Source organism: Anabrus simplex, chromosome 5, assembly GCF_040414725.1.
Source record: "Anabrus simplex isolate iqAnaSimp1 chromosome 5, ASM4041472v1, whole genome shotgun sequence".
NCBI lineage: Eukaryota > Metazoa > Arthropoda > Insecta > Orthoptera > Tettigoniidae > Anabrus > Anabrus simplex.
In genome coordinates, this window is record NC_090269.1 from 424,074,915 (window position 1) to 424,147,003 (window position 72,089).

Here is a 72,089-nt window from a genome sequence, read left to right on the forward strand (position 1 = left end):
AGTGGTAGCATTGGCTACAGTCTTGGTTCCCAGAAGGGATACGGCAGTTCTAGCGGTAGCAGTGGCTACAGTTTTGGGGGCCTTGGATACGGCAGTTCTGGCGGTAGCAATGGCTACAGTCTTGGTTCCCAGAAGGGATACGCCAGTTCTAGCGGTAGCAGTGGCTACAGTTTCGGAGGCCTTGGAGGATACGGCAGTTCTGGTGGTAGCAGAGGCCTTGGAGGTTACAGCAGTTCTAGCTCTAGCAGTGCTTCCAGCCTTGGTGGCCTTGGAAGTTACGGTTCCGGCGAAAGCAGTGGCTACACTTTCGGTGGCCTAGGAGGTTACGGAATTTCAGGTAGCAGCAGTGGCTACAGTCTTAGCAGCCAAGGAGGTTACGACAGTTCTAGCTCTAGCAGTGGCTATACACTTGGTGGTCTTGGAAGTTACGGCTCTGGCGGAATCGTTGCAGGCTACACTGGTTACAGCAGCCATGGAGCCTATGAGAAGTACGGTAGTTCCAGCAGTAGCAGCAGTTACAGTCTAGTGAGTTCGACAGACAGCAATGCACAGCATGGTTATTAATCCATCACATCATCATTAATACGACTGACCGCATCTACATATCAAACAACTGCTCATTTTGTATGAATCATAACTATTTTCTGTATGAATCAGGGTTAAACTTTACTGTAAAAGCCTGTATTCATGCAGCTTGAAGATAGAAATCATCACAAATGTTTTTTAATACGTATTTTTTGTTAAACGTTGCTTTATATAATCTATGTTGTTGCTTTTTAATGTAACGGAAATAAAGATCTATGTTTTTTTAGAAAAATATATTCTCCGTCCTAAAACTTCCCACCCTTCCTACTTTGCTGAAAATCACTGGCTAGTCCTCATGCCTGGTGGCAGGACAGAGAATTATATTCATCTCTAATTTTAATAAACAACTTGCAGGGAAAGCTAAACTCCTCTTGCACAAGGGCACAATACGGTGCCGTGAAAAATCCATGCCAACTCAGAATATAAGATACAGATATTAAATTTATCAAGCAGAATGAAATTATTATAACCTTTCGGTATTTTATTTTTGGTGGAAATCAATATTAGCATATTTTCCTGGATTGTGCACATTGCCATGCAACATATTTACTTGTTATGGTTTTAAGGGATATGGTTATGGCTGTACAAAGTGAACAGAAAAAACACAGATAGGAATGCCAACGAGATCGTGAAGCAGGACATATATTAAGGAAATAATTATAGTGTCCACATTATGGTGTGTATAAGTAAGGAAACATGATGATCACCATAGTATTAACTATTATCTCAATGTTAGATAATCACACTGGTATGGAAGATGGTTTGAAAAAAATAGAAAACTCACAAGAAGAATTGTTAATTTCCTAACTGATGAGTTTTCTGTATGAATCAATCTACTTTGATCAATCTTCTTCGAGAAATCAAGTACTCGGAGGTGCATTATATCATCAGGATGTTCATCAATCTCACACAACTGCTAAATATTTATATTTTCGGATGCAAGGTAGTTATGGGGGTTAGACAATGCTGTAATATTTCACTACTAGCCAATGTACCCGTGTTTCGCTACGGTATTCTACATTGTATACGGATTTCTCGGTAAATTACTGTAAAGACTGTGAGTGAGATTATAATAAGTTGCATGTCTGTTAGCGCTATCTGAAAAACAAAGCAGGGAGGACGCCATATTTTGTTTCCGATGTAAGGTAGGTATTGGGTAAGTTCTGACAAAAATTGCAGGTCACATTCCCTACTGCCATCACAGTCGAGTTCGGGAATTTCTGCTTTAACTGCAGGCTCACTTCGCAACCGCCATTCACATTACAGATGGAATTTTCATTATAAAGACAGGCCCCTTTTCCTAATGCCAGTCACAATCGAGTTGGAGATATTTGATTATAATCGAGAAATGCAGTGCTATCTAACGTATCAACAATCGAAACACGACAATTAATCATAGCACCATAGCTGTAGATCTCTCCAAATGGAACTGCAATTAAGCTATCAGTTTTGTAATGCGACTTACCGTTTAGAGAAAACTACCCCGAAACGAAGGTCTGGACCGTCATTAAAATGCACCCATATTTCAATATTTTCCGGGGTCAAAATTATACACTTGAACAGCTTGAGATTCTTCCTCAGAGAACAGAGTGTCTAGGTTTTGCGATTAGCAACTGCATACTTACGGATAAAGTAAGAAAGGAAATAATACAGTTAAGAAAGTTGAAATTAATCGGAAATGGGGTTATAACTGAGGGCAGTCGGATAGGACAAATACGTAAATACCAAGGGAATGTATTGGAAAATAAAATACTCGTCAATAAATTATGATGGAAATGAGTTACGGATATAAGAAGCCGGTAACAGAGGAGAAAATTAGGCGCATGGATTCAGAGGATGGCTTAAGCCTAAAGAGGCAATGCAGAGACAAGCAATTAAAACTGAAAACAGAAGTAGAATAGAAAAACAGTAAAAATGGTAGCAAATGCCAGAAAACACCCGACGGTCTGAAATAACGAGCTACACTCCGCAGTACTTTTCAAATATGAACAACGCCCCTTAGTGCTATCCGAAGACAATTGTAACCTCCAACGGTATTCCGCCAATATCCCTCAAAATGGCCGATTAACACCTCTCTTGCTTTCTACCCAAGGAACAACCACGAGTTTACAGGAATGAAGACGAAAATGGAATATGTTACTTCCCTGGTGGCAAGCAGAGACGTTGCCATGGTAACCTGTAGTTTCGTTGTCGGTCTATCGGGCACTCAATGCAGAGCATGAGACCCGCAGAAAATAGTAATTCCCTCCGTCATTTGAAGAGTAAGCGAAATTATAACAAAAGTTGTTTATAATGAAGGGACGTTTCACATATAGTCCACGGATTTTGCAGAAAATCAATAGTGTAAGAGAAAATGGAAGAAAACTGTTCTGGTTTTCCTATAAGCCCCCCGTCTATTCAGACATTTGAAAGTCATAAACATATCGAAACCATCCACGGAATGAGTATACTCTAAACGTGAAGTGTGGTTGAGATCTGTCCAGACAGTTCGCCGTGATGGTGAAACAAACAGACAAATAGACGGACAAACAAACAGACACGGAACATAAAAATCACTGATACGGTCTTGAGTTGACTTAAAACGGATAAACATCTGAAAAATTGGCAAATAAAACGAAATTACAGACAACGGACTCCTTATAACTTTATTTATATAAACTGTTGTTCACAGTTTACACAGATCATCTACTGGAAGGTATAAAGTGGCAGGGAGAGTTTCAGTTAGGAGGAAATGTAGTAAACCCTTTGACCTATGCGATGACTTGATACTAATGGCAGATTATTGCTGAAAGCCTGCGACTTGACAAATGCAAATAGGTGCAGTATGATTTAAAAATTAGCCTTTTGAAAACTAAAGTGATGTCGGTAGGTAAGAAATCTAAGAGAATTGATTGTCAGGTTGGGAATAAAAAGCTGGAACAGGTAGATCATTACAAGTATTTAGGATGTATTCCCCCAGATGGTAGTAAGATATAGAACCAGGGTGCAGTGAGCTCGCAGTTGCGATCAACAGTATTCCGTAAGAAGGAAGTCACCTCTCGAACGAAATACATCGGTTTGCTACAAGACCAGCTTTGCTTTACGTGAGTGAAAGTTCGATGAACTTAGGATACCTTATTCGTAACTTAGAAGTAACAGAGATGAAAGTAGCGAGAATGGTCATTGGTAAAAACCGGTGGGAACAATGGCAGGAGTGTACTCGGAATAAGGAGATAAAGGCTGTGTTAGGAATGAACTCAATTCATGAAGCATTGTGCTCAAACCAAACGGTGGTGGAGTCATGTGAGGCGAATGGGGGAGGATAGCTTACCTAGAAGAAATATGCATTCGGTAATGGAAGTTGAGAAAGGAGGCAAAGTTGATGATGGTTAGACTCAGTTTCTAATGATTTAAAGGTAAGAGGTATAGAACTAAATGATGCCACAGCACTAGTTGGAAATAGAGGATTGTGGCGACGTTTAGCAAATTCACAGAGGCTTGCAGACTGAACGCTCAAAGTGTAACTGTCTATAATGATAATGTATGTATGTAAAATAACTAAGAGGGGATAAAAACATATATATATAATAATATATCCGTGTCACTAGTAATGTACTACCGAGCTCGATAGCCGCAGTCGATTAAGTGCGGCCAGTATCCAGTATTCGGGAGATAGTGGCTTCAAACCCCACTGTCGGCAGTCCTGAAGATTGTATTCGGTGGTTTCCCATTTTCACACCAGGCAAATGCTCCGGGTGTACCTCAATTAAGACAACGGCCGCTTCCTTCCCACTCCTAATCCATCGTCATCATAATATCTATCTGTCGGTGCAACGTAAACCAATAAAAAGAAAGTAATGTACTGGCCAGGTTGTCAACTAAGAATCGACAGCTTACACCTTTAGTGTACCTTTGGTTTGGTTTTTAAGGGATGATAGAAAATGAAGATATCATGTTCATCCAGGGTATTTGCTTTTGTGGGAAGGCTATAATATACGTAGCATTGCTGGAGTGTTAGGCGCTCATGAATAACATGGAATAGTGGTCTAATTCGGATCTTACGTGGATAACCATATAACGGGAAAGAGGTAACAGAGTTGTGCATTTAAGAGTATTATTTACAATTCTGTAAAGAAATGTACTGTAGACATTTACTCAGGTACAAGATGTTGAAATATGACAGAATTTGCTTGGTACCATACCGTCTCAGGTCGGGGTTACGGGCTTTCAAAGCATGGGAACACCCGGTTAATTTACGGGCAGCTGATGACCAGACATGAGAGCAGAAATCAATGATAGGAAAAACATAAGTACAAAAGTATAATTTAAGAACATGTGAGTCACGAATTTCAGGAAATCTGAACAAAAACCTCATTTAACTTGTTCTATATGAAAGGTGAAATTTACTTTGCTATCATGAATTACTTTGACCTGAGTATCAACCTTAATCGGAGTGCTGGTTATTTCATTCCTGTGGGTAAGCTCACGTTCAGATTGATATTTAAGACATTTTTCAGCATAAATTTTTAGTGTCCATCGACTGTAGCTACCCAGTCGTAGAACAAGTTCAAAGCATTTTGAATGCTATCACAATCACTGGAATTCACTATGTGTTTGAATATTTCACAGAGGTTCGCAGACTGACCGCTGAAAGGCATAATAGTCTACAATGAAGATGTATGATGTGTACTGGTAACTTATATACAATCAGGATTCATAATATTGAACCTGCTCAGGTTTAGGCATTATAGACCAGAGCTAAGGATTCGATTCCAATGAATGAGCTAGCGTTTAATTTGAAATGTTTCATAGGAGAGAAAAGGAGCCATCTAGAAGCAAAATTGGGAATCCCCACATTTTTGTGGAAATAAGTATGGATAGCATTCTGCGAGGTAAATGCCATCCAACACGAAACTGTTGACTGCTACTACCAAATACAGTAGAGACAATATGCGACACTTCCGAATTTAGCCTTGTTAAAATAGGAGACAAGTCGCAAGTGGCGCTCCTAGTTGCTTGACCTGAATTTTCGCGCTAAATTCAAATGTCAATGGAAATGTATATACGGAAATAGATAAATAAATTACGTCTAGAAATAAAGTATTACTAAGATATTAACTTCAAAGTTGCTAAAGCAATTCTGGATAAATGAATGAAGAATTATTTAACAGGTTATTATTTAAAGACTGAAATTAGACATATAATCAAGATGTGAAGTGGACTGCTGTGAAAGGGCTTGATCTATCATTTATGCATTACGTTTTTAGCTATAGAATTCCTGCCTGAACGTTCACGACCAGATTTTTATTTTTTCTCATTTAAGAGCATTGTATCATCACATTAAAACACTTGCCAACAAAAATATCGGCACATTCCTTACACACATGATTCATTGAATTTACATTTAAGAGCTGGACAATTTTCGTTTTAACTTGAAGCCTACTAACAGAAAGAAAATCTATAAACTTAGCCTCAATAACCTTCATACTTTCCTTATAAACAATACTTGCCATAATGCCATTATATTAGTGTAAAGCAAATTTGCATCATCATATTGTTTCAACAAAATATGTACATTTCTAAATTACCCATATTTTCTTCAGTGCTTCACAACGCATTTCGGCATTCCAAATGGGGTAACTTGGAACAAAACCAGCCACACTCATATGCATATGTATTTTCCTGAATTAAATCAAACCCACACATCACACCTACAAGAACACATCTGTATTGAAGGTTAACTGCTGCACTGTACAATAAAATATGCGTATTATATTTTAAGCCAGTTAAAATATGGGTCGAGCAGGTCAGAAGATTATGAAGTACTATAAAAATCTCTTTGTCACTGGAAGAATATATATGCAAACATAATATTACATTTTCTTGTCTCGAGATAAACTGAAGAAAGGCCGCGCATTCTTCTCTACTTCATAGTCACAGCAGCCAAACACAGCACATACCCTTCCCGTCATGGCGAGAGGAGATATTGAGGAATGGCACACGCTACTATTTACTTATGTCACCTCACTGAAAACACATAAATAACACCATAAATTCACACACAAATACACGTGCTCTTATGACAGAATCAGTAGTTCTCAGGTCAATCCGCTAGAGAGAGCTCTAACAGCTGTCCTTCGATATCTCGCAAAGTGTCGCGTATTGTCTCTACTGTATTTGCTACTACTAAATTGTTTATTCCCTGAAGGGGGAGGTGGACCTCCTAGAACGTGATGCTGTCTCTCAGACCAGGAGATTTTTGGTCGGAGAAGGTGAGAGGGTTGGCAGCCGTAGCCTATATTAGTAACTGTCCTGGCATTCCCTTTTGTGCAGGAGAATGGAGCATCTTAACTGAAACTCGGAACGGTAGCGAACAGTGAGCCATCACTGGTGCCGAACGAGAGAACCACTCACTAGTAGACCAACGGTAAAGTATTCTTTAATTCAAACCTTTGTTATTAGAGGGATAGTAAGCCCTTCTCTTACCCGGAGGCCACGCGTTCTATTCCTGGCCAGGCGAGGGATCTGAGGACTGGTTCAACGTCCACTCAGTCTACGTGGTTACAATTAAGGAGCTCTCTCATGGTGAGATAGCGACCCCGGTCTAGAAAGCCACGAATAATGGTCGTGAAGATTCATCGTGCTGACCACACGACACCTCATAATATGGAGACCTTCGGGGGTGAGCAGCGGTCGCGTGGTAGGCCAAGGCCCGTCAGGGCTGTAGTGCCACAGGGTTTGGTTTGGTTTTATTATCAGTGAAGACTTGCTCCTGAACAGGCGGGACTTTCTTCTGAAGACATAGAGCAAAGTTCTCTGCGAAACATCAAGAGTTTCCCCTTGTTTTCTTGATATGACGTAAGTCCATATCGTGTCCTCTCTACATTGTTGAGGTCACTTGCCATCCACATTGAGCAGAAGGAGGTATTCAGCTTTGTGGCGGTCACTCAGACCGGACCTCCTGTTTAGTGATTCGTAGTATGAGTAGCATTCCGTAGGTTTGGTGCTTATGACTCGACTTGCGAACAGCAAATAGAAATGTGCTTAGAATAAGACTTGAGTGATGTAGAAGTTGCGTATGCAGATCTAAATGATGTCAGTGAAGGTGATCAGAAATTATAATCTGAACTGCCTACCACTGATCTGCATGCAAGGACCAGTGTTTCTTGAATCTACCAAGAAGAAGTGTTTTGTTCAGCTTATTACGTGACAATTTGAAACGGATAACAGTGCAGATTGAAAATAAGAAGCGTGATATTGATAAAGCTTAGCGTGTTTACTATTTTCTCCAATGCTAAAATCCAGGTTCTCAATAATGTAACTCGATTATAGCCCGCCTGGATGCCATGATCGGTGAAGTGTTGAACTCTAAACGGTCTGACGCTGTGGTTAGGCTATTCGAGTCCCGTTGGTAGAAGAACATTTCACCATCAGAATATTTTCCGACTCGCTGGCTGAATGATCAGCGTACTGGCCTTCGGTTCAGAGGGTCCCGGCTTCGGTTCCCGGCCGGATCGGGGATTTTAACCTTCATTGGTTAATTCCAATGTCTTGGGGACTGGAGGTTTGTGCTGTCCCCAACATCCCTGCAACTCACACACCACACATAACACTTTTGTTTTGCTATTGGCTTTACGTCGCACCGACACAGATATGTCTTATGGCGACGATGGGACAGGAAAAGGCTAGGACTGGGAAGGAAGCGGCCGTGGCCTTATATAAGGTACAACCACAGGATCTGCCTGGAGTGAAAATGGGGAACCACGGAAAACCATCTATAGGCCTGCCAGCAATGGATTTCGAACCTACTATCTCTCGGTTGCAAGCTCACAGCTGCGCGAGGTATGTTACTTTCGAAGCAAATAATTATTCGCAGGTCTGAGAGACCGAACCTACGGTGTATGCCTACAATTCGGTATCTCCGAGGTTAGGGAAACTCCGAAAACAAACATGTCTTAACATGACAGAATGGTTCGAATTCGAAAACAAGAACACTACAAGCGATGGGCTCAATATTGTTGCGAATAAAACATTGTCAGTTTTATTGCTTTAATTTATTTCAGGATAAACCAATAAATGCACACACACACACACACACACACACACACACACACACACACAATTATATTCAGCCACGAACCATAACACTCCTAATTGGTGCCAATTTACAAGTCTCTGTCCTCCCCACACAGTAGGTAGTCAGGGTCGTTGGTATTACCTGAGGGGCGCTTTGACAGCTAGCGGAGGAGGAAGGGGCTAGTCTAGTGCCGTTGTTGAACAGTGAAACGCCTGGTAACTCCAAACAACTCTAAGTGGGGAGCAGGTTCATCTGCATGGCGACCGCAGTGGGTCCGCCCACGTTTCCATGGCAAACATACCCCTACTCCCTTCTGTCTGAACTGACCCTCCCTATACTGACTGTCAGAACTCTTTCTTGAATATTTTGACTATAGCTACGATTGGCCAGATACGAATCAGGGCTGCTGATTTCCACAACACACGATGACAGCTCCTTGCTTTGACTCCAGAGACAGTCCAGTAGTTCACACAGGCAAAAACAGTGAACTGACAAATAAACAGCAACAGTTCAACAGTGCTAACCAGCAGGACAATACTCCTCACAACAACGAGCATTAACACTGTTCCAGTTACACTCACTGTAGCAGTTCCAATCGCTGATTCTACGACTGTCCACAGCCCGCGGTAGTACACAGCCGGGCACAGCACTTTTGCCGACAACGCGTAAAGATAAAATCAGTTAAATGGTAAACATCTGTGTGCTACAAAAAAATGATATCAGACTTCGTTCAATTCTTTCAAAACTATAATTAGTAGCAAAAATATAATAACTGACTTGGAAATGGGGAGGTCCAAATTGTTAACTCAATAGCTTTGAAGGTCAGATGGCACAATAGTGAGCAGTTATGTTTACAAGATTTAAAAAGACAATCGTAGAGGGTCACCCGTATCAAATACTTACTTCTACAGTTCTACTGGGCTGATTTTTATCATGTTTATGTCGTTCGAATGGATTGCTAAAAACGTCTTAAGAGACCGCCTTCCCGGTAAATAGGGAATAATAAAAGAGAGTTGACTGCCTCAATATTGCCAAGCTCTACAATATCCTAAGTCGCTTATCAACAATACATTGACTGCCTATTGTTGTACGAGCAGGTGCTCATTGTCTCTTCTCATCTACGCGAGACAGTTTTACTTCTGCAATTGCTAAAGCTTACCTGCCAACGAATTTAAGATCATCAGTCAGGTATGTCAATGCATTTACCGTAATAGGATCGATCGTGATATCAAGAACACAAGAACTGCACGAGTGTTAGGAGTTACAGAAATACAGAATTACCAAGGGTCGGGATAATATTGCCAGGATGATGATCTCATCACCGTAAAAGTGTTTCTCGGCACAAAAGCAGAAAACCATGCCTGATTGTGTTCAGAAGCAGTGAAGTTAGGAAGTCGGAATATTTTTCTTTGCCTTATTATTTTCAACGAAATGTGCTGTTTTTGTTCCATTTAGTAATTGTGCTAAGTGCTACGTTTACTGTAACGTATTGGGCGAGTTAATAAAAATAATGTGCGCCTCTGTGGTGTAGTGGTTAGTGTGATTAGTTGCCACCCCCGGAGGCTCGGGTTCGATTCCCGGTTCTGCCACGAAATTTGAGAAGTGGTACGAGGGCTGGAACGGGGTCCACTCAGCCTCGGGAGGTCAACTAAGTAGAGGGGGTTCGATTCTCTCCTCAGCCATCCTGGAAGTGGTTTTCCGTGGTTTCCCACTTCTCTTTCAGGCAAATGCCGGGATGGTACCTAACTTAAGGCCACGGTCGCTTCCTTCCCACTTTCTTGTCTCTCCTTTCCAATCTTTCCATCCCCCCGCAAGGCGCCTGTTCAGCATAGCAGGTGAAGCCGCCTGGGTGAGGTACTGGTCATCGTCCCCAGTTGTATCCCACGACCCAGAGTCTCAAGCTCCAGGACACTGCACTTGAGGCGGTAGAGGTGGGATCCCTCACTGAGTCCGAGGGAAAAACCGACCCTGGAGGGTAAACAGATTAAGAAGAGGAATAAAAATATTACAGTAGTATCATGTATTAACATTTTAACTGTACTTTCAGTACGCCTGTTCTATTTTTTACTTTTTGCGGGTTAACCGAGATTTTATTTATCCAGGAAGTCTTAACCCTACATTATCCCGGTTAATCAAGACTCGAGTGTAGATGAATATTTTTACTTTGGTAGGAGAAAGACAAACGATAGCAGAAGTGAGGAGGATATAAAATGCGGACTAACACAAGCAAGGTAGGTTCTTCTTTTGAAAAGAAATTTGATATAGGAATTAGAAACATGCTTTTGAGGACTTTTGTCTGGAGCGTGGCAATGTATGGAAGTGAAACATGGGCGATAACAATCTCAAAAAGAAAGAGAATAGAAGATGTTGAAATGTGGGGTTACAGAAGAATGCTGAAGGTGAGGTGGGTAGATCTAATCATGAATGAAGAGATACCGAATCGAATTGATTAGAAATGTTTGGCGAAATTTGACCAGCAGAAGAGATAGAATGATAGGCACATCTTCAGACACCAAGGACTTGTTCAGCTGGTTTATGAGGAAAGTGTAAATGGAAAGAACTGTAGGGGTAGACAAAGGTAAGAATATGATAAACAGATGTAGGATGTAATAGTTACGTAGAAATGGAAAGGTTATCATAGAGAAAGGTGGCATGAAGAGCTGCATCAAACCAGTCTGTGAATTGACGACTCAAGTAACAACATAGCAATGGTTTCAAGAAATGCACACTCTCTCCTCACTTGCTAGCCATCCGTGAAAAGGAGATAATTTCATTAATCTATTCACTGATCGGGTGCATTGAAACTTGTCTTGAGACTACCGCTGTAAGACCTTCTCTGACCGATAAGTGTAACATACCAAAGAGTTGTTGTTGTTGTAAGTGGTGAGCGTCTGTCGGTACCAGCACCCTTCGCGACCACCCTCGCCCCAGGCACGCTGTATCTTATGTCACTGCATTATCTAACACGCTCGCGCTATATAACACGAGCGGCCACATTCTCACTATCACTCGGTGTTAAGAGCAACATGAGCCAGCTTCTGGTAAGTACAGCTTAGCGTCACTAGATCTAGAAAATGTTTTCACATGTTCATGCCGTATAAAGCTTGCTCCAAAGTCGCCGAGGGAAGTATTAGGAAAGCAGGGGGTAACTACAACCAATCACAACAGAACAATCAGTGTTATGCAGGGTAATAATGTCAAAATTTTATATAACAAAATTATTTTTGGCCCATTTTTAATAATAATAATAATAATAATAATAATAATAATAATAATAATAATGTTACTGTTTTTACGTTCCACTAACTGCTTCTTGACAGTTTTTGGAGACTCCAAGGTGCCGGAATTTTACCCCGCAAGAGTACGTTTACAGAGATGTGAAAGTTATTAGACTCAACACTAATTTTTGAACATTTCCATTGTCGCAATATCTATCACTTACCTGCTCATAAACACCTTTTCGTGCTCCTTTACGTTTTACTTGTTCTCTGTTTAAAGCAAATTATAGAAAACAACTTACATTTTCTTTCAATTATACCAGTGACAATATTATATTCTCTATTAATACTAAACTCCATTATTGACGATTTTAAATTTCTCTTTTGAGTGTAATTAGATAAAATGGTATTACATTAAGTGGTTCTGTGATACTTTGCCTTATTTGAACGCCGGAATTTCGCTGTGTTTTGTATTATTTACAATCGAAATTCTTGGAAACTGTTTAGCAACAGACCCAACCGAAATATTTAATCTCAACGTAAATTTTTTTTAAAATACGAATAACACTGTATTTGACAAAGTTTAGAAAGTGGGATGAATATTTTCACTGAACGACAGCGAGTTCCGTGGAAAAAATTAGAAAGACCAGAGAGGGCAGAAACTAAAACTAAGGCAGTTTAATTGTTTGTTTTCTCCTTTGAGTCTAATGATGTCCACATCTGTGTACGTGCCAGTAAATCTGCCGACTCAAGGCTGACATACCGGAGTACCTTCAAATACCACCGGACTAAGCCAGGATCGAACCTGCCAAGTTGGGGTCAGAAGGCCAGCACCTCCACAGTCTGACCCAATGAGCCCGGCTGCGATTTTTGACACCGAGAGAGCATATACAAATTAGAACAAAATCCTAGAAAGCCTTACGTTTAACGTTTATATGCTTTATTGGTGTGAAAAAATCTAATTACCTCACCAGGAAATTAGTCTTTCCATTACTATACGTGGACGTATTCACATTAGTAACTTTCCATGTGTGACACATGTATCACAACACGAGAGATCACGTGAGGTCTAACATTAAGTGTGGATGCGTTGAGTGACAAACTAACGAATGGCCAAGTGAGCTGAAACAAGATGTGATTGCCCATGTAAATTCCAGTTTTGTATACCGATACTTATAATCGGTCTTTTGTCAACCTTTCAGAACGAGCTGCAAACAAATAGCAATCAATCAATCAATCAATCAATCAATCAATCAATCAATCAATCAATCAATCAATCAATCAATCAATCAATCAATCAATCAATCAATCAATCAATCAATCAATCAATCAATCAATCAATCAATCAATCAATCAATCCCTACTGATCTGCATTTAGGGCAGTCGCCCAGGTGGCAGATTCCCTATCTGTTGCTTTCCTAGCCTTTTCTTAAATGATTGCAATGAAATTGGAAATTTATTGAACATCTCCCTTGGTAAGTTATTCCAGTCCCTAACTCCCCGTCCTATAAACGAATATTTGCCCCAGTTTGTCCTCTTGAATTCAACTTTATCTTCGTATTGTGATCTTTCCTACTTTTAATGACACTACTCAAACGTATTCGTCTATGAAAGTCATTCTACGCCATTTCTCCACTGACAGCTCGGAACATACCACTTAATCGGACAGCTCGTCTCCTTTCTCCCAAGTCTTCCCAGCCCCAACTTTGCAATATTTTTGTAACGCTACTTCTTTTGTCGGAAATCACCCAGAACAAATCGAGCTGCATTTGTCTGGATTATTAATTTCCAGTTCTTGCATCAAGTAATCCTGGTGAGGGTCCCATACACTGGAACCATACTCTACTTGGGGTCTCACCAGAGACTTATATGCCCACTTCTTTACACCCTTACTACAACCCCTAAATATCCCCATAACCAAGTGCAGATATTTGTACCTTTTCTTTACAGTCGCATTTATGTGATTACCCCAATGAAGATATTTCCATATATTAACACCTAGGTATTTACAATGATCCCCAAAAGGAACTTTCACCTCATCAGTGCAGTAATTAAAAATTGAGAGGATTTTCCGTATTTGTGAAACTCACAACCTAACATTTAACCCCATTTACCAGCATATCGTTGCCTACTGTCCATTTCACAACATTATAGAGGTGACAATTAAATTGAAATAAGGTATATAATGGTTCAACCTTTTCAATACATGTAGAATTAGAAATGAAATCTTACATTCCTAGTTGACTATTATAACGTGGCATTTTCTATTCTATATGCATTGAAAAGATTTAACCATTATATATCTTATTTCAATTTAATTGTGAACTCAGTTCAATACGGAACATTATGAAATTCTTATCTTTAAACTATCATGGCCATTTTACAGTTGCTCACAATCGTATAACTTATTTATTACTCTGTACAGAATAGCATCATCCGCAAAAAGCCTTATTTTTATTCCACTTCTTAACACATATCACTGATCTATATAAAGGTTCAATAATACTGCCTTGAGGAACCTCCCCCCTGCTTAAATATTACACCTTAATTACTGGCCTTTTTGGACAGAGTACGAACAACTTCATTCTTAGGTTCAACTGCAGGTAAAATGTTATCATAGAGTGACTGTTAATTTTATCCGTTCGCTTAAGTGCGGCCAATATCCAGTATTCGGGAGATAGTGGGTTCGAACCCCACTGTCGGCAGCCCTGAAGATGGTTTTCCATGGTTTCCCATTTTCACACCAGGCAAATGCTGGGGCTGTACCTTAAATAAGGCCATGGCCGCTTCCTTCCCACTCCTAGCCCTTTCCTGTCCCATCGTCGCCATAAGACCTATCTGTGTCGGTGCGACGTAAAAACCAATAGCGAAGAATTTTATCCGTAACAACATAATTTCCAGCTGTTGGAGTGTTAAACACATTAAAATACAAAATTTCCCCTCGATTACAGGTTAGTTTATATTATTCACTTCTTGATAGCTGGGATTTTTGCTGTAAGTCAATTTTAAGAAATGTTGAGATACTGCAAAAGAGAGCACTGAAAATAATTTTTAACTTGTCTATGTTAACACCGTGCTTTTGCTGGCAGGACCTAATGTTTACAGTGTACTATGTCTTCTGGTATGGGATAGAACAATTTTGTTACTTTCATTGATCTGTCTCAGCTTTATCCTTGGCTTTGACAAAATGAAAGTGACTGAGGTATGAGTGATACTAGTAATGCCATTCCTTCTGCAGCCAGTCCCTGTTATGAATGGTATGAAAATATTGCTCATAGGGTCGGTTGGTGCATGCATTTCAGTGGGCTTGGCAGACTGATATGTAATAGCAACTTCTGGCTCGGTGAGGAAAGCAACGGGAAACTACCTCACTCCTCATTTCCCTAGTACGCCTTTTCAATGATGCCTAGGCCATCTATGACAGCTGATGGCATAGCTGTTGAGGATCCCACCAGCGGAATCGCTGACGGACTGAACATACATACATGTTAACACCACGGTCTCAAATATACAAAACCATGTCTCTTGACGACTTCCAGATTTAAAACAAAGAAATAGGCTACGTAATAGAGGCTTACAGTTGTATAATGATTGTGGTTATTTTGTTAATTACCGTAAGTAACATAAATCGTTTTACGATGCCGCTCATTTTCTTAATGGCCTGTATATACTGTGTTTCGTGATGGACCCATATTCAAACTCACAAACTACAATATAGACTGCACTGCACAGTTATGTGCCTGTGTACATGTGCATTGGCAAAGGAATATTAAAAAATTGCAGACTCTAGCTTTCCACTTCCACTAGTTTTCCAGAGGAAGGACATCATATGTGCCCCATATGATATTGATGCGCTCAAGAAGAATAAATACTACGGATTACACAATTCCTAAAGTTACCGCAAAAATGTACTGGTATGCCTCACATTATTATACCCATCAAAGCCGACCGACTGCGCTGAGATTCAATGGTTTAAGCTTTGAGGTAATATGCTGTTTAACCATGCGTAACAACAATAATCCCTCACATTTCCCTCTGCCAGCAACCTCTCCTGTGACATTCAAGTCAATATTACTAATCTGTTAATGCCTGTCTTCCAGATTTTATCTGTCGTCGCGACGCTCGCTGTCGTCGTCTCCGCACAGTACGGTCATTCTGGTGGGAGTAACTACGGTGGAGGTCACGCTGAGTCCTTCATCCACTTCGTAGGTCCTGTCATAGGACCTGCTCAGCCCATCCACGGTGTGGTCAAGGACAAACATGGACATGAGGAGCACATCGTCGACTATGTGGTGAGTTGTAACATTATGTTTTTGGGTCATCAGTCCATATACTGGTTTGATGCAGCTCTCCATGTAACCCTATACTGTGCTAAACCTATTCATTTCTATGTATCTACTCTAGGCTGCATCTTCGCTAATCTGTATGACATATTCAAGTTTTGGTTGTACACCGCAATTCTTACCACCTACATTTTCCTCAAAAACAAACTGAACAAGTCCTGATTACCTTAAGATGTGTCCTATCATTCTCCCTCTTTTCCTGGTCGAATTTCAAAAAAAATCATTACCCTCGTACCAATTCGATTCAGTATTTCTCCCTACAACCATCTTCTTCTGTAACACCTCATTAAAAGAATCTACCCCCTTTCTTTCTAAGCTAGTTATCGCCCACGCACCGCTTCTATACAATGTCTCTGCTTAGACAAATGTCTTCAAAAATATCCTTCCAATCCCTATATCAGTGTTTGAAGTGCGCAAATTTATTTGGTTAAGAAAGGCCTTCTTTGCTTGTGCTAGTCCGCGTTTTATGTCCTCCTCACTTCTGCCATTTTCCGTCACTCTACTACCCAAGTAACGCTATTCACCTACTTCATTTTTCATTTTCTGACCGAATATTTCCTGCATCACGTGACTTCGTTGGACTGGACACTCTTACTTTTGTTACGGATTTATTTATTTATTTTCATGTCATACTCCTTGTTCATTCCATTCAGTAATTTATCCTGATCTTCTGCAGACTCAAACAAAATAACAATATTGCCGGCAAATCTCAGAGTTTTAATTTCCTCTCCTTGGATTGTGATCCCTCTCCCGTTACCTTTACTGCCTGTTCTATAGGAACATTGAAAATGTGAGGGGCAAACTGCAGCCTTTCTCACTCCTTTCTGGATGTCTGCCTCTTTTTCATGACCCTGGGTTCGTACCACTGCACAGCATTAGTGTTTTATTTTATCAAGTATGTATAACTTCTTATATAAAGACACAACAATGTTTGTGTTGTATGTCCAGGCCCATCCTCACTACGACTACAAGTACGGCGTAGCTGACCACCACACTGGGGACTTCCACGGTCAGCAGGAGTCTCGGGACGGACACAAGGTGGTGGGAGAGTACAGTCTCAAGGAGAAGAGTGGTAATGTGAGGACCGTCAAGTACGTGGCTGATAAGGACGGCTTCCGTGCCGAGGTGCACAACAGTCACCACAACACTCATCCTCAAGGATACAGCAGTCAGGGAGGCCATGGATACGGCAGCTCTGGAGCTAGTGCCGGCTACAGTCAGGGAGGCCTTGGATACGGCGGCTCTGGAGCTAGCAGCGGCTACAGTCAGGGAGGCCTTGGATACGGCAGCTCTGGAGCTAGCAGCGGCTACAGTCAGGGAGGCCTTGGATACGGCAGCTCTGGAGCTAGCAGCGGCTACAGTCTTGGGGGCTATACAGCATATTAAATGTTCCTCACTACATTACGACTCATCGCTGTAACACCTCATTCTTCTCACTATATACTTTATGTTAAACAGTTATTATCATTCGCATATTGCTCATTCATACCTTTTCAAACCGCATCATGACTCGTTGTAAAACATTTGTTTCGTTTACTGTTAATGCTTGATATATTTTATTTTGTTGTATGTTTGTAACATTTGCTTATCTGTGAGAAATACATATTTGTATCTTTTTCAATATTTTTGTTTTAATTATAACTTAGTATTCAATATTCACCTGTTATGAAGGCATTTCTCCGTAGTTGTTCTAGGTGTTTCACTTTAGAAATAAATCTTCGTGGGATAGCTGCTTTTAGTAAGAGTTGCCTTGACTCTAGGAATGAGATTGCCTGTTTGCCTATTTTATTCATGCATACTGTAACGTAGGCTTTTAAGATACAAATCCGTTTTAGGCTCTTTTTATCAAGAATTTGTCGGTTTTATTGTGATTATAAATGTCTATTTAATGCATTCTGACAGCCTTTTAAAACATCCCGTTTTCTTCCAATTTTCGGGGAATTTACTTCAAGACAAAAAAGGAACAATTTGACCCTTCCCACCTCCTAAGACGATATGCAAGAACCAATCAACGGCAAACTATTTTCTACACACCCATATCTCTACCTACCTCTCACTGGAGATTGTCTTGAGATCGTTTTCAGATCTACTTTGAAGAAGTGACGATGATTCTTTTAAAGGGACCTAAAATCTCGGTTGTAGGCCCATTTGAAGAAGTTTGTTTGGCAATTGCTAAACGTCTCTTTATTTTTTTTTACAAGTTGCTCTACGTCGCACCGACACAGAAAGGTTTTATGGCGACGATGGGATAAGAAAGGGCTAGTCGTGGGGAGAAAGCGTCCGTGGCCTTAATTAAGTTACAGCCCTAGCATTTGCCTGGTGCAAAAATGGAAAACTACGGAAAACCATCTGAAGTGCTGCCGACAGTGGGGTTCGAACCCGAATGAAAGCTCACACTTGCGCGACTCTAACTCCACGGCCACTTGCTCGGTAATTGATAAACATTGGCATAGTAAAAGAAATTCAGGGAAGTCTTGAGAGCACAGGCGGGAAGGTAGCTGCTGTCAGGGAAAAGTTTAATAGGATCCTGCAACGAAATGAAATATGGAAAGAGGCTTTAAAAGTACCACTTTATGCGAGGTGATGTTGAGAGATCCTTCTGACAACAGAGAAACAATCTTCATGATGAAATGAAATGTCGTATGGCTTTTAGTGCCGGGATATCCCAGGACGGGTTCGGCTCGCCAGGTGCAGGACTTTCTATTTGACTCCTGTAGGCGACCTGCGCGTCGTGATGAGGATGAGATGATGATGAAGATAACACAAACACCCAGCCCCCGTGCCATTGGAATTAACCAATTAAGGTTAAAATCTCCGACCCGGCCGGGAATCGAACCCGGTACCCTCTGAACCGAAGGCCAGTACGCTAACCGTTCAGCCAACGAGTCGGACATCTTCATGATAATAGAACACGATTGTTTCCTAAAATATTGAACATTTGTTAGTTACTTCTTTCAATAGGGATTGAGTGTACTATTGAATCATGTGCAATTTTTCGTGCCTATTTGGTTGCCTATTTTACAAAACAGTGAATACATACGTGTCTATATTTTCCTATTTTTATTGCGTATGTGCCTGCCTATTTTAACTGATATAGTGTCTATGAATCCTGATACAAACTATGAGTTCAGCCCAATGATTACTTTAAAAATAAGACAATCTTACAGCAGATGTTTATTTCGCAATGAAACCGAACAGAAGATAGTAAACATGTTCAGAGAGTCTCTCAGACCAATTGGTGCTACTTTCCGTTGTGAAATAATTTATGTTAAATCGTGATAAGTTGGGAAATGTCCTGCGAGCAGGAAACAACAGTCCTACAACTTCCCAGGTTCTTACGTTGTATTTCTTTGAGATGTTTGAAGTGTTTTTTAAACATCTAATCTTGCGAACAGTCTGTCAAGTCTCGAGTATTGAACCATTGCTCCGTTGTATCTCGATAGCTATTATATTCAAATGTTTGGCAGAAACTACAGATGATAAAATGGGACTCCTTTCTACACTTCAAATGCACAACTATCGCTGGAAAATCTCTAGCGTCCTGGTGATATTATACCTCTACCAACTAAGACAACATTATTGCAATTTTATATATTTCTTATGTATATAAATGATATGAGTAAAGAACTGGAATGAGAGATAATGTTTTTTGTGGATGTTATTCTGTACAGAGTAATAAATAAGTTACAAGATTGTGAGCAACTGCAAAATGACCTCGATCATGTTGTGAGATGGACAGTAGGCAATGGTATGGTGAAATGCCGGGAGATCCCAGGACGAGTTCGGCTCGCCAGTTGCTGGTCTTTAGATTGGACGCCTGTAGACGACATGCGCTTCGTGATGAGGATGAAATGATGATGAATATAACAGATACACCCATCCCGCATGCCGGGGAATTTAACCAATTATGGTTAAAATTCCCGACCCTGCCGGGACCCCTGTGACCAAAGGCCAGCACGCTAACCATTTAGCCATGGAGCCGGACAATGGTATGATGATAAACGGGGTTAAATGTCATGTAGTGAGTTTCACAAATAGGAAAAGTCCTCTCAGTTTTAATTACTGCGTTGATGGAGTGAAAGTTCCTTATGGGGATCACTGTAAGTACCTAGGTGTTAACATAAGGAAAGATCTTCATTGGAGTAATCACATAAATGGGATTGTAAATAAAGGGTACAGATCTCTGCACATGGTTATGAGGGTGTTTAGGGGTTGTAGTAAGGATGTAAAGGAGAGTGCATATAAGTCTCTGGTAAGACCCCAACTAGAGTATGGTTCCAGTGTATGGGACCCTCACCAGGATTACCTGATTCAAGAACTGGAAAAAATCCAAAGAAAAGCAGCTCGATTTGTTCTGGATGATTTCCGACAAAAGAGTAGAGTTACGAAAATGCTGCAAAGTTTGATCAGGGAATACTTAGGAGAAAGGAGACGAGCAGCTCAACTTAGTGGCATGTTCCCAGCTATCAGTGGAGAGACGGTGTGGAATGATATTGGTAGAAAAAATGAGTGGTGTTTTTAAGTTAGGATAGATCTCAATATGACGATAAAATTTGAGTTCAAGAGGACAAATTGTGGCAAATATTATTTTACAGGAAGGAGAGTTAGGGATTGGAATAACTTGCCAAGGCAGATGTTCAATAAATTTCCAAATTATTTGCAATTATTTAAGGATAGGAAATCTGCCAGCTGGTCGACTGCCATAAAAGCAGATCAGTGGTGACAGAAGTTAACTAACTTCTGGGTATAACGAGATAAAGACTTCCTGTTATAAGGCCTGTGAACTAAGAAGATGTCATGGGTTTTCTGAATGGAGACGACCAGCCAGAACTGACAGACCCTACCAGTGTGTACGTTTTACGTTCGGAAGACCGTGACAAAAGTTATCAAGAAGGAGTTAAATTTTCCAGACACATGGCCAACGTGTGATCGAGACGGCACTGGCAGAGGAATTCCCGGCACACGATTTGCTTCAGTCGAGACGGGGCCGAAATATAGTGGCGAGCAAGCCGGGTAACAAACTCAAACAACAAAAAATACAGGACATTTTCCTCACGATTTTTCTACGCGTTCGAAGAGCCACTTACCTCGTACCTAAGATTTTTTTATCCAAGGTACCCTCTGTCCCAATTACCTCGGACAATCGGGTTTACACTGGACTGAGCATGTCCAGTGTTTACACGCAATGGATCACCTAATTTATCGCAATCAGCCTAAATGGTGCATACGGCAGCTGGGGCATATTATTATTATTATTATTATTATTATTATTATTATTATTATTATTATTATTATTATTATTATTATTATTATTATTATTATCGTTTCAGCCATCTACGGGCTGCAATTACGCAACCTCCATTGCTTTCTCAACTTCTTTCTCCCTCCTCTTTCGCCAGTATTCCTCCATCGGTTGGCTTGCTCATTCTTCTGCCGAGAATACTCTATTCTTTCTCGTTTTCCCATCAGCTAGGTCCTTCATCTCCGCAACTCTTTGCCTGAAGATTTTTCTCTTTATTATTATTATTATTATTATTATTATTATTATTATTATTATTATTATTATTATTATTATTATTATTATTATTATTATTGGTATCCAAACTGAATGGTCAGCGTTGAGGCCTTCGGTTCAGAGTGACCCGGTTTCGTTTCCCGGTTCGGTGGGGGATTTCACCGCGTCTAATTAATTCTTCTGTGTCGGGGACTAGGTATTTATGCTTGTCCCAACACTCTCCTCTTCACATTCAGACAACACACCACACTAACAACCACCACAGAAACACTCAGTAGCGATTACATCCCTTTACATAGGGTTGACATCAGGTAGGGTATTCGGAAATAAAACACTGCCAAATCCTCATGGGTGATACACTTCCCACCCGCGATCCCACATGTGTGGGAAAAGTGGTAGCATTATTATTATTATTATTATTATTATTATTATTATTATTATTATTATTATTATTATTATTATTATTATTATTATTACCAGCAAGAATGTGCAGCGCTCTGGACTGCACCAGTATCAGCCTTGATCAAAGAATTTACTACACTGCCGGTACCCTGGCAATGAAAACGTGGTTTTAGGATTCATGAAAATATAGAGTACCTTGGTTGCCATGTAAATAAGCTGTCTTCCCTTTGAGACCTAACTTCAAAGACTCGAACACGACTCCTGCGAGGAATTCGGAAATGTTCGTGGTAAAATACATCTATAGTTTCAGAGCGGAACTTGGGCGGGTGAGTGTTATGAAAACGTAGATGTTTTAAAGTAGGAAATTATGCCTAACAACTCGCGGGACGACAGTATTCAATGTCTCATCGCAAGGAGAAAGACTACTGGTATCTAATGGCTGGTCCGTGGTCCACCGGCCAACCGAGCAGAAGAGGGGTAGCCACGGCTCTACCGTGGCTCTACGCCTCTGCATTCGGGAGACGGGGCAGGACTGGACCTCACGGTTTGCTCCAACCGTCGGCTGTCCTGAGAATGGTTTTCCGTGGTTTCCCATTCTCCTACACTAAGGCCAATGCCGGGACAGTTCCTAGTATAGGCCACGCCACCAACCCCCTTACCTTCTCCGTACATCTCCTTCATCGTAACAAATCTCCTGGCCTGAGAGACGGCGTCACCATCTAAGAGGCCCGCCTCCCCCTCCAGGGGAGGAATGAAAACATTTTCAGTTTAGTAGTTTAGTTGCAGGTTTCTACTAACAAGAGATTGATCTCCGCGTGACATCACCGACCGATGCAAGATTATCACCATCCTGAGGTGCTAAGACAGCCATGCAATACGGCTGCTATAACAGTGTAGCTCTGGACTTCAGCGTGATATATCATGCAAGGTGTCATTTGATTCGTGCCATTGAGTTATACAAGTGTACGGTACAATAATCAAATACGAAAACTGGAAAAATGTTGGTGTCAAGAACTGCAAGAAAAACACAACCTTTCTCTTTGCAGAAATCAATCGTCATAAATATGTCTCACGCTCTTGAGCATACATAAACGGGTGCTATTTTCAGATCACCACCAGCCAAAAGACATAGCCTGCACGGTTGCTAGGTAACATTGTCAGCCCATCTGTCTATACCTTACATCACAGCCTGCACGGTTGCTAGGTAACATTGTCAGCCCATCTGTCTATACCTTACATCACAGCCTGCACGGTTGCTAGGTAACAGTCAGCCCATCTGTCTATACCTTACATCACAGCCTGCACGGTTGCTAGGTAACATTGTCAGGCCATCTGTCTATACCTTACATCACAGCCTGCACGGTTGCTAGGTAACATTGTCAGGCCATCTGTCTATACCTTACATCACAGCCTGCACGGTTTGCTAGGTAACATTGTCATGCCATCTGTCTATACCTTACATCACAGTCTGCACGGTTGCTAGGTAACATTGTCAGGCAATCCGTCTATACCTTACATCACAGCCTGCAAGGTTACTAGGTAACATTGTCTGACCATCCGTCTATACCTTACATCGCAGTCTGCACGGTTGCTAGGTAACATTGTCAGGCAATCCGTGTATACCCTACATCACAGTCTGCACGGTTGCTAGGTAATATTTCTGGTCATCCATCCATACTCTATTTCACTGACTGCACTGTTGCTAGGTAGCATTGTCTGAGCATCAATTCATACCTTATGTCACAGCCTGCACGGTTGCTAGGTAACAATTGTCTGGCCATCAATTCATACCTCACATCACAGCCTGCATGGTTGCTAGGTAAGATTCTCTAACCAGCCATTCATACCTTACTTCACAGCCTCCACGGTTGCTATGTAACATTATCTGGTCATCCATCCATACCTTACTTACATCACAGCCTGCACGGTTGCTATGTAACATTATCTGGTCATCCAACCATATCTTACATCTCGAGGTACTTTAAGGCAGAAACAGGTTCCAAGAAGGAAATTCCAAGAATCATTAATGAACAAGGGGAGTGTGTATTCGAGTAACTTCAAAAGGCAGAAGTATTCAGTCAGCAGTATGTAAAGATAGATTGTTGGTTACAAGGATAATGTTCGGATAGAGGAGGCGACTAACAGTAAAGAAGTACTAAAATTTGCCTATAACAACAATGCCATTTACAATAAGATACAAAAGTTGACAACTAGAAAAGCAGCTGGAATGGATAAGATTTCGGGAGATATACTAAAGACAATGGGTTGGGATATAGTACCATATCTGAAGTACTTGATTTGATTGTTGTTTGCATGAAGGAGCTATACCAAATGAATGGAGAGTTGCTATAGTAGCCCCTGTCTATATAAAGGTAAAGGTCATGGACATAAAACTGAAAATTACAGGCACCGAGCTCGATAGCTGCAGTCGCTTAAGTGCGACCGGTATCCAGTATTCGGGAGATAGTGGGTTCGAACTTCACTGTTGGCAGCCCTGAAGATAGTTTTTCGTGGTTTCCCATCTTCACACCAGGCAAATGCTGGGGCTGTACCTTAATTAAGGCCACGGCCGCTTCCTTCCCATTACTAGGCCTTTCCTGTCCCATCGTCGCTATAAAACCTACCTATGTCGGTGCGACGTAAAGCGAATAGCAAAAAAAAAAAAAAAAATTACAGGCCAGTCAGTTTGACATGCATTGCGTGCAAGCTTTGGGAAATCATTCTTTCTGATTATATTAGACATTTTAGTGAAATTAATAACTGGTTTGATAGAAGGCAGTCTGGGTTTAGGAAAGGTCATTCCACTGAAGCTCAACTTGTAGGATTCCAGCAAGATATAGCAGACATCCTGGATTCAGGAGGTCAAATGGACTGTACCGCGATTGACCTATCTAAGGCATTTGATAGGGTGGATCATGGGAGACTACCGGCAAAAATGAGTGCAATTGGACTTAGCTAAAAAGTGGCTGAATGAGTCACTGAACAGAATTTCTAAAGGCAGTATTATTGGACCTTTATGTTTTCTTATATGTAAGAATGATATGTGAAAAGAAGTGGAATCAGTGGTAAGGCTTTTTGCAGTCGATGTTATTCTGTATAGAGTAATAAATAAGTTACAAGATTGTGAGCAACTGCAAAATGACCTCGATCATGTTGTGAGATGGACAGTAGGCAATGGTAAGATGATAAACGGGGTTAAAAGTCAGGTTGTGAGTTTCACAAATAGGAAAAGTCCTCTCAGTTTTAATTACTGCGTGTATGGGTTGAAAGTTCCCTTTGGGGACCATTGTAAGTACATAGGTGTTAATATAAGGAAGATCTTCTTCATTGGGACAACCACATAAATATGATTGTGAATAAAGCGTACAGACCTCTGCGCATGGTTATGAGGGTATTTAGGGGTTGTAGTAAGGATGTAAAGGAGAGGGCAATTAAGTCTCTGGTAAGACCCTAACTAGAGTACGGTTCCAGTGTATGGGACTCTCACCAGGATTACCTGATTCAAGAACTGGAAAAATCCAAAGAAAAGCAGCTCGATTTGTTCTGGGTGATTTCCGACAAAAGAGTAGCGTTACAAAAATGTTGCAAAGGACGGGCTGGGAAGATTTGGGAGAAAGGAGACGATTTTCTAAGAAGCAAAAATAGTTTATAAGGGTCATGGACGTAAGATAATTATGTCCTTGTTTCCTCTATGCAAAATTCCAACGATGTCCAGCATGGGAGCGAATGGAGTTAGCATTGAATTTCCACAGTATGTTATAAATTTCTCAAAGGTCGAATAGCAGGATAAAGGTTGCTGATCAAGCCTCTTACTGATGTAATACTTATAAACCGTGATTAATAGAATCAATGCTGCAAATAAGAACTCTATGACCGATAATAAAATTATTTTGTGATTTCCTTATCTCAGTATTTATTGTTTGCCTTGACTATCTTTCGTTAGGTACGTAATTCTTCATACGCAAAACCAGTTCGTCTTGTATAATTCGGCTGCCCCTGAGCCAGTTTTCCAAATTGTTTTCCTTTGTTGTAACAGTCTCCATAACAACATAATTAATGACGCTATGACTACCTCTAAGGTGTAGTTGTTAGTGAGATTAGCTGCCATCCCCGGACGAATGGGTTCGATTCTAGGCTCTGCCACGAAACTTGAAACGTGGTACGAGGAGCAGAACGGGGTCCACTCAGCCTCGTGAAGTCATCTGAGTAGAAGGATGTCCGAATCCCACCTCAGCCATCCTCGAAGTGGTCTTCCGTTTTTTCCTCACTTCTTCTCCAGGCAAATGTCGGGATGGTACCTAACTTAAGGACACGGCCGCTTCCCTCTCTCTTCTTTGTCTATCCCTTACAATCTTCCCATCCTGCAACAAAGAACCTGTTCAGCATAGCAGGTGAGGCCGACTGGGCGTGGTACTGTCCTTCTCCCCAGTTGTATTCCCGATCCAAAGTCTCACGTTCCAGGACACTGCCCTTCAGGCGTAGAGGTGGGATCCCTCGTTGAGTCCGAGGGAATACCAACCCTGGAGGGTAAATGGATAAAGAAACAAAGAAATAAATAATCCAATTTTTATTTAAATCGTTAATGTATTCTTCTTATTTTCCTTCTGCTTCTACCCTTTTTCGCTACACCGTGTGGTCGCGGGTGAGCACTCTGTCACACATATGGATTTTGCCAAGATTTACGGGCGGATGCCCTCCGTAAACACAATCTTATGTGAAGGGACGCAATCACTATTGCCTGTTTCTGTGTTGATGGTTCGTAGTATAGTGTGTTGTGTGAATATGAAGAGGAGAGTGTTGGGAAAGACACATATACCTAGTCCCCGAGCCACAAGAATTGGTCAGGCAAGATTGAAATCCCTGATCCGGTCTGGAGTCGAACCCGGGGCTCTCTACATCGAAGGGCTTAACGCTGACCATTCAGCCTAGGAGTCGGACTACATCGTTAATGTAGACATTTCTTGTATTCTTTTCCAGCCATCAAAACCATCGTTCATATTTAATCGCAGGGATGAGATGCTTTGAAAATTACCGGTACATTTGTTGCGTTGTAACATTTGACACTTCCACTCTCTATAACCTATACTGATGTTATAAAGTATATGAGCTTTTATATGCAGGATAATCTGGAATAAACTTGAATAATGCATTTAACATTTCTTAGTAAAAATGTACATATATTGTACACATGGCCTCCCTAAACATTATGTGTAAAGGTCATGTTTCGACCTATGTTAAGGTCATAATCAGCTTGATGTACGAGTAATAAGACACACATATAAAACAGTAGTACATACGAATAAAACTAGTAAGAAAGAAGGACCTCAAGAACTTACAAGCGGAGAGAGAGGGAGAGAGAGAATACCGGCTCAGCATATTATTATTCTTCATTGAAGAGAACGGCATTTAAATTTCACACACTGTTCCGGCATTCAAGACCGATAATAACTTACATTTCCACTGTGAATACCCTACCTGATTTCAACGATACTCCTCAACCCAGCCACATTGTATTCTATGGACTTATTTCTAGTCAAATCAGAACTAATTTTAATCACAGTAAGATTGGAAAATGATAAATATTTTAAACTTCTTGGTCACAAAATTGAGTTTCCATTGCAATACTGGATTTATAATTTAACGGCGTGTGGCCTCCGAAGAGGTCTGTTGCAAGTGTTTCGGTTTGACGCCGTATAGGTGACGTGCGCGTCTATGAGGATGGGCCTTAAGTGTGATGACTTCTAATGATGAAGACGACACACATACCCAGTCTCCGAGCTACCGGAATTAACCAATGAAGATTAAAATATCCGATTGGGCCGGCAATCGAGCCCGGGACCCTCTGGACCAAAGGACAGCACGCTAAACATTTAGTGTTAGAACCGGAGTAACTCCTGTCCTCGTCCCGATATGGCGCAGCTCTTTTCTGGTCCAATCCCAGTGGAGGTGAGTTTCATTTACCATAGTAACCAACCCTCCTGAAAAATGAAAATCTACAGCCTGTTTCCACTCATTGACCGGGACAGGAATGGACTGAACGAAGCCACACCTAGCGGCGAGAATAGGAAATGTGCCGGCCTGTCGCACTCCTCTGGGGCAATGATTAATGAATGACAGATGAAATGTTAATGGAGAGTGTTGCTGGAATGAAAGAAGACAGCGAAAACCAGAGTACCCGGTAAAAAAACCTGCCCTACCTCCGCTTTGCCCGCTTCAAATCTCACATGGTGTAACCGTGGTTCAAACCACGGTATCCAGTGGTGACAGGTCGGCGCGCTGCCGCCTGAGCCACGGAAGCTTTAACCGTCCTGCCATTCTTAAATCTCTGCTTATACCATGAATCGAACCTAGGCCTCCGAGAAGGGCAGCTGATAGCGCTAATCGTTACGTTACGGAGGCGGACAGTTTTATTCTTACGTACTACTGTTTTATATGTGTGTCTTATTACTCGTATATCAAACTGAAGATGGCCTTAACATAGGGTGAAACATGTCCTTTACACATAATGTTAAGACAGGCCATTTAATTTCAGTGATCATATTCTATTGTAGAATATCTGTGGACAATATATGCAAAATTTTACTAATAAATGTTAAATATATTTAAATGATGAATATGGAAACGAAGATGAAATTTATCACATGTAACTTCAATAATTTACCATTTTTAATATTTTCATTTCTCTTTATTAGTGACGAAGTTAGGACTCATGGTCCTCTCTTACACTTAACCAAATCATTGTAGAGTAAATGTTATGGAGAATACGTAGAAGAAACTCATTTGTAATATAAATTCAAAATAAATGCAACGTACTAATATGTATGTATAATTTGTCAAACTACTGATATACGGAAATTAATGAAAACTAAGTTAAACACACACCATAATTCACTCATCATGATTCACACTGTTGGTTTATGCATCTCAGAGGTATTTTCTGTTCAATAAATTTCCAACTCCTTTCAGTTAGTTTAAGAAAATACTTGGTATTCATTTCATAACTGTAATACTCGCGCTGGACCTAATCTTGCAATTCCTCTTCACCATTCATCTGCGTATAAAAGTTATTTTACTGTGATCTGTTCGAGACTTTGGAATTCCTTACCTGTCGGTGTCTGGGGCAGTGACTTTTGAACTAAATTCAAGAGATCTTGCCGAGATTACCTGCTGAAAACTACCGACTGACGCGTGCACTGTATATCTGAGTGATAGACTGTGTTTCTCTGGTATATGTAGACATAGTTGATAGTTGTGTTTAGAGTCCGGATTATTAGGTGCTGATAGGTTAGAATGGAAACTTACTTAAGCCAGTAACAAGTATACCCTACACTGTACAACGGTTATGCTATAAGATCTGCATAGATATTAGGGGTACAGCCTATACAACTCCTTGAATTTATGCTACACTTCCTACATTATGGTACAACGGGTTGCATGACACTTCCTACACACCAAATTACTTTGCAATCTAACCTATTACCACCTACAAATCCGAGGTATAGTTTTGTTTTATGTGCATTTATTTTGTGTGTGTTCGAGCAATATTATTTCATACTGTTTAATATAGAGTATGACATTTTAACTCCTTTATAAATGTGAGTGAGAGTGATAGCGTGTGTTTTAGCCTAATTTGAAAATGAAAATATACATCCTGTTTCCAGCCATTCAACCGGGTCAGGAATGGAATGAATGAAGCCCTCATCTAGCGGTGAGGATACGAATTGTGCCGGCTGCCGAAGCCTGTCGCACTCCCCTGGGGCAATGATTAATGAATGACAGATGAAATGAAATGATATTGGAGAGAGTTGCTGGAATGAAATATGACAGGGAAAACCGGAGTACCCGGAGAAAATCCTGCCTCGCCTCCGTTTTGTCCAGCACAAATCTCACATGGAGTGACCGGGATTTGAACGACGAAACCCATCGGTGAGAGGCCCACGCGCTTCCTTCTAAACCGCAGAGGCTTACTGTTAACTTAATGTAATTCTACTAAATTATATCTTGGTATATCTGCAGAAAAGTGCAGTATTGTAAGTGTGGTTAAGTGTAAAAGAGAGCCATGTGCTCTAAATTCGGCACTTGAAAGAAGATAAATAAATAAATAAATAAATAAATAAATAAATAAATAAATAAATAAATAAATAAATAAATAAATAAATAAATAAATAAATAAATAAATAAATAAATAAATAAATAAATAAATAAATACATAAATAAATAAATAAACAACTGGTAGGTAATCTGCCACCTGGAGACAGCCCTAAATGCAGATCAGTGGTGACTGATTGACCATTGTTACTAAAAGAGTTCGAAACTAATTAAGTTTGGCTTGAAAGCGGCGGAACGGCTACTCGTTGTATAAAGTGAGGTGGCTTGCATCACCAGAATTGGTGCAGCATTTAGTGTTATGTCACTGGACTGGAATGGGCATCTGCTACACGTACCTTACGTACAAAGTAGGGCATGCAATATTATGGCCCAAAAACGCACCACATTTTCGTAGTCACGCACCAGTCCGTGCCAGGTCGAAGACCCACACTAGTGGTGCGCTATGTCTTATGTCACTATTATCTAACGTGCGTTACACGCTATATAAGAGCAGATGTGGAGGTAGGAATGTATCACAAACCAGTGACTTCCCACAGCAACATGAGGCACTTTCTGGTGAGTTCCTTACAAAGTTTCCATGCTTTCTACAAAAATATAGACAAGAGTCAGCTAAATCCTCACTATTAAGGCAAAATAGGAAGTATTTTGAGAGTATTAATAAAGTAATAGTTATACACTGAAACAACTGTTACTTGCGCTATACGTATTTAGCAGTTCAATTTACTATTTCACTTTATTCACTTGATTGTAAACCTAGTTCTTACTTTCCTTCCTTCTTTCTTTTTAACTTAATTCACTTAATTGTAATTCTAGTTCTTTCTTTCTTTCTTTTTAACTTCATTCAGTTAATTGTAATTCTACCTCTTTCCATACTTATTTCTTTCTTCATTGTCCTTTTTAATTTAATTCACTTAATTGTAAATCTCGTTCTTTCTTTCTTTATTAATTTCTTTATTTCTTTATTTATTTCCTTATTTCCTTAACATTTCTTTATTTCTTTTTTCATTTAAATCACTTAATTTTAATTATAATTCCTTCTTTTTCATTTAATTCACTTAATTGTATTTCTAGTTCTTTCTTTCTTTCTTTCTTTCTTTCTTTCTTTCTTTCTTTCTTTCTTTCTTTATTTCTACCTATCATTCTTAATTCATTTACCCTTCAGGGTGGGCTTTTCCCTCGGACTAAGCGAGGGATTCCACCTCTACTGCCTCAAGGGCAGTGTCCTGGAGCATGAAACTTTGGGTCGGGGGTACAACCTGGGCAGGAGTACCAGTACCTCGCCGAGGCGGTCTCACCTGCTATGATGAACAGGGGCCTTGTGGGCGTTGTGAAGATTGGATAGGATAGGCAAGGAAGAGGGAAGGAAGCGGCCGTGGCTTTAATTTAAGTACCATCCCGGAATTTGCCTGCAGAAAAGTGGGAAACCACGGAAAACCACTTCGAGAAGGATAAGGTGCGAATTGAACCCCCATTCCCACCCCCTCTACTCAATTGACTTCCTGAGTCTGAGTAGACCCCATTCCAGTCCTCGTAACACTTTCCAAATTTCTTATCAGAGCCAGGAATTGAACACGGTCCACCGCGTGTGGCAGATAATCACACTAACCACTACACTACAGAGGCGGACTATATCCCATTTACTGAGGAATCAGCCTTGCCTTTCCTATAAAATGAATTCAAACCGAACATGTAATATAAATCGATATTTCGTGCAAGTAATCGTTCTACATTATTATAGACTTACATTTATTTCCTTTCGTTTCGGCCCTCTGATGACCACGTTTGACTTTTAGCCTTCTCTGCCTTCAGTCACTGCCAGTACTTTCTCCTACTTCCTTATTCTGTTCTTCCGTGCAGGATCTCACTCTTCTCACTAGCCTGGAAAGCACTAAACTTTTTGACGAGTGGCCTAAATCGAATTCTGTCCCTTGTATCTTCCGTAACCCCCATCGTAATCAAGTCGAACCTCACTTATCCAAAAAAATTCAGCCCTGTCATCCTCTTCCTGAAGAATTCAAAGATTCTGTTGATCAGTCTGTTATTGTCCATCCTCAACAAGTGTCCCTTCTCTTCCTCATTAATTCAACCACTTCTGTTCTTCGCTACAACTTAATTTGAGTCTCTTTTCCCCACTTTTTACATTTGAGCTTGCAATGCTTCTGAGCATTCTTTCTTTCTTCCGTACACTTTTAAACCCACCTCTTCCAATCCCATCCCGTGTTCCTGATGTATACAGGTACCCAGGCTTAACAACAGTGTCTAAGTGCCTTAGTTTATCCCCATACAACAGAACCTTTTTTGTAGGTGTTCCTGGTCAGTTTAAATGCCATTTCCATTTCCTCGGCCGCTCTTTGATGACGTTCTTTCCCAACACATCAATTTTCTTCCCTCTCTTTTTTCTTTTTCGTTTCCTAACTTCAACAGCTGAGGGACCATTTTGATGTTGGTCATGAATTCAGTCTTCTCAAAATAAATTTTAAACCCAGTCTTCTTTGCTATCATCTCTAGTTCTTCAATTCTTTTCTTAGCTATTGCCATATCCCTGGTATCATTATGTCATCAGGCAATGCCAAAACTCTATACTTGTACTCTTCCTACCTCTCCCAAATTAAACGTCTCTTTGTCAGGAATTCCCTTCCTCATAGACTTACATTATTATTATTATTATTATTATTATTATTATTATTATTATTATTATTATTATTATTATTATTTCTCGGTATGGGTCTTCACGTGACAAATTCCATGCTTCAACCTTTGTTGTTCCTTATTGTTCCTCAAATACTGCTTCATCTGCTCACTGTACCTCCTTTTTCTCTGCTGGAATCAATTTTGAGCCAGCTCTTTTTCCCTCCCGACCTTGGAATTCTTCCGTTCTTAACATTTGCTTCCTAAAAAATCTCTCTCTGTCGCTTCTTCGTCTTCCTCTCTTATATTGCTTCTTTCCAAAACCTTCTTGACTTCATAAACCCAGATTGTTGTTGACTTCTTGTTCCAAAGATATTTGAAGATCTGTTTGATTAACCTGTTGCCATCCATTCTGTTTAAATGTCCATAAAATATCACTCGTCTCTTACGAACTGTATCTGTATTATTTTCTATGTTCCGGTATATTTCATAATTACTTCTTGATTTATAGAGGTCTCTAGTACTTAGCGGAGTGAGTATTTTCCGTATAAATTTCCTTTCCAACCTACTTCTAATGTATTCAGCTTATAATTCAGTACTAAACATTCACTCTTGTATAGGCATTCCGGTTTCAGTATGTGTTGTAGTGTTGTATTTTGAGGTTCTTAAATAAACTATTTTTGTTGTAGAAATTCCTAGTTATACCGTATTATCTTTCCATCTTGTGTATCATTTCTTGTACAGCGGACTTTCCAAACGATTTTCTTGAATTTTTTCTCACAAATATCTGAATTTCTTTGCATTCCTTAATCGAACAATTTCTGTCATTAGAAATTCTGCAGCATCTTTTATATTTGTCATGAATTTGATTTGTTTCTGCATAATTTCTTAAACCTGTACCGTTCGCTATTTCTTCCAAGAGATTGACTTGTATAGTTTCACTTTTCAGGTTTTCTGAAAGTCTGGAAAAGTCATATTCAAATGCTAGGCTGTTTATTTCAACACATCTGTTTCTTCCCAGTAGTATTGGTGAAAGCTTGTGTTATTTCAGTTTTTCAATCGAAATTCATACTATTTTCTCCAGGATGAAGTTGAATAGGAGTGGAGATACACGTGTGAATATTATGAATGGTTTAGATATTTCACCCATAAATTTTACTTTAGATGCGGTGCCTGTGATGGTTTCACGGATTAGGTATGCCAACTTGGTTTTAATTCCGAACTCCCAGATTACTTTATCTAGTGTTTCCCTATCAACAGAGTCAAAATTATAATATTATTATGATGATAATTATTTTTATTATTAGTATACACTGCTGTGCCTTTGAAAGTTATCTACTGCCGGGCTGAGTGGCTCAGACGGTGAGACGCTGGCCTTCTGACCCCAACTTGACAGGTTCGATCCTGGCTCACCCGGTGGTATTTGGAGGTGCTCAAATATGACAGCCCCGTATCGGTGGAGTTACTGCCACGTTAAAGAACTCCTGTGGGACTAAATTCCGGCACCTCGGTGTCTCCAAAAACCGTACAAGTAGTTAGTGGTACGTAAAGCCAATAACATTATTATTATTAAAGTTATCTACCAGCCTCTACGAACTAACCAGGAGCGTACGCAACTAACTATGTTGCGTCCATTAATGCCTTATCCCCCACCTCCAAACGATTCCATTATGCCCCTAGGTGAGCTATCCTCCTCTCTTCGCCTCATATGACCTTACAACCGAATTCAGTTTATAAGGTATATATTCATCTACTATGTTCTAACTTAGCCTCCTAATTTTGAGTAGCGACGTAAAGCCCCTAGCAAAAAAAAAATTTTGAGTACCTCCTTTCAATTATTTCCACCTTGCGTAATGTATCCTGCATCCACCGTGCACGCACTCCCGCACTGTAGAGTTCCTTAGAAAATAAAATCGACATAAAGCGCTCATTTATTTATTTATTTATTTATTTATTTATTTATTTATTTATTTATTTATTTATTTATTTATTTATTTATTTATTTATTTATTTATTTATTTATTTATTTATCAAAACCGCAGCTACGAGCACACTTCAGTAACTCTACTTAACATTAAAGTGATTTGTTATTTCCATGTATAAGAAATGCTATCTAATTTCCGTTTGGGAATAATGAAATGATCATACTGTAAATATGCCTTTCAATAAATTAAACTCAAATCGATAACGATTCATTTATTTACATCGAAAGCATCGTTTCTCCTGAGAACTCTGTATGGAATTTGGAATCGACAAGTGTAGCGTTCAGTGCATTGAGTGAAACTATCGCGAACGATATAATCATTTCTCTTGAGTGTCATGAGATGTATCCATCAATATTTCACATCACAGCCGGCATAGTTGCTAGGTAACAGCGCGTCACATATTTCGTATCGCTTATTTCAGATGACCCCCCGCTATAAGACGTATTTATGTAAATTGGAATGACGTCCATCTGCCTTGCAGTGGCGACTACTGAGCCAGAAGTTCAGAAATTAATAGATTAAATACAAGCCCTCCTCCAACTCCCACCCCTTATTATTATACCAAATTGTTCACCTCATGAAATTAACTTATGTAATAGAAAGACATGGAGAAAATAAAAAGTAAAATCTGCAGGGAATCATGATTTCCTTTCAAAGAGTGAAATCATTAACTTGGCAATTTCAGTAGCTTCATCATTGTAACATTTTATACACTGTAATAATGTATGTTTCAGACTTTGTCTGTCGTCGCGACGCTCGCCGTCGTCGTCTCCGCACAGTACGGTCATTCTGGTGGTAATAACTACGGTGGAGGTCACGCCGAGTCCTTCATCCATTTCGTAGGTCCTGTCATAGGACCTGCTCAGCCCATCCACGGTGTGGTCAAGGACAAACATGGACATGAGGAGCACATCGTCGACTATGTGGTGAGTTGTTGGAACATTAGTTTATCAAGATAACTATACAGCACTGGTATAGACACTGAGCAATGTTTGTTTCGTATGTCCAGGCCCATCCTCACTACGACTACAAGTACGGCGTAGCTGACCCCCACACCGGGGACTTCCACGGTCAGCAGGAGTCTCGGGACGGACACAAGGTGGTGGGAGAGTACAGTCTCAAGGAGAAGAGTGGTAATGTGAGGACCGTCAAGTACGTGGCTGATAAGGACGGCTTCCGTGCCGAGGTGCACAACAGTCACCACAACACTCATCCTCAAGGATACAGCAGTCAGGGAGGCCATGGATACGGCAGCTCTGGAGCTAGCAGTGGCTACTATCAGGGAGGCCTTGAAAATTCTGGTGGTTCTGGTTACAGTCTTGGAGCCCGTAAGGGTTATTAATTCTATGGACAAACCATTAACTACTCCCTTTCACGACTGATTACAGCTTCATTCATCATTGTCAGGCTTCATATGTATCAGCACCCAGAAAATTCGAATCATGTGTTAATGTTCATACGGTTTCCATTTTAAGGCTTATGTTTTGTTTCATGTGTTTTATTGATTGTTATCTATTGGTATATTTTATTTTGTTGATAAACGTCTGTACGAAATAAAGACGTCTATTTTGTAGCAATTTTTTCTCTTTAATGTTTGACATTCACCTCATTCCTAAAATGCACATCTGTTATGCCTCCCTGTCGAGCCCGTCGTTGATGCCTTAGAGACATTAGTATGGTGAAGAGAATACAAGTGGGATGGACATGTCGTTAGAATTCTACAATATCTCCAATGTTTCCTTGTAACTAGTAGCGAAAATGTTGTAAAGTTTGGGCTGGAAGAGTAGGGAGAAGGAGAGTACCGGGCGAGTTGGCCGTGCGGTAAGAGGCGTGTGGCTGTGAGCTTCCATCCGGGAGATAGTGGGTTCGAATCCCACTGCCGGCAGCCCTGACGGTGGTTTTCCCATTTTCACACCAGGCAAATGCTGGGGCTGTACCTTAATTAATGCCACGGCCGCTTCCTTCCCATTCCTAGGCCTTTCCCGTCCCATCGTCGCCATAAGACCTATCTGTGTCGGTGCGACATAAAGCAAAATAGCAGAAAGAAAAGGAGAGGAGTTGCTCGACTAAGTGGCATGTTAGGAGCTGTCAGTGGAAAGACAGCGTGGCATGAGATTAGTAGACGAATAAGTTTGAGTGGTGTTTTAAAAGTAAGAAATATCACGATATGAAGGTAAAGTTGGAATTCATGAGAATAAATTGGGGAAAATATTCATTTATAAGAAGAGGAGTTAGGGAATGGAATAATTTACCATGGGGGATGTTCAATAAATTTCCAATTTATTTGCAATCATTTAAGAAAAGACTAGGTAATGAACAGGTAGAGAATCTGCCACTTGGGTGACTGGCCTAAATGCAGATCAGTCGTGAATGATTGATGAGCTTCACTCTGTGTTTTTAATTTTGAAGCAAAGTAGTGCTAATATACGAGGTCCTTCTTAGCAATGATTACAACCAACACTCATTAGGACATAAATATATACATGAACACTCATACGTACATACATTTCTACAGTAGTTTATTTGGACCCAAACTGGTTGATTAAGTGCCCAACCAGCTTTGTAAGTGGTTGTTTTTGACGCAGAATACGTCTGTCGTATTGTTCCGGTTCTGGACTCTTCTGTAAAAACCCTTCTGTCAAAAAATTTTGTATACAAGACTTCATTCAATAATTTGTAAACGATAAAAGCTAGCAAATATATAATAACTGAATTGAAAGTAGGACAAACATGCGGAAATTATGCGCACTGGAAACTGTAAGGAAGTAAGTAAGTAAATGTCTTATTTTGCCTGGCAAGATTAATACCTGCAGGCAAACAACAGTTAGTCCATTGCACCATGTGACAGAGAGATACCACATGTAATCCCCTATCTATCTTACTCCTTTTGCCACTTTCTTATTACCTTATTACCGACTCGATATTTCATCCATAATATTACGTAATTCTAACATACTAATTCATTCAGCAGTAAAAGTCCTACGCGTTACGTTTTATGATAACATGCAATGGGCAACATACGTTATGAATACCTTCCAGAAAACATTCTCCGCACTGCACATGCTGCGCGAGTATAAATACCTATTTCCTGATAAACTTAATAAAATGCTCTTGTTTTTCTCTTTTTCTACCGTTTACTTGGACTTACTTACGAGCCAGCGGGTAGATGGTGACACTAATGAGAGTTGCTGCCTTTTACTATGGCCATTAATAAAAGTGAGGCCTTGCATTATCGTCTTTCAAAGCTTTAAATCGCCAGTCCACGTCTAGGGCGCCTGCGAATGCTTCTGAATGTGAGCCCGGTTAGAATGCGGATAGATTTAGGGAGACTTTACGAGAGCGGTGCTGATGGCATCTAAGTTGCTGTATATCCTTTTACTAATGTTGTTTTACGTCCTATGGTTTCCGAAGACGCCGAGGAACCGATTATTTTGTGCTGCAAGAGTTCATTTGTGTAAATGTACTGGGTGAAACACTTACGTACAGGTCAGTGTGTTGGGTTGCCTAACGTGTTGGACTACTGAGAATTGTACTTTAAGGATCTGAAGCGGGACAACTTAACTATCTGATCTGTGATTGTGCTGACCAATGTATTACAGTAAAGAACAACCCTTCCGGTGTGAATGCTAATAAGACGGAGACGCGTATTACTGTTTAGAATTTGTTCCCGTTTCTCTGGTAGAGACGAATATTGTTGTTATGACTTTCTTTACGTTTCCCTGTCTGTCCAACTGAGTTCGTAGGGAACACGTTTTAGTCCACATAGAGTAATTGTAATGTAGAGGCATTGGTATTCGAATGCGGAACTTACAGACATGATCCTAATTTAAGGCGAATTTCGTTGTAATCGAAGACAAGCAACAAGTTATACGTTCAACGCTTTCCCGATAGGATACATCCACATTATAGGAATCCTCCTTATTTTTTTAAATTTTTATTTTTCGAAGATCCCATGAGTTAATGCTTGAATTGGTTCATTACATTAAAGAGCTGGCACAGTTACAATATTAAAGACAAATTGATAACAGAGCGCTGATATAAAAGTATAAAAATTTAAATCTAAAATACAACATTTCTCAAGGATACAATTCTGTGTTTTAAAGTGTATATACACATAACCATATAGCTCGAAATGAAACCTGATAAAAAGTTAATCTAAAGAGACTAAATCCAAAATTATGTCCACAAATGTCTCTTAATATTTCTTTTGAATTTTTTGAAATTCTAACAACCCTTCATCGAGTCTGGAATGCAGTTAAATACTATTAGACTATATCCGTATTCAACACACTATTAGTTCCGTACTTGACTGCATTCATTCTAGGGACATGTTCTTTTCCAGATTGCCGTGTTGCATGATCATGAAGAGATGAATTACTGATGAATTTGAGTTTCATTTTTTCCCGAACAAAACTACGTTTAATTTTTTACGCAAGTGTTACCGAGGAGTATGCAACAGATAACCTAACCGGGGGAATGGATTACTTGTCTGGACATCAAGAATAGAAAATTTATAAAAGACTGAGTTTTATTTGTAAGAACTTAAAGTTTGAGCGCGACTGTGTAATACTGGCAATTATACATTTATTATTATTATTATTATTATTATTATTATTAAGAAACACGTAAAATTAAGCGGTTTCCCAGATATGCTGAAAGTTCAAGGGCTAAAAGCCCAGAAAGGTTTCAAATTGTGAGTCGGAGATGGCTCTATCAGAGTAAAAAGCACATTTCGAAAATCACTCCCGGCCGAAATGCAGTTCTGAAAAAGCTGCTTATTTCTTTACTCGCCTTCTTTTTCACTCAAATCCTAACCAAATTAACTTATTTAAAAAATCATTTCAGTAAAGTGTTCCTTGGTTCAATACCCTCAGGCGTTTATTTTTTATTTTTGAAATATGTCGACACCGAATGTAGCTATAAGAGCTTAAGTGAAACTCTGTATTGACTCGCACAGGTAGAACAAGGCAAATTGATAATCTAATCGACCACATGACGATGATTAAGAAAAAATTGTAATTTTCAGGAATAAATAAAGAATGTATTCTCATACTTTATTATATTTTACTTACTTAAAATTCGCAGCTCATATCCCAAGGATGTTTTCAATATTGAGTTGCTTGACTGAAGGGACTTTTTATTACATATATTATCTCTTATAATATTTCATTTATTTAGCAGTTTATTTACTGTTATTACTGTAATGTAAGCTAGTACAATGCAATGTACTTCTGTGCCTGGTTAGTTTGAAGTGAATGCCTCAACTTCGAGTTAAAAAGCTAGAACTGTTATACCAAGTACACATAGAATAAAATGTCTCTCTCCCATAACACCAAAATGAAGCACTACAAGACAGACATTCTCGAGCTCTACAAATACTGTGAAAAAGTCACGGACGTGGCCAGGAAGAGAAGCCTAGCACCTTATGGGCAAGTCTACAGGATACAGGCTGAACAACTACCTTCTCTTTTTACTGACAAAAGAGGAAGACCAAGTCACTTCGGTTGATGGAAGTAAGCTCAACTCATGTGACCAGGGTAAGGGAACTGCAGTATGTTGATAATACTGTATCCATCACCTGCTCTTAAACCTCAGGAGCTGCAGTAGTCAGTCAATAGTTTCAGCAGTGTATATTATGATCGTTTTGGCTTCGCCATCAATGCACAGAAACCAAGATCCTTGCCCAACTTATCCCAGGGACTAACTGGCTTTCCAGAGTTCAGTGTCTCTTCTCAGACATGACTGAAACAGGTGCAACACTTCTCGTGCCTGTACTTTCGGCGGTCGGGGTCTCGAATATCTTACAAACCACCATGTTTCCCTTACACTCCTCTCTCCTCCCCCGTCCTATGCCATGAACAGAAATATATTTAAAAGACAGGGCATCTTCCAGGAAGATACTTCAACAATTGGTTTTCTACCTGTGTTCCTTAAAATAGGATCAAACTACGTATTTGTAATCTGCTCATTCAGGATTGTGTTATAGTAAGATTATTCCCAAATATACTCGTTAAATTAGGTCTATAAAAAAGAATGAATACATATAAAAACGTTTATTACCGGGTCTAGAGTTCACATACGGTTACCTTAAATATTTACAATAGTATTACCATTACCCAGCTTGACACTCACTGCCCTTACTTAGAGGGGAAGCAACAAGACAAAATGCAGATACGAAAGACCTAGAAACACAGGAGCATAAGCTCATACAACAATAAATGACAATAAAAAAGGTAAATTAGAAAAGGCCAAAAACAAAACAGTTTGAGATAGTGAACTCACTCAAGCAGTCTCGTAACATGATATGCCATAAAAAACTAATAGGGCAGAAGGTCCGATGACACAGAGGATAAGCCATACTCCGTTGGTGACCAAGACATTAAGTTTACGGACCGAAAAGCAGATAGGACATTTATAAATTTACAAAAGCTTCGTCACCAGAAAGCAAAGTGAAGGCGGGAAACTAGGGTCCACACTCCTGCGTCCTTCAGACATTAACACGACGCTCACTAAGGTGATTACATTCCGTCCCCAGACAGCCCAAGAACATATGTATTACAAAACTAACTGAATTTAAGGAAACCTACATTTAAAATCAAGGTAAACGCGGCTCACCCTAACCGTTATACTGTATGCCAGAGGGAAACCCTGGTATCCTCCCGTCGTCACACGCAAGTAAGTTCACATGCTAGAGAAATTGTTTTTACCGTGTACCTTACATGCTACCTCCTGTGAGGAGAACCTCATTTGTTGCTGCACTCAACAAGATCCAGGTCGATCCATAAGGTGCAAGATTGCCAGTATTTAAAGGGGAGAGGACTGGTTGGTTTAATTTGAACTGACAGCCGTGGCAACTTACAAGCAGAATAATTAAGTTATCGAGTGACAACCCTCTAACAGGTACAATTCTCTACTAAGCAGAACACAGTCCAATCTCCTAGGTGGCACTCTAAAACTAAAAGTAGTGATCAATCAATCAATCAATCAATCAATCAATCAATCAATCAATCAATCAATCAATCAATCAATCAATCAATCAATCAATCAATCATTGATCTGCATTGAGGGCAGATTCACTATCAATTGTTTACCTAGCTTCTTTTTCAATATTTTAAAAGAACTCGGAAACTTATCGAACATTTCCTTTTGAAAAATTATTCCAACCCCTTATTTCGCCCTATAAATATTTTGCCTAATCCGTCCTCTTGAAATCTAACTTCATAATTCCTACTTTTGAAAGGTCCACTCAAAGTTAATCGTCTACAATTGTCGTTCCGCCCCATATCTCTACTGTCAGCTCGGAACATACCACTTAGTCGAGCATCTCCTCACCTTACTCCCAAGTCTTCCCATCCCAAAGTTTGCAATATTTTCGTAACACTACTTCTCTGTCAGCAATCACCCAGAACAAATCGTGCTGCTTTCCACTGCATTTTTGAACTATAGGGTCGTGGCTACGACCTGTTTCGCACATGTGGATTTGGCCTTGTTTTACGGCCGGATGCCCTTCCTGATGCCAACCTTATCTGGAGGGATGTAATACTTTTGCGTGTTTCTGTGATGGCTGGTAGTTTGGTGTGCTGTCTGAATATGAAGACGCGATTGAAACGCCGGACGCGGCCAGGAATCGCACCCGTGACCCTGTGAACCGAAGGCCTAAACGCCGATCATCCAGCCAAGGAGTAGGACAGAGGCCGGATTCGTACGTAATTATATATTTCATTCCTTTACTTGTAGACAACTGAAAATTAAAAATGTCGACGAATTGCGGTTCTGATATTACTTTTCTTTACAATTTGCTTAACGTCGCATCGACACAGATGGGTCGTATGACGACGATGGCATAGGAACGGCCTAGGAGTGGGAAGGGAACTGTCGTGGCCTTAATTAATTGCCTCGTGTGAAAGTGGGAAACCACGGAAGACCATCTTCAGGGCTGCCGACAGTGGGGCTCGAACCCACTATCTCCCGGATGCAAGCTCACAGCCACGCGCCCCTAACCGCACGGCCAACTCTTCCGGTCTGATATGATTACACCTGTGTTTCGTTTTACACATGCATACATAGTCTTAGTAATATTACATATTTTACATATTATGTGAGCATTAAAAATTGTGCATATATAAACAATTATTTTTAATAACTTCCGACTCGTTGGCTGATTGTTTAGCTTAGTGGCCTTCGATTCAGAGGGCCCCGAGTTCGATTCCCCGCCGGGTCGGAGATTTTAACCTTCATTGGTTAATTCCAGTGGCTTGGGGGCTGGGTGTTTGTGCTGTCCCCAACATCCCTGCAAGTCACCCACCATACATAACACAATCCTCTACCACAATAACACGAGTTACCTACACACGGCAGATGCCGCCCACCCCCATCGGAGAGTCTGCCTTACAAGGGCACACGGCTAGAAATTGCCAAACGAAATTATTATTTAGTAAAGCTTTTTCTTTCAGGGCAACAGGAAATTAGCTAAAAAGTAAATTGTGCAAAATAATCCGCGATTGACAATTGCCTGGTAGGCATGATCGTTAAGGCGCAAGTCTCTACGATCTGACACCGTCGTTTGCCGGTTCTAGTACCGTTGGTGGAAAACGGGTTCACCATCACAAGGTTGGCCGGCTGAGTAGGAGAGGTGGTGCTATACAATTTATAACCACGAGATTGCGTGACAGAAGCCTGGATGTAATTTCAAACCTCTGCGCAACCTTGTTAGATGAACAATCTCTCTTGACATAATACAGTATCGATATTGCCTTAAGACATACAAATTGGATGTAAGTTTGGTCACCTAGTGTACTGTTATGTGAAAGTTAATTAAATCTTCTAAATATTCCATATACGGGCATGAGTTACTAGTTTTACATCAACTTCAATGTAGACCAAATCCGAAGAAGTATAGGTCAAGGATCCTTAAAGGAGAATACAGTACCTAGTCTTTTACAATAAACTGTGTATAACTTTCCAGCAAGGTGTATGTACCGTTTTTTTGCAATTTGTTACTAATAAACCGTGTACAGTCGAACATCGATTACTCGAATGTTCAGTATCTCGAAGTAACTTAAATTTCCCGGACGTTTGTCTTATTGTTCATGTGTATTTATTTCTCTATTACTCGAAATTCGGTTACACGAATTTTTCGATATCTCGAAGCAAACATTTTATCCCTTAAAGCATAAAATACTCCGTAACTCGAATTCTGTGCAATAAAGCATTTGTGGTTTGTGAGGAACAGTTAACAAGTGAAGAAAGGGTTACAGTGTTGGTGGGAGTTAACATGACGGGAACAGAAGAACTTAACGTTCTAGTGATCGAGAAATAGGCGAAGCCTCGCTGTTTTCCGGGTGTGAATTAATTACCGGCGACGTACGAAAGCTACCCCCAAAGTCTGGGATGACGAGCTCCATTTACGAGTCTCGGCTGCGAGGTATTGGTGAGAAGTTTCAACGTGAAGGGAGGAAAGGTTAACAGTAACAAACAGAAGTGATTGTTTACAAAGGTGTTAACCGAGGTATGTTTCTAGTTTCACTGCTGTATCCTTCATTCTGAACAGTTACTATAATTGAAATGATGCTGTAACATAGAGTTTGTTTGTATATTTCTTAATACTGTAACAAATACCGTATTCAGTTTAAGGCCTTGGATACATATGATTCAAATATGTGCTATACATGCTCAAAAACGACATTTTCTATATGTCGAAATTTCGATGGCTCGAAATAAAATTTAGCTCCTGAGGTGATTCAAGATATTGAGGTTCCACTGCATAAGCTTTTTGTGTATATTCCTGTTATGGTTATTCACTGAATTGCATATACAGGCCAGGACCCTTGGTATAAGCATTGTATGTATAGTGACGTAAAGTAAACAACGAGTGATCAGTTTATTTTACTGGTATTTGTTGTCTACAGTAACATAATCGTGTTAAAATATCCCACTTATCCATTAAGTACACTTTGAAAGAATATTTGTAACTAGAACATTTAGATGTTATGGAGGATGGACATGTTCGTAAAATAAAACACTTTAAGAGACGGAGTGGCCCATTTCTCATAGATGACGTAAGGTTTAAAATGAAGTTTATATTTACGAAACTGTCATTACCACAGACAGAAGTGACATTATGAAAGATCTTAGAGATGGCTCTATAGCTTGCGAACTTCAAGTTGTCACAGCACTACGGACATAAGCGCAGAATGAGGTTAGTGATTATTATCAGTGACATAATTATTACTAGTGAGAACAATATACAGGTGAAATATGTGTATTACTGTTCTGTTCTTGTTTATTCGACCGCTCTATTCTATTCTATTCGGTTCTATTCTATTCGTTCTACCTCGCGGCTCTCGAAACGTTTACTCCTAGATAGCCCAAAAACGGGATCATAAAGGCGGTGAACGTGAAGAAATACGGCAGTGAACCGCAGGAAGAGATCCCAACGGCTAGGAACGAGTGTATACGTGCCGTATAGTATTACAATGTGTTTACTAATTAGCAAAATATGCAACGCTTATTTGAAGTTTATTCAACGTATAAGCACGACAAATAGAAAATCCAGTGTGATCACTCCGCTCTCCTAACATTGTCGCTGGTGGCCCCGCCGGAGTGTGCTCTGCAACAGCACGTGCGTGAAGTCATGGTAACAATTTTAAAGCCAATCGAGGGAATTTGTTTGTTTTGATATTTACCTAAATTCTGTATTAACATATGTGCAGTGATTTGTGTATCCATACATACATACATACATACATACATACATACATACATACATTATCATTATAGACTGTTATGCCTTTCAGCGTTCAGTCTGCAAGCATCTGAGAATTTACTAAACGTCGCCACAATCCTCGATTTGCAACTAGTGTTGTGGCCCCATTTAGTTCTATACCTCTTATATTTAAATCGTTAGAAACCGAGTCTAACCATCGTCGTCTTGGTCTCCCTCTACTGCTCTTACCCTCCATAGCAGAGTCCATTATTCTCCTAGGTAAACTATCCTCCTCCATTCGCCTCACATGGCCCCACCACCGAAGCCGGTTTATGCGTACAGCTTCCTCCATCGAGTTCATTCCTAAATTAGCCTTTATTTCCTCATTCCGAGTACCCTCCTGCCATTGCTCCCACCCATTTGTACCAGCAATCATTCTTGCTACTTTCATGACTGTTACTTCTAAATTATGAATAAGATATCCTGAGCCCACCCAGCTTTCGCTCCCGTAAAGCAAGTTGGTCTGAAAACAGACCAATGTAAAGATAGTTTCGTCTGGGAGCTGACTTCCTTCTTACAGAATACTGCTGATCGCAACTGCGAGCTCACTGCATTAGCTTTACTACACGTTGATTCAATCTCACTTACTATATTACTATCCTGGGAGAACACACAACCTAAATACTTGAAATTATCGACCTGTTCTAGCTTTGTATCACCAATCTGACATTCAATTCTATTGAATTTCTTACCTACTGACATCAATTTAATCTTCGAGAGGCTAATTTTTATACCATACTCATTGCACCTATTTTCAAGTTCCAAGATATTAGACTGCAGGCTTTCGGAACAGCTTGTGTGTGCAATGAACTAGTTTTCTATTATTTTCATAAAATGTGGTACTAATTAGTTCCTGGTTGTAAATCGGGTTACGGAAGCAAGCCTCATGGTAGACGATTATTTACACCGCCAAAACGAAACAATCTGCTTGCGAAGTGGAGGAGAGTTATTCCGCGGGAAGATAAGCAATTGTCGGCCAAAAACAGAATATATAACCTGGATTTTGGCACATTTAATTATAAGGCGGACTTTTTCTTTGTGAACGGTGTAAACGATTAATTTTCTCGTGTGAGATTGAAATTGAAACCAGGAACCGTGCCTGATATTTTTCCCAGTTTACCGAAATACCTATTCACTGATGTAAAATCGCGAAAGGCATCCAGTAGGAAAAGGAATGAAAACATTATCAAGGTGATAAGGAACAAAAATCATGATGTGAGTGAAGGAGTGAGGGAAACAGTTGTAAGGTTCAAGGTCAGCCAAGTTCTAGTCAAAATCACGGCCAGTTTACTTCTTGTACCTACGTCCAAATGTCAAGAGTCTCCAAATGGTGACCAAAGAGCGCAACTCATAACTTAATGTGATCTAAACGTCTCCTTCCTCGGCCAAGGCTAGGATTGATATCCAAAAGGGGAATATTAAGAACACGGAATGTTTAATGTTTTATCTGCTCCGTTTGAAAAGTCATTTTAGGCATGTAAAGCGCAATACCGCTTTCGCTTTTCGTAATGTTCCATTTTATCTCGTGTGTTCTCTTATTCAAGTCCAAAGATATTTCATCGTGGAACTGAGAATATTATTGACAACTCTCTGACATATTATTCTTAAGTATAAACAATGGGGTGTTGTATTTGGTTAATTGCGTATCCACTAAAACAGCTGACCGTGTAGCGTTGGTGTTTGGCTCCACTAGCGCCGCTCTACGGGAGCGCGCTTCAACTCAGTGAGTGACCTCACTAAGTATTCTATTCTACAAGGTATTACTATACGAGTGTTGAACAACTGTATCAGGGGTTTCTATTAGTAAGGCTGTTAGTCTATAATATTACCAGGCAAATTTCTGGGGCTATACCTGAATTAAGGCCACGGCTGCTACCTTCTTAGCCTTTCCCGCCCTTCTGTCAGCGAAGACCTTCGATGTGACAGAGCTGAGCAAAGGAACAGCTTTTTACAGTATTTAACGTCGTACTAACATATGAAATGTTTTGCGTGAGGGAGAGATGGGAAAGGGCTAAGGCTCAGAAGGTATTGGCCGTAGCTTTCATTGAGATTCCCAACATTTGCCTTGTTGGAAAAAGGAAACCACGGAAATCCATCTTCAGGGCTGCAGACAATGGGGTTCGAACAGTGGTTTCTCAGTTTCACACCAGGCAAATGCTGGGGCTGTATCTTAATTAAGGCCACGACAGCTTACTTCCCATTTCTCTGTCCTATCCCATTGTCACTATGACACCTATCTGTGTCGGTGCGACGTAAAGTAAGTTGTAAAAATGGGAAACCATCTTCAGGGCTACCGACGGTGCCATTTAAACCCACTATCTCCCGAATGCAAGGTGACAGCTGCGAGATCCTAACCGCAACGCCACAGCAGATATGTTCATTCTTTAATTTTATTTTTACAATGTGCTTTACGTCACACCCACACAGACAGGAAGGAATCTTTTTTTTGGCTAGTGGCTTTACGTCGCACTGGCACAGATAGGTTTTATGGCGACGATAGCAGAGGAAAGGCCTAGGAGTTGGAAGGAAGCGGCCGTGGCCTTAATTAAGGTACAGCCCCAGCATTTGCCTGGCGTGAAAATCGAAAACCATAGAGAACCATCTTCAGGGCTGCCGACAGTGGGATTCGAACCCACTATCTCCCGGATGCAAGCTGACAGCCGCGCGCTCCTAACGGCTCGGCCAACACATCCCGTGGGATGGAATCGGCAATGGCCTTAAGTAAGATACAGCCCGAGAATTTGCCTGGTGTGCAAATGGTGAACCATCTTCAAGGCTGCCGACAGTGGGGTTCGAGCCCACTATCTCCCGGATGCAAGCTCACAGCCGCGCGCTCCTAATCGCATCGCCAACTCGCTCGGCAGTAGGATTTTAAAAAGTGATGCGTAATGGTATTGTTGTTATTGTTGTTGAAGTTGTTATTGGTAACTGTTTTAAGGGGTCTAAAATCTAGATCATCGGTCATAATGATATTCGAGAGCAATGTTTAGACATAGAGTTCGCCACTGTGGGTAACTGATGCGGGTATTACAACACATTCCTGAAACCCTCTCTCCAGTGCCAGTCAACTACGACATTGATTCTTAAAGAGACAGGCTTTCCAGTCGCGAGCATTTGAATGTAACGCACCAGTCCGTACCAGTAGCCGAGGACCTTCCCTAGTGGTGCGCTATGTCTTATGTCATTATTATCTAACGTGTGTCGCAGTATATAAGAGTAGACCTGGAGGTTGTAGGCATCACAAACCAATAACATTCCACAGCAACATGAGGCAGCTTCTGGTGAGTGTGCAAGTCTATTGATTCTACGCATCCTGTTCAGAGAACATTCTGTGTAGCACATTTTATGACTCACAAACGCGACAATATTAACTTCCGTTCTTTACATATTGCTAAACCCTAATTTATTTACTTCTTTGCAATGCTTCGCATCTCCTTAATTGCACCTAACTGGGTAGATAGATAGATAGATAGATAGATAGATAGATAGATAGATAGATAGATAGATAGATAGATAGATAGATAGATAGATAGATAGATAGATAGATAGATAGATAGATAGATAGATAATTAGAAGCCTTTATTATCCGTGGCGAAGTTACGACTCAAGGCCCTCTCTTGCACTTAACCACATACATATTGTTACTTATTCATTTTATAAAACTGATTGATACTTAAAATACAAATAAATACACACAGTATAACCTTAATTTATCGAATCACCTCATCAGCTAATTTTTTTTCGAATCGTCGAAATTTCGAGATATAGAGGACTCGTGATTTTGAGTATGTATATATATATTTTTTTTGCTATTTGCTTTACGTCGCACCGACACAGATAGGTCTTATGAGGACGATGGGATAGGAAAGGGCTAGGAGTGTGAAGGAAACGGTCGTAGCCTTATTTAAGGTACAGCCCCAGTATTTACCTGGTGTGAAAATGGGAAACCACGGAAAACCATCTTCAGGGCTGCCGACAGTGGGATTCGAACCCACTATCTCCCGAATACCGGATACTGGCCGCACTTAAGCGACTATGTATAAAACATAAACGATTCAAACACACCTGTAATTTGATGCAGTATACAGTGTTATTTAACAATATAAAAGCAAACTCAAAGCATATTATCATTTTAATTACAACACTTATTATAGTAACTCACTGAAGAAAAATTGCATATAGTAGTGGAACATGAAACATAACCTCCGTTAAGACCATGGAAAAAAATAATACTTTCTTGTGTCTTTTCTACTCTTAAGCTCCTTTCTTTCCACATAGTTTACAACAATAGCTATTGCTATGAAAACACTGTACAACCAACTGGCTCCGTATGTAGGAATGTACAATAGTCACTGAATTTAATGTCTTGTCTGCTGGCGATACAGGGGCATACCGAGCTCGGTCGAGGACATGTACAATAAAACACAGGCCATAAATACTGTATGCTGTACAGCATTCCAGTTATAGAATATTTTATGCTTCTAGGGAGGAAATGTTTCCGTCGAGAAACTGAGAAATCCAGTAATGGAATATGGAGTAATGGAGTAAGAAATACACGCGAAGAATAGGACAGACGGGCGGGAAATTAAAGTTACATCGAGTTAGTGAAAATTCATGAAACGGAGCTTCGACATATCGGGGTTCATCTGGAATAACATCAATGTTTAAGGCAAAAATATGAGTATATATTAATACAGATTTGAAAAAACTTCTTAATACAATTCAAAGGAAGCAATAGAAAACATATTAAATAGATTCAACTAAATTAAAATTAGTTTTGATAATTAACTATTAACTAATTAACTATTAACTATGTTTATAATTGGTAAAAACTGGTAATTTTAATTTTTAAATAATTTATTAATATACATCGTTAAATGTTGCAGATTTCAAGTAATTTACTACCATCCAAGAATTAAACTAAATTTGTGGTAACATACTGATATAATACTATCTTTAGCTGTACATTAAACTCATAGCTATACTCGGAATATTAGCTAGTGATAGCTTACAATGCAAACTATTTTTCTTCGTAATAAAGTAGTGAGAGTAACGTAAACTCGAGGGGTTCTTTAGACGAGCCCCTAAAATTTATGCAAATCTCATAGTATGGTCGTTGTGCAGGCTAGCGTATATTTGCTATTCGTTTTAATAAGTTTGCATACTGCCTAAAAACTCGGACTCTACGTCATAACATCATTTTCACACGCAATGACTCGTTCCACTGCTGGAATTTTCTAAATGTATGTAACGTCCTGTACTTTAATTACTCATTTTGTATAAAGATTATAACATGCTGTGTGTAACTGTGCGTCAGCTAACGACATTTGAAGATTTGCAGAAATGGTGACATCAAATTTAGGCGGGGGCATTAATATGATATCCTCATAACGGAAGGAAATATTATCTTAATTATCAATGTTATTATTCTCAAAGCACCCGCAGCTGATTATCATCACTGTTTTCTTTTTTCTTTTTTTTTCTCTCTAGGATAATTCCGACCTTAGAGTGCTTTGTTCGATTCCCATTAGCGAGTAGATAAATTCTGTAAGGATGCACGTGAAACTATGTTCATTCGTAATGCGCTCGCAAGACGTCAAACAACTCAGTCACAGCATCTTGTAGCTTCCACGCTAACGTATTGAATGTTGTAGCTACGTTGCTCTGAAATTTCAATTACAGTAACTTCCATTCACAACTCGGTTACACACTACAAAAAATACTTTTTCTAACAAAAGAGTAGTGTTACGAAAATTTTGGAAACATTGGGCTGGGAAGACTCCGAGAAAGAAGGAGAGCTGATCGACTAAGCGTTATGTTCCGAGCTGTCAGCGGAGGGGTGGAGTGGAATGATATTAGTAGCCAAATAAGCGTGTGTAGATAAGATAATATGAAGATAAAGTTGGAATTAAAAGGGAAGAACTGGGGGCAAATATTAATTTATAGGACGAGGAATAAAGAAACATGTGCTGCCTAGCCGAGGAGGTAAAGTCGTGCTTGGTTCACTCGCAAGGACGTGGGTTCGATTCCTAGTCAGAAAGTCGAAAAACTTAAGAAACGAGATTTCCACTTCCGGAAGTCTTGAGGTTCAGACAACCTACACCAAAAATTAGTTGCAGGTTAATTCCTGGGGACAAAGGCGGCGGACGTAGAGCTAACCACTCTATCCCTTCAAGTGCCGAAGTTAGGGTAGTGGAAACCATTACCTTCCGCCCCTCCAATGGCCTTCATGGCCAGTATGGAGATGACTATGATATTTTTTTTAAAAAAATAGGGGAATTATCAAGGGTGATATTCGACAAATCTACAAATTCTTTGAAATAGTTTAAGAACAATTCTAGGTAAAAAACTGCTGGGGAATCTGTCACAGAGGGACAGACCTTAACGCAGATCAATGATGACTGATTAAAAAGATACGCACTTACATCAATCATCTCGACGTTGAACTTCATAAATGACGATCACCATAAAATATAGTGAGTTCTTGAAGAATTCCTTCGCTGTTAGTTTTATTCTATTCATGCTTTCGGATTTTACAGTTGGCATAATTATGTACATTCGTGGATTTGCAAGGAAAACACATTAAGCCTCCATTGATTTTTTTGCGAATTTGCTTTACATTTCACTGGCGCAGATAGCTCTTACACCGGCCCAGGTGTGCAGGAGTAGCGTGCCTGCCTCTTACCTGAAGGCCCCTGGTTCGATTCCAGGCCAAGACATGGATTTTACCTGCATCTGAGGACTGGTTCGAGCTCTACTCAGCCTACGTGATTAGAATTGAGGAGCTATCTGACGGTGAGGTAGAGGCCTCGATCCAGGAAGCCAAGAACAACGGCCGACAGGATTCGTCCTGCTGACCACACGGCACCTCGTCATCTGCAGGCCTTCAGGCTGAGCAGCAGTCGCTTGGTAGACTTAGGCCCTTCAGTGTTGTAGTGCCATGGGGTTAAGTTAGTTAGATAGATATTACGGCCACGATGGGTTAGGTAAGTACTAGGAGTGGGAAGGATGCGACCGTGGCTAAGGTACAGCCAAAGCATTTGCCTGGTGTGAAAATGGAAAACCACGGAAAACCATCTTCAGGACTGCCGACTGTGGGTTTCGAACCCACTAACTTCTTCTTCTTCTTCTTCTTCTTCTTCTTCTTCTTCTTCTTCTTCTTCTTCTTCTTCTTCTTCTTAATGAATTTCCCCTCCAGGGTTGGTTTTTCCCTCGGACTCAGCGAGGGATCCAACCTCTACCGCCTCAACACAACGACTTATCTGAAACTTTGAACATAAAACTACAGAGGGTACAAAACGCATGTGTTCGTTACGTTACAAATGCCAGGCGTGATGAACACATAACACCCTATTACATACAGCTACAATAGTTGAAACTCCATGAACGTCGGGAAATCTCAGTAGCTGTTGCTACGCAGAAAATTCTCAAACTGAAGACACCATCCTACCTTTATAATGCATTTAAACCTATGGAGTCGGTACATAACAGAGATAATAGGTTTACAAAAACCACCCTTCAAATTCCCCTTCATCGTACCACTAAATTTAACAAATCCTTTGTTTGCACTGCATCACGTACCATTAACGTCTTTAATCTTCACCGTTTCGCAAGTAACGCTAACTGTACCCAACTAAAGCAGTTCTTAACATCTATCTTTCTGGAGGAGTACGCAAGAGGCTGAGATCAGGCATTCTTGTGTCGAACAATCAGGAATATGTATATTTCGAAGAAAATTGTTTCTCTGCGTTAGCTTTATATTCTTTAAACCCATGTAGTCCAAAATAACAGAAGGGCTTAATGATTTACTTTCTTACATATTATATAATGTATGTCTTAACCTTACTGGATTTGGTATCTGTATTTTCATTTTTTTAAAGTTTCTTGTTTAGTTTAATACTTTAATATTATAAAAATGTAGTTGCTGTTTTCATAAATCTGCATTGTATTATAAGAAGACGCTACATAAAGGGGCTTTTCAGTCTCAGTGGCATGTAAATCATGATCAATAAATTCAAATTCAATTCAAAAAAATTCAAATTCAACGGCAGTGTCCTGGAGCGTAAGATATTGGGTCGGTTGTACTACTGGGGAGAACGACCAGTACCTCGCCCAGGAGGCCTCACCTGCTACGCTAAACAGGGGGACTTGTACGGGGATGGGAAGATTACCGGCTTCGCCACAAAATTTGAAATGTGTTACGAAGAATCGAACGGGTTCCACTAACCCTCAAAACCTCAACTAAGTACAGGGTTTCTATTCCCACCTCTCTCATCCTCGAAAATTGTTTTTCGTGGTTTCCCACTTGTTTTCCAGACAATAACGGAATGGTACCTAATTTAAGGCCACAGCCGCTTCCTTCATTATCCGTTCCAAACTTCCCATCCCCCAGAAGGTCCATAATCAGCATAGCAAAAGAAGCCGCCTGGGAAAGGAACTGGTCCTCCTCTTCAGTTGTATCCCCGACCAAATGTCCTACTCCCCAGCACCCTGCCCTTGAGGCGGTAGACGAATGAGCCCTCTCTGAATCCGGGCATTAAAACAACACGGGGAATGGGGTAGGGATTAAATTTTAATAAATTAGAATTTCAACTACACAGGGCTTTTCTCCACATACTAAACAACTAATAGCACACTTTTAAATGATATATTCTTATTCTGAGTTCAGATGGTATTCAAAGCCTGTGGAAACATTTGCTTCTATACCCATGATATTATAGTATCTACACTACACGCTATTTGAAACACTGAAAATTCATGATGCACGTTTCAGACTCTATCTGTCGTCGCGACGCTCGCTGTTGTCGTCTCTGCACAGTATGGACATTCCGACGGGAATCAGTACGGTGGAGCTCACGCCGAGTCCTTCATCCACTTCGTAGGTCCTGTCATAGGACACGCTCAGCCCATCTACGGTGTGGTCAAGGATAAACATGGACATGAGGAGCACATCGTCGACTATGTGGTGAGTAAACCGTTGAACGCGTCATTCATTATTTCTATGAAATATTATTATTTCCATTCATAATATAACGCTTACTTACATATCTTAAAAATAGTTGCCAGTCCAAAGTCAAAATATAGTGTGGTTTGAAAATCTAGCATATACCCAAAGCTGTGTAGTAGCTACAGAGGCTTCAGTCTAATGGAATGCTCATGCTTATAAATGCTCTGAGACTAACAATATTTTTAAGAATGATTTACCTGCGCTGTTTAAGACGATTGTATAATTGCAGGATATTTAAATACGAAAACTAATGTTTCCTAGTTAGAAAGAGGTATATGTTTCTTAATAGACAAGTATACAGCACTCCATATAACTTCAAAACTAACTATATTCAATTCTGATACCGTCCGAACAACGAAAGTAACAATGCAGAGAAGGGTAGTCAATCAAAGCACCTAGCGAGAAGTGTGTAGCAAGCAAGTAAATTCTCATTTGTGCATATTAAACACTGTGCCTTTAAGGGTTAGTACAATGTATTCTCATGAAACATATACATCGCTGTTATAAGGACTGAACAATGTTTTTATTGTATGTCCAGGCCCATCCTCACTACGAATACAAGTACGGCGTAGCTGATCACCACACTGGAGACTTCCACGGTCAGCAGGAGTCTCGGGACGGACACAAGGTGGTGGGGGAGTACAGTCTCAAGGAGAAGAGTGGTAATGTGAGGACCGTCAAGTACGTGGCTGATAAGGACGGCTTCCGTGCCGAGGTGCACAACAGTCACCAAAACACTCATCCTCAAGGATACAGCAGTCAGGGAGGCCATGGATACGGCAGCTCTGGAGCTAGCAGCGGCTACACTCAAGGAGGCCTTGGATATGGCAGCTCTGGAGCTAGCAGCGGCTACAGTCAGGGGGGCCTTGAAAGTTATGGCGGTTCTGGTTACAGTCTTGGAGGTTATTAATTCTATGGACAGGCCACTCACTCTCTTTCATCTCAACACGACTGATCACTACCGCACTCATCATTGTCAGATTTTCATAAATTTCACCATTCATACAATGCGATTCGTACTTTAAGTGTTCATAAGTGCGTTTGATATAATTTCTCACCTCAAAGATATATTTTACTTTTTGTGTTTTGTTAATTGTTAGCAATTGATATATTTTATTTTGTTGATTATCTTCTGTGCGAAATAAAGTCGTGCATTTTATAGTAACTGCTGTTCTTATATTTGTTCCTAAATTACCACGTATTGTCATTATCATTTCCTCATTGTATCCTAATGATCTTCTTTTTGTTTTTTTCCTTTATCTCGGGATGTAGTTTCACGTTCGATCTTACGATGTAATACCTTCCTTTCCTCGTTAAAGACATTATCACAGTTCTTCTAAGCCTTCTACGCCATCTCTGCCCACCATGTTCCTTTACAGGGAATATCTCAACATTTAAAACTTACGTAAGGAAGTGATTTCTATGAACATGTGTTCAACCGTGCGTTGGTACTGAGATACGGGATTTGCACTGACGATATTGTCTTCCGTTTTGATCACTGCCGAGGCCACATTTGGAAGATATGGCAACATAATCTTCCATACTACACACGTGTGCACTTAAAATCCCGATCGTACAGTTGTCGTTAATCGTCAACAGTGTTATGGACAAAACGTCGCACCAGAACAATGCAGATTCCATGTACGCCGGTTTCTTGAAAAGATCTTCACACGATGGTGGACCGGGCGGTGAGATCCAATGCACTGGCCTTCCTGGTCTCCTGATCTTAATCCAGCCTTCATGGTGTAGTTCAAAATGCCAACTCACGATAGTTGAAAAAATTGAACAGTGTACATCTCAGGATCAGTCTGGTTTTAGAAGAGAGAAGGGAACAAGAGAAGCTATCCTAACACTAAGAATTATTCCAGAAATAAGACTGAGTGTTAGGAGGGGGACATACATTTTATTTATGGATATAGAGAAAGTGTGACTCGACGTTGAAATATTTATATCATCCGTTCGTCATGAACACAGCTGGAACTTTCAGCACTCGTATGTCAACTATGCTGTGTGTACGTTTCTTAAAGCCATTTTACGGAACTCATGAAAACACCTTCGCCGCTTGACGTAGTTTACGGGAATTATAACCGCTAGTAACTCTCGGTCTTGAATGTTTCCAAGAATTTTTTCAGACGTGCTTTCTTAGTAAAAATGTCTACGTCTTCTCTCCTCCCATGGAATTTGATATTTTACCACAGTTAGAGGACAGTGAGAATGTTTTCGGTGTACCAGCTACTTAATTCAACAATTTGTTAGTGTGCGATACAGATGAACGTAGGTTTTCTTCCAGCTTTCCGCTTCATAGGTCTTTTCCTTTTATCTTGAAACTGACAAACAAATTAGTAACCTGAAAAATAACTAATACAAGCAGAAAAATATAATTATGTTTTTTAAAAGACGTCGACACTAATTTCAAATAGCTGCAGTGACTTAAGTGCGACCAGTATCCAGTATTCGGGAGATGGTGGGTTCGAACCCCACTGTCGGCTGCCCTGAAGATCGTTTTCTGTGGTTTCCCATTTTCACACCAGGAAAATGCTGGGGCTGTACCTTAATTAAGGCCACGGCCGCTTCCTTTCCACTCCTAGCCCATTCCTGTACCATCGTCGCCATAAGACCGATCTGTGTCGGTGCGACGTAAAGCAAATAGCAAAATAAAAAATTTAGCCCATTCAATAGAGTCACTGTTCCAGTTCTTTTTCATGTTCACACTGTAATACTGAAGTGCTCATTTTGTGAAAATGCACTTGCAAGTGCTGATAATGCTGCTGGAAAATAGGATGATCCTGTCCGACTCGTTGGCTGAATGGTCAGGGTAGTAGCCTTCGGTTCACAGGGTCCCGAGTAAGATTCCCAGCCGGGTCGGGGATTTTAATCACTTCTGATTAATTCTTCTGGCTCGGAGACTGGGTGTATGTGCCCGTTCCAATACCCTCCTCTTCATAGTCAGACAACTTAGCACAGTACCAACAACTAAAGAAACACTTTATAGTGATTACGGCCCTTCATATAGAGTTGGAGTCAGAAAGGGCATCCAGCAGTAAAACAGAGCCAGATCGCACACCAGCGATCCCACAGGAGTAGAAGCGGTAGGAAAAGAAGAAATATGATGATTCTGATTTGTCTGAGTTCCCATCTAACTACTACTCCTTTCAGATGCGGTTTAGAGTGATTCATTTTAATTTGGGGTTGTAAATATTTTTCATGTAATAAAATTGGTTTTTATTAGGGGCGTACTGTTGGGTCTGCAGGGTCTGCCATGCAGGTGGTTCAGGGACTTGAAGGGGGCCCGCAGACTTATGTAGAATCAGTCCAAATACTTTTTTTTTTTTTTTTACAATGTTTACGTACAGTAATTGCAATATAGCAGTATTTGTTATAACTGTATTGAATGAAACACAGTACAAAATTATTTAAAAATAATTACAGCAATGAAAATTGATACAGACATATTATATTGTAGTTAGAAAATGATGCTTTCTTGGTGTGCAATGCAACTGAGATCGTGTTTTGCACACATTTTGCTGAACAATTAACTTAATCACTCATTTGTTTGACAACAGTGTGTAATGTCAATAAGAAGTAGGCGTACTAACGTCCGGCCCCACGGTGCAGGGGGCAACGCGTTCGCCTGTTATCGGCGGCCCTGGCTTCGATTCCCGGCTGGGTTAGGGGTTTTTATTGTAAATGATTACTTTCTGATTAATTTCCCTGGACTAGGGAACGGGTGTTTGTGTCTTCCTTAATCTTCCTTTCCTCACATTCAACACTTTACACTTCCGCAATATATTGCAAGTACGGGCAAAAGATCTTCTTCGGTCGACGCCCTGAACAAACAGCACTAACAAAAATGTGTACTAAGAGTGAGTTCAGTTTCGAACGAGCTCCCTTTGCACGAAGGTAACAATAGGCTTATCACTTGCGCTGTCTAATATTTTTCAAACTTTATTTGAACAGTTCTTAAATAATTAATGTTACTGACTTTACGTCCCACTAACTACCACGTTTACGGTTTTGGGAGACGCCAATATGCCGAAATGTAGTCCGGAAACTTGCCACTAAATCTGCCGACACTAGGTTGACGTATTTAAGCACCTTCAAATATCACCGGAATGAGCCAGGATCGAATCCGCCAAGTTGGCGTCAGGAGGTCAGTGCCTCAACCGCCTGAGCCACTCAGCACGGCGATCAGTTTTTCATTTAATTTTGTTCCTATAATTTTCTGTACTGTAATCTATTAAATGATTATAACTGAAACTCTGTAGTTACTGAAAAATGAAACCAATTTTAATTACGAAAAACTAAGTGGTGTATGGTTCAGCAGCTTAGCTGTTTAATGGAGACAGTCAAATAAGGCCTATTAAACATGAATTATTAATAATCTTATAATTGCGAGTAATTCTCTTGTTTATATAATTTCACAATATATTCCACATTATCTACCTGTTATATTAAATTTGTTATTATTTATTCTTAGGTTTTACGAAGCCTCCGTGGCTCAAGCGGCAGCGCATCGGTCTCTCACCGCTGGGTTTCGTAGTTCAAATCCCGGTCACTCAATGTGAGAATTGTGCTGGACAAAGCGGAGGGTGGACGGGTTTTCTCCGGGTACTCCGGTTTTTCCTGTCATATTTAATTCCAGTGACACTCACCGATATCATTTCATCTGTCATTCATTAATCATTGCCCCAGAAGAGTGCAACAGGCTTCGGCAGCCGGCACAATTCCTATCCTTGCCGCTAGATGGGGTTTCATTCCTTACATTCCTGACCCGATGGAATTACTGGAAAACAGGCTGTGGATTATCATTTTTAGGTTTTACATTTTATTTGAGGGGGTCCGACTTTTTTTTGGGCCGTATCACGGTCCTTACGCCCTTGGATTTTATAATAGACTCTTTTACGTTCTCACTTCCGCCTGACACCTGTGCTGCAGAAATTAGATAGGAGTTGAGCGGGAAGCATCATTGGACGGGAGGCAAACAATAATCAGGAAACTTACAGACAGAACACCATTCAGCCGAAATAATAGAACAAGCACTCCCAGAGTCTAACAGAACGGTAACGGGTTCACTATTCAATTCAATTTTAAGAAAGGGTACCATTGCGGGAGTCTCCGCCGCAATCCTGAGGCATTCTTTAGGACCTTCAAATGATAGGTTAGAAGAACTTTTAACCGTACCGGAGTTTTCGGTGGGTTTAACGAGGGCTGAGCCTTGGGAAGATGAACTTGCCGACTCAACCGATGACACTAGTCACTTTCGATTATTAGAGGTCGCGGAGGTTACACCAGAAGGACCTTTGATATAAGCATTGTGCAGCAACGAGTGACGAAAAGTAAACAGCGAGTGATCAGTTTATTTTAGTGGTATTTGCCGTTTACACAAATATAATCGTGTTAAAATATCCGACTTACCCATTAATTACACATTCAAAAAAAAGAGAAAATAACATTATGATCTCCACGATAATTGTAACACAGAAGGCATAGAACATTTAGATGTTAAGGAGGCTGGAAATGTTCGTAAAATAAAACACTTTAAGAGCCGGAATGGCCCATTTCTCATAGATGACGAAAGGTTTAAAATTAAATATATATTTACGAAATTGCTATCACCACAGACAGAAGTGACATTATGAAAGATCTTAGAGATGGCTCTATAGCTTGCGAACTTCAAGTTGTCACAGCACTACGGACATAAGCGCAGAATGAGGTTAGTGATTATTATCAGTGACATAATTATTACTAGTGAGAAAAATATACCGCTGAAATATGTGTATTACTGTTCTGTTCTTGTTTATTCGAGCGCTCTATTCTATTCTATTCGTTCTACCTCGCGGCCCTCGCAACGTTTTGCTCCTAGATAGCCCGCGAATGCGATCATAAAGGCAGTGAACGTGAAGAAATACGGCAGTGAACTGCAGGAAGAGATCCCAACGGCTACGAACAAGCGTATACGTGCCGCATAGAATTACAATGTGTTTACTAATAAGCAAAATATGCAACGCTTATACGAAGTTTATTCAACGTATAAGCACAACGAATAGAATATCCAATGTGATCACTCCGCTCTCTTAACATTGTCGCTGTTGGCCCCGCCGGAGTGTGCTCTGCAGTCACTACGAACCAGCTGTAACAGGACGTGAGCCAAATTGTCGACGAAGATAATAGCGTACGTGCGTGCAGTCATGGTAACAGTTTTAAAGTCTACCGAGGGTTTTTGTTTGTTTTGATACTTTCCGAAATTCTGTATTAACATAAATGTGCAGTGCTTCGTGTATGCAATCAACTATTTTTCTATTATTTCGAGAAAATGTGGTACTGTTTAGTTCCTGGTTGTAAATCGGGTTACGGAAGAAAGCCTCATGGTAATCAATATACGAGATTAACGATTAATTACACCGCCAAAAGAAAATAACCTCTTTGCGAAGTGCAGGAGAGTTATTCCGCGGAAACATAAGCAATTGTCGGCCAAAAGCAGAATATATGACCTGGATTTTTCGTCAGACTTAATTATAAGGCGGACTGATTCGTTGTGAACGGTGTAAACGCTGAATATCCTCGTGTGAGATTGAAATTAAAAACAGGAGCCGTGCCTGATGTTTTCCCAGTTTACTGAAATACCGATCCACTGATGTAAAATCGCGAAAGGCATCCAGTAGGAAAAGGAATGAAGACATTATCAAGATGATAAGGAACAAAATTCACGATGTGTGTGAAGGAGTGATGGAAACAGTTGTAAGGTTCAAGGTCAGCCAAGTTCTAGTCAAAGTAACGGCCAGTTTACTTCTTGTACCTAAGTCCAAATGTCAAGAGTCTCCAAATGGTGACCAAAGAGCGCAACTCGTAATTTAATGTGCGCTAAAAGTCTCCTTCCTCGGCCAAGGCTAGGATTAATATCCAAAAGGGGAAGATTAAGAACATGGAATTGGTAATGTTTTACCTGCTCTGTTTGAAAAGTCATTTTAGGTATGTAAAGGGCAATACCGCTTTCGCTTTTCGTAATGTTCCATTTTATCTCGTGTGTTCTCTTATTCAAGTCCAAAGATATTTCATCGTGGGTCTGAGAATATTATTGACAACTCTCTGACATATTATTCTTAAGTATAAACAATGGGGTGTTGTATTTGGTTAATTGCGTATCCACTAAAACAGCTGACCGTGTAGCGTTGGTGTTTGGCTCCACTAGCGCCGCTCTACGGGAGCGCGCTTCAACTCAGTGAGTGACCTCACTAAGTATTCTATTCTACAAGGTATTACTATACGAGTGTTGAACAACTGTATCAGGGGTTTCTATTAGTAAGGCTGTTAGTCTATAATATTACCAGGCAAAATTCTGGGGCTATACCAGAATTAAGGCCACGGCTGCTACCTTCTTAGCCTTTCCCGCCCTTCTGTCAGCGAAGACCTTCGATGTGACAGAGCTGAGCAAAGGAACAGCTTTTTACAGTATTTAACGTCGTACTAACATATGAAATGTTTTGCGTGAGGGAGAGATGGGAAAGGGCTAAGGCTCAGAAGGTATTGGCAGTAGCTTTAATTAAGATCCCCAACATTTGCCTTGTGTGGAAAAAGGAAACCACGGAGAACCATCTTCAGGGCTGCCGACAGTGGGATTCTAATCCACTACCTTCCGGATGCAAGCTCACAGCCGCGCGCTCCTACCCGTACGGCCAACTCACCCGGTAGGAAAGATTCGGTCATGGCCTTAAGTAAGGTACAGCCCGAGAATTTGCCTGGTGTAAAAATGGTCAGCCATCTTCAAGGCTGCCGACAATGGGGTTTGAGCCCAGTATCTCCTGAATGCAAGCTCACAGTTGCGCGGCCCTAACCGCAGTCCAACTCGCTCGGCAGTAGATTTTTTAAAAATATGCATAATTATATTGTTGTTATTGTTATTGTTGATGTTGTTATTATTATTATTGCTAACTGTTATTTTGAGGGGCCTAAAATCTAGATCATCTTTCATAATGATATTCGAGAGCAATGTTTAGACAAAGCGCTACCCACTGTGGGTAGCTGATGCGGGTATTACAACACATTCTTGTAACCCTCTCTCCTGTGCCGGTCAACTAGGACATTGATTCTTAAAGAGACAGGCTTTCCAGTCGCGAGCATTTGAATGTAACGCACCAGTCCGTACCAGTAGCCGAGGACCTTCCCTAGTGGTGCGCTATGTCTTATGTCATTATTATCTAACGTGTGTCGCAGTATATAAGAGCAGACCTGGAGGTAGTTGGACATAACAAACCAATAACATTCCACAGCAACATGAGGCAGCTTCTGGTGAGTGTGCAAGTCTGTTGATTCTCCGCATCCAGGTCAAAGGACGTTGTTCTGTGTAACACATTTTATGACTTAGAAGCGCTACAATATCAATTTCCGTTCTTTACAAATTGCTAAAACCTATTTTTTTTACTTCTGTGCATTCTTTCACATTTCCTTAATTGCGCTTAATTGGGTAGATAGATAGATAGATAGATAGATAGATAGATAGATAGATAGATAGATAGATAGATAGATAGATAGATAGATAGATAGAAGTTATAGCTCAAGGCCCTCTCTTGCACTTAACCACATACATATTGTTACTTATTCATTTTATAAAACTGATTGAAAATTGAAATACAAATAAATACATACAGTATAACCTCAATATTTTGAATCACCTAATCAGCTAAATTTTATTTCGAATTGTTGATATTTCGAGATATAGAGGACTCGTGATTTTGAGTATGCATAACACATAAACGATCCAATTGCACCTACAGTTTGATACAGTATACAATGTTATTTAACCATATAAAAGCGAACACAAAGCATGTTAATATTTTAATTACAACACTTATTATAGCAACTCACTGAAGAAAAAATGCATATACTAGTGACAAATGAAACATAACCTCCATTAAGTCCTTGGAAATGTAATATTTTCTTGTGTCTTTTTTACTCGTAAGCTCCATTCTTTCCAAGTAGTTTAGAACAATATTTATTGCTATGAAAACACTGTACAACTACCTGGCTCCGTATATAGGAATGTAGAATAGTCGCTGCACTTCGTGTCTTGCCTACTGGCGATACAGGATGGGGCTCATGCAGCTGCCATATACCGAGCTCGATCGAGGACATGTACAATAAAACACAGGTCATAAATACTGTATGTTGTACAAAATTCCAGTTATAGAGTATCTTTTGCTTCTAGGGTGGAAACCTTTCCATCAAGAAACTGAGAAATTCAGTAATAGAATTTGGGGTAATTGAGTAGAAATACACGTGAAGAATAGAACAGACTGCCAGGAAATTAAAGTTATTTCGAGATAGTGAAAATTCGAGAAATGGAGCTTCGACATATCGAGGTTCGTCTGTAATAACATCAATGTTTAAGGCAAAAATATGAATATATATAGAAAATAAGGAACTATCTACTTTGAAAAAACTAACGTCATTAATATAACTCAGAGAAATGCAAAAGTAAAAAATATTAAATAAACTTAACTAAATTAAAATTAATTATGGTAATATCTACTTTGTTTACTAATTGGTAAGCCTGGTAAATTTCATTTTGAATTTAATTATTGATATATATTGTTAAACATGATTAAAAGAGAAAAAGAGGTTAATTAATTTAGGTATAGCCGGAAAGATACAGATTTCAAATAATTTACTACCATCTGAGAATTAAACTAAATTTGAGGTAATATATTGATGTAATACTATCTTTAACTGTACATTAAACTCATAGCTAGATTCGGAATTTTAGCTGGTGATAGTTTAGAATGCAAACCAAATGTTTATTAGAAGAGTCGCCTAGCCCTATCTCAATAATGTAATGAGAGTAACATAAACTCTAGTGTTTCTGGTAGAAGAGCCCCTAATATTTATGCAAATCTCATAACATGGTCGTTGTGCAGGCTAGCGTATTATTGCTATTCGTTTTAGTAAGTTTGCATATTGCCTAAAAACCTGGGCTCTACATCATAACATCGTTTTCACACGCAATGACTCGTTCCAGTGCTGGAAGCACTTAACGAGGAATAAGTGGCTGTACTGTACTATTCCAGCATCCTGAGGCGGCGATAGTGAATGATCGATATGTGGCTGTTCTGTGGACAGGTATTTCTAGGACTGACACAGAGCGAGTATTATGAAGATGTAAAGATCAAGGTGAGGAAAATTGCTGTAGATAAGCAGGAATGTCTCCCAAAAGCTTTAATTAATAATGAAATCCTCCCTCCTGTTGATATGATGACCGCCGGAATGAGTGGCTCAGACGGTTCGGTTGCTGGTCTTCTGACCCCAACTTGGTAGGTTTTATCCTTGCTCAGTACGTCGGTATTTGAAGGTGCTCAAATACGTCAGCCTCGTGTCGGTAGATTTACTGTCACGTAAACGAAATCCTGCGCGACTAAATTCCGGCACCTCGGCGTCTCCGAAAACCGTAAAAGTAGTCAGTGGGACGTAAATAAAATAACATTACTATTATTTGATGACCTTAAAATTTTCTAAATCTATGTAACGTCCTGTAGTTTAATTACTCATTTTGTATGAAGATTATAACATCCAGTGTGTAACTGTATCTAGTGCGCATTGTGCGTCAGCTAACGACATTTGAAGATTTACAGAAATGGTGAAATTAAATTTAGTCGGGGGTATAAATATGATATCCTCATAATGCATTGAAACACTATCATAACTATCAATGTTATTATTATCAAAACAGGGGCAGCTGATTGTTATCAGTATTATTTTTATACTCTCTTGGATAGTTCCGAACTTAGAGTGCTCTGTTCGATTCCCATTAGGGAGTAGATAAATTGTCGAACGATGCACGTGAAGCTATGTTCACTCGTAATGCACTCGCAAGGCTTCAAACAGCTCAGTTACAGCATCTTGTAGTTTCCACGTGTTGAATGTTTCAGCTACGTTGCTCTGAGATTTCAATAACAGTAACTTCCATTCACAACTCGGTTACACACTACAAAAAGTACCTTTTCCGACCAAAGAATAGTGTTACGAAAATGTTGAAAACTTTGGGCTGGGAAGACTCCGAGAAAGGAGGCGAGCTGTTCGACTAAGCGGTATGTACCGAGCTGTCAGGGAGGGATGGAGTGGAATGCTATTAGTAGACAAACAAGCGTATGTAGATCTTTACAAGGTAGGAAATATCATAATATGAAGATAAAGTTGGAATTCAAAGGGACAAACTGGGGAAAATATTCATTTTAGGACGAGGAATAAGGAAACAGACGCTGCATGGCCGAGGGGGTAAAGCCGTGCTTGGTTCACCCGCAAGGACGTGGGTTCGATTCCCCGTCAGAAAAACGAAAAATTTAATAAACGAGATTTCCACTTCCAGAAGTGCATATGGTCTTTAGGTTCAGTCAACCTACACCAGAAATTAGTAGCAGGTTCATTACTGGGGGCAAAGGCGGCCGGGCGTAGAGCTAACCACTCTACCCCTCCAAGTGCCGAGGTTACGGGTAGTGGAAACCATTACCTTCCACCCCTTCAAGGGCTTTCATAGCCTGTATGCAGATGACTGTGCTTTCTTTTTTAAAAATAGTAAGGAAATTATAACGGGAAATATTCGACAAATCTACAAATTGTTTGAAATAATTTAAGAAAAATTGGAGGTAAAAACTGCTGGGGAATCTGTCACGGAAGAACACCCCTAAACGCAGATCAATGATGACTGATTAAAAAGATACGCACTTACATCAATCATCTCGACGTTGAACTTCATAAAATATGTTGAATTCTTGAAGAATTCCTTCGCTGTTAGTTTTATTCCATTCAAATATTCGGTTACTTACAGTTGGCATAAGTATGTACATTCGTGGATTTGCAAGGAAAACGAAAATTAAGCCTCTATTTATTTTATTTTTTATTTGCTTTACATTGCACCGACGCAGATAGCTCTTACACCGGCCCAGCGATGTAGGGGTAGCGTGCCTGCCTCTTACCTGAGGAACGCTGGTTCGATTCCCGGCCAAGTCAGGGATTTTTACCTGGATCAGAGGACTGGTTCGAGGTCCAATCAGCTTACGTGATTAGAGCTAAGGATCTATCTGACCCTAAGGTGGCGGCCCCGATCTAGAAAGCCAAGAACAACGGCCGACAGGATTCGTCCTGCTGACCACACGACACCTCGCCATCTGCAGGCCTTCAGGCTGAGCAGCGGTCGCTTGGTAGACGAAGGCCCTTCAGTGTTGTAGTGCCATGGGGTTAAGTTAGTTAGATATTACGGCCACGATGGGATAGGTAAGTACTAGGAGTGGGAAGGATGCGACCGTGGCTTTAATTGAGGCACAGCGAAAGCAATTGCCTGGAGCGGAAATGGGAAACCACGGAAAACCACTTCTAGGATGGCTGAGGTGGGAATCGAACCCGCCTCTACTCATTTGACCTCCCGAGGCTGAGTGGACCCCGTTCGAGCTCTCGTACTACTTATCAAATTTCGCGGCAGAGCAGGGACTCGAACTGAAGCCTTCGGGGGTGGCAGCTAATCACAGTAACCACTACACCACAGAGGCGGACTCAAACCCACTAACTACCGAGTGTAAGCTAATACTTACGTGACAAAAACCGCGCGGCACACATTAAGTTAGTTTTTGTTTTTTATTGTTGACAATTTCACACTACCTTAAATGACTCATTATTTCGTATTTATTAAGTCGTATGCCGTCAATTTCCAATTTATTTGAAATCATTTAGGAAAAAGCTAGGAAAGTAACAGATAGGGAATCTGCCACCTGGGCGACTGCCCTAAATGCAGATCAGTATTGATTGATTGATTGATTGATTGATTGATTGATTGATTGATTGATTGATTGATTGATTGATTGATTGATTGATTGATTGATTGATTGATTGATTGATTGATTGATTGATTGATTGATTGATTGATTGATTGATTGATTGATTGATTGATTGATTGATTGATTACTCAACATTCTAATTTTCATTTTCTTCTTGCCGAAAGAGTGGCGTTTCATTCAAGTATTATTAACAATAATATAGTATGGGTATTGCTGGCTGGAGCAGTCCTCTTAATGCAGACCCTCCGACGAAGGTGGCTAGCATTTTCCATCTAAGGGGAAACAGCGTGATATTGTGGTAGAAGATAGTGTTGTGTGAGTTGCATGAATTTTGGGGGCAGCACACAAACACAGTCTCTGAGCCACGGAAATTAACCATTTAGGATTCAAATTCCCGACCTAACAGGAAATTGAACCTCAGGCCGTTTAGTCAAGGATCCGAAATTCATTCAAATAAAATACATTAATATAAATTCAGTTCACCTCTGCGGTGTAGTGGTCTGTGTGATTAGCAGCCACCCCAAGAATCCCGGGTCCGATACCCGGCTTTGCCACAAAATTTGAAAAGTGGTTCAAAGACTCGAACGGGGTCCACTAAGCCTCAAAAGGTCAACTAAATAGAGGGTTTCGATTCCCACGTCTCCCGTCCTCGAAATCATTTTTCGTGATTTCACACTCTTTTTGGAAAATGCTGGGATGGTACCTAATTTAAGGCCACACCCGCTTCCTTCCTTATCCCTTCATATGTTCGCATCACCCACAAGGTCCATACACAGCATAGCAAGTGAAGCCGCCTGGGAAAGTTACTGGTCCTCCTCTTCAGTTGTATCGCCGACCAAATGTTCTACTCCCGAGCACCCTGCCCTTGAGCGGTAGACGAATGAGCCCTCGCTGAGTACGGGGATTAAACCAACACGGGGAATGGGGGCAGGGATTAAATTTTTATAAATTAGAATTTCAACTACACAGGGCTTTTCTCAACATACTAAACAACCAATAGCACACTTTTATAATGATATATTCTTATTCTGAGTTCAGCTTGTATTGAAGGGCTGTGGAAACATTTCCTTCTATACCCATGATATTATAGTATATAGCTATTTGGAACAGTGAAAATTCATGATGCACGTTTCAGACTCTATCTGTCGTCGCGACGCTCGCTGTTGTCGTCTCTGCACAGTATGGGCATTCCAAAGGGGGTCAGTACGGTGGAGGACACGCCGAGTCCTTCATCCACTTCGTAGGTCCTGTCATAGGACCTGCTCAGCCCATCCACGGTGTGGTCAAGGACAAACATGGACATGAGGAACACATCGTCGACTATGTGGTGAGTAAACCATTGAACGCGTCATTCATTATTTCTATGAAATAATATTATTTCCATTCGTAATATAATGCTTACTTACAGATTTAAACAAATATATTTGTCAGTCCAAAGTCAAAATATAGTGGAGTTTGAAAATCTAGCATATACCCAAAGCTGTGCAGTAGCCACAGAGGCTTCAGTCTTATGGAATGCTCATGCTTATAAATGCTCTGAGACTAACAATATTTTAATACTGATTTACCTTCGCTGTTTAAGTCGATTGTATAATTACAGGATATTTAAATAAACTAACGTTTCCTAGTTAGAAAGAGTTATATGTTTCATAATAGACAACTATACAGTACTCCACATAACTTCAAAGCTAACTATATTCAATTCTGATACCGTCCGAACAACGAAAGTAACAATGCAGAGAAGGGTAGTCAATCAAAGCACCTAGCGAGAAGTGTGTAGCAAGCAAGTAAATTCTCATTTGTGCATATAAAACACTGTGCCTTTAAGGGTTAGTTCAATGTTTTCTCAAGAAACATGCACATCACTGATATAAGGACTGAACAATGTTTTTATTGTATGTCCAGGCCCATCCTCACTACGAATACAAGTACGGCGTAGCTGACCACCACACCGGAGACTTCCACGGTCAGCAGGAGTCTCGGGACGGACACAAGGTGGTGGGAGAGTACAGTCTCAAGGAGAAGAGTGGTAATGTGAGGACCGTCAAGTACGTGGCTGATAAGGACGGCTTCCGTGCCGAGGTGCACAACAGTCACCACAACACTCATCCTCAAGGATACAGCAGTCAGGAAGGCCATGGATACGGCAGCTCTGGAGCTAGCAGCGGCTACAGTCAGGGAGGCCTTGAAAGTTATGGCGGTTCTGGTTACAGTCTTGGAGGTTATTAATTCTATGGACAGACCACTCACTCTCTTTCATCTCAACACGACTGATCACAACCGCACTCATCACTGTCAGACTTTCATAAATTTCACCATTCATACAATGCGATTCGTATTTAGTTGTTCATAAGAGCGTTTGATATAATTTCTCACCTCAAAGTTATATTTTACTTTTTGTGCTTTGTTAATTGTTAGCAAATGATATATTTTATTTTGTTGATTATCTTCTGTGCGAAATAAAGTCGTGCATTTTATAGCAACAGGTGTTCTTATTCTTGTTCGTTAATTATCACGTATTGTCTTCATCATTTCCCCACTGTATCCTAATGATCTTTGGTTTTTTCCTTTACCTGGAGATGTAGCTTCACGTTCGATCCTACGATGTAATACCTTCCTCTCCTGGTTAAAGACGTTATCACAGTTCTTCTAAGCCTTCTACGCCATCTCTGCCCACCATGTACCATTACAGGGAGTATATCAACATTTTAAAACTTACATAAGGAAGTGATTTATATAAACATATGTTCTACCTGCGTTGGTACTGAGATACAGGATTTGCACTGACGATTTTTTCTTCCGTTTTGATCACTGCCGAGGCCACATTTGGAAGATATGGAAACATAATCCTTCATAATACACACATGTGCACTTAAAATCCCCTTCGTACAGTTGTCGTTAATCGTCAACAGTGTTATGGACAAAACGTCGCACCAGAACTCTGCAGCTTCCATGTACGCCGGTTTTTGGAAACTATCTTCACACGATGGTGGACCGGGCCTTGAGATCCAATGCACTGGCCTTCCTGGTCTCCTGATCTTAATCCAGCCTTCATGGTGTAGTTCAAAATGCCAACTCACGGTGGTTGAAAAAATTGAACAAAATACATCTCGGGATCAGTTTGGTTTTAGAAGAGGGAAGGGAACAAGAGAAGCTATCCTAACAATAAGAATTATTCTAGAAATAAGTTTGAGTGTTTACAGGGGGACATACATTTTATTAACGGATATAGAGAAAGTGTGACTCGACGTTGAAATATTTATACCATCCGTTCGTCATGAACGCGTCTGGAACATTCAGCACTCGTATGTCAACTATGCTGTGTTTTCGTTTTTTAAAGCCATTTTACGGAACTCATGAAAACACCTTCGCCGCTTGACGTAGTTTACGGGAATTATAACCGCTAGTAACTCTCGGTCTTGAATGTTTCCAAGAATTTGTTCAGACGTGCTTTCTGAGTAAAGATGTCTTCGTCTTCTCTCTTCCCATGGAATTTAATATTTTACAACAGTTAGAGGACAGTGAGAATTATTTCGGTGTACCAGCTACTAAATTCAACAATTTGTTAGTGTGCGATACAGATGAACGTAGGTTTTCTTCCTGCGTTCCTCCTCAGAGGTCTTTTTCTTTTACTTTGAAACTGACAAACAAATTAGTAACCTGAACAATAATTAATACAAGCAGAAAAAAATAAATTATGTTTTTAAAAAGGTCGATACTAATTTCAAATAAACCGAGCTCGATAGCTGCAGTCGCTTACGTGCGGCTAGTATCCAGTATTCGGGAGATGGTGGGTTCGAACCCCACTCTCGGCAGCCCTGAATATCGTCACAATAAGTCCTATCTGCGTCGGTGCGACGTAAAGCAAATAGTAAAACAAAAATTAAGCCCATTCAATGGAGTCACTGTTCCTTTCTTCTGTTTCTTTTTCATGTTCACACTGTAATACTGGAGTGCTCATTTTGTGAAAATGCACTTGCAAGTGCTGATAATGCTGCTGGGAAATATGATGATCCTGTCCGACTCGTTGGCTGAATGGTCATGTAGTAGCCTTCGGTTCAACGGGTCCCGAGTAAGAAACCCAGCCGAGTCGGGGATTTCAAACGCTTCTGATTAATTCTTCTGGCTCAGGGACTGGGTGTATGTGCCCGTTCCAAAACCCTCCTCTTAATAGTCAGACAACTTATCACACTACCAACAACCAATGAAACACGGTATAGTGATTACATCCCTTCATATAGGATCCGCGTCAGAAAGGGCATCCAGCAGTAAAACAGGGCCAAATCCACATGTGGGACGTATTTCGCACCCGCGATCCCACAGGTGTGGGGAAGTGGTAGGAAAAGAAGAAATACGATGATCCTGATTTGTCTGAGTTCCCATATAACCACTCCTTTCAGATGCGGTTTAGAGTGACTCATTTTAATTTGTGATCGTAAATATTTTTCATGTAATAAAATTGGTTTTTATTAGGGGAGTACTGTTGGGTCTGCGCGGCCTGCAATGCAGGTGGTTCAGGGACTTTAGGAGCCCGCAGACTTTTGTAGAATCAGTCTAATAGTTTTATTTTTTTACAATTTGTACGTACAGTAATTGCTATCTAGCAGTAGTTATTATAACGGTGTTGAATGAAACACAGCACAAAATTGTTTAAAAAT

The 72,089-nt window shown here is 40.3% G+C and overlaps 4 protein-coding genes across 4 annotated transcripts; all 4 read left to right on the forward strand.

The window, feature by feature from the left end:
• Positions 1 to 11,667: 11,667 nt before the first annotated feature.
• Positions 11,668 to 17,588, forward strand: LOC137501021 (cuticle protein 19-like). Its single transcript, XM_068227868.1, has 3 exons — positions 11,668 to 11,682; positions 15,960 to 16,151; positions 17,151 to 17,588. Exons 1-3 carry the CDS (start codon positions 11,668 to 11,670, stop codon positions 17,586 to 17,588), a joined length of 645 nt encoding a protein of 214 aa, XP_068083969.1.
• Positions 17,589 to 28,029: 10,441 nt separating this feature from the next.
• LOC136874594 (cuticle protein 19-like) lies at positions 28,030 to 36,183 on the forward strand. The gene is made up of 3 exons (XM_067148228.2): positions 28,030 to 28,065; positions 35,576 to 35,767; positions 35,851 to 36,183. Exons 1-3 carry the CDS (start codon positions 28,030 to 28,032, stop codon positions 36,181 to 36,183), a joined length of 561 nt encoding a protein of 186 aa, XP_067004329.2.
• Positions 36,184 to 48,872: 12,689 nt separating this feature from the next.
• On the forward strand, positions 48,873 to 55,523 carry LOC137501022 (cuticle protein 19-like). The gene is made up of 3 exons (XM_068227869.1): positions 48,873 to 48,887; positions 54,380 to 54,571; positions 55,152 to 55,523. Exons 1-3 carry the CDS (start codon positions 48,873 to 48,875, stop codon positions 55,521 to 55,523), a joined length of 579 nt encoding a protein of 192 aa, XP_068083970.1.
• A 9,182-nt stretch (positions 55,524 to 64,705) lies between these two features.
• LOC136874595 (cuticle protein 8-like) lies at positions 64,706 to 69,660 on the forward strand. The gene is made up of 3 exons (XM_068227870.1): positions 64,706 to 64,777; positions 68,567 to 68,758; positions 69,337 to 69,660. Exons 1-3 carry the CDS (start codon positions 64,706 to 64,708, stop codon positions 69,658 to 69,660), a joined length of 588 nt encoding a protein of 195 aa, XP_068083971.1.
• Positions 69,661 to 72,089: the final 2,429 nt, after the last annotated feature.

Excerpts from the sequence above, each read along its gene's own strand:
- LOC136874594 (XM_067148228.2), top strand. The coding sequence starts at position 28,030 with ATGGCGCAGCTCTTTTCTGGTCCAATCCCAGTGGAG. Across the intron at positions 28,066-35,575 it reads CTGGTCCAATCCCAGTGGAG|ACTTTGTCTGTCGTCGCGAC; the intron begins GTGAGTTTCATT and ends TGTATGTTTCAG. Across the intron at positions 35,768-35,850 it reads AGCACATCGTCGACTATGTG|GCCCATCCTCACTACGACTA; the intron begins GTGAGTTGTTGG and ends TCGTATGTCCAG.
- LOC136874595 (XM_068227870.1), top strand. The coding sequence starts at position 64,706 with ATGTGGCTGTTCTGTGGACAGGTATTTCTAGGACTGACACAGAGCGAG. Across the intron at positions 64,778-68,566 it reads ATGAAGATGTAAAGATCAAG|ACTCTATCTGTCGTCGCGAC; the intron begins GTGAGGAAAATT and ends TGCACGTTTCAG. Across the intron at positions 68,759-69,336 it reads AACACATCGTCGACTATGTG|GCCCATCCTCACTACGAATA; the intron begins GTGAGTAAACCA and ends TTGTATGTCCAG.
- LOC137501022 (XM_068227869.1), top strand. Across the intron at positions 54,572-55,151 it reads AGCACATCGTCGACTATGTG|GCCCATCCTCACTACGAATA; the intron begins GTGAGTAAACCG and ends TTGTATGTCCAG.
- LOC137501021 (XM_068227868.1), top strand. Across the intron at positions 16,152-17,150 it reads AGCACATCGTCGACTATGTG|GCCCATCCTCACTACGACTA; the intron begins GTGAGTTGTAAC and ends TTGTATGTCCAG.